Below are 72,089 nucleotides of genomic sequence, written 5' to 3'. Positions count from 1 at the left end.
AAATAATGCATAATAATGGTTATGACATACATCAAATGAGTATTTTTCAAAAAAAAAAACTATCATAGCTAAATGATGTATGTATGACATGATATATAATATTTTTCATAACAATATAAATACAAAGTATGATTTCATGACATGTAATAGGGCATACAAAACATGACAATTATAGATCATAAGAAAAACTATCTAGCTAGATTTTCTATCTAAGTATTATCAACTAATTGCTAAGTCAAAATAAGTCTAAGTTGCCCTCATCTCCTTAGAAAATGTTAAAGTCTCAACTTGGCATTCCGTTGAATTCTACCCTATTTATGCCAATTTAATCAAACTTAATACTTCAAAATTTTAATTAGCACACTTTTACTCTTCAAGAGTAATAATCAACGACTTCTCATTTTCAAGGTTTCACAATATCTTGAAAATTTGCTAAAGTGTGAATTTCACTATAGTTAGGTTAACTACCCTTCCAATTAAAATTGGCATACTCTAAATCCATTTAGTGTGTATAGAACACACTCTTAGGAACCTAAAATCTATTAGTGCTCCTTGGATGTACTAGGTATTCACTAGAAATAACTTTCCTTGATACATTCCTAATGACTTTCATAGGCTTCTTAGAAGTCTTAGTCACACTAATCTCTTCTAGGTCAACTCTAGAGATAGTCTCCCTTATAACTTTAACTTGACTCCTAGACCCAGGGTTAGTTCCATAGCTATACACATTGTCCTTGGACTTAGATTTATATCTCAAACCCTTCTTGTCCATCGATGACCCTTGTCTTCCTAAACCTAGGTTTTTTTTCTTGGACCATTTTTCTTCATTTGTTATTTTTATAAGAGTCTTCTCCAATTTATTAAGTCTTGATCTCAAAACTTGATTTTCAATCATTAAATCCTCAAACTTAAATTTTTCATAATTTCCTTTAGCATTTTTCCTCCTAGGCATATATCAATTTCCTTAGAGTTTTTGCCTAAGTTGATTTCTACCTTCCTATATTTAGGTAAGGTAGTTCTAGTATGATATGACTTATACTTTTTTTTAGAAGTATTATGCTTCCTATTCTCATGATAAATAGCACCAAAATCATAATAATTATTTCTAGCATATTTTTTTATCATGATATGAATAAGTACCATTAACTAATGATACCTTAGTTTTACCCTTGGAAGCTCCCATTGATTTGAGCTTCCTCCTTTGTTCATGGACGGATTCCTCCCCCTTGGACATTGGTTCTAATAATGCCCCTTTTAATTGCAAGAGAAGCACATAATATGCTCCTTCTCCTTTCATATCATGGAGCCAACCTCCTTTGACATGGATACCACTTAAACCTTCTTCTTAGCCAATTTTGAATATGTACTCTTATAGTGTCCTTCTTCCCTATACTTAAAGAAGATGATATGATTTTTATTTTTATAACTTAAAATTTTTATACCTTCTTTACTTGTAAGGGGTGTCAAATGATCCTTTATTTGATCTAGATATTGAGGCTTCTTCTTATTCTGGTGTCAATGAACTATGCTCCCTCTCATTCCTTGAGGTTGATAGCAATTAACTTCATTCTCAGATGTTGAACATCTCTCAACTTTCGAAAACTCTTGTTATTGACCTAATGAGTCTCCCTCCTTGGATTTGGCTTCACTTTACATTAAGGTTGGATGTTCATGAAGCTTTACCAATTTTCTACATAGCTCCTTGGAATCTTAATATTCTCTAATTTTGCACAAGATAGTGCTTGGTAATAAATTAACCAACAATTTGGTTATCTTGTCATTAGCCTTGTATCTCTTGATTTCCTCCTTGATCCATTGCTTCTTCTTGAGGAGTTTCCCTTTGCTATCCATTGGAACTTGAAATTCCTCCATTAGAGCAAATCATTGCTCTATATTGTTGACCTTTAATCTTCAATGATTGAAACTTCCCAATCTAAAAGGTGGAGGTGCTTGGGTGTTGTACCCGAATCCATCTCGAAAGTCCATTTTGAAGTTGAGCTCTCTTGATGATGAGTCCTTTGAATTTTTGAAATTTATGGCTGTAACTTTTAACTTCTTCTTCCTCTACCTCGTTGCTTCTTCTAGCGATTAATCCGATGAAGAGCGGCATCTCTCTGATACTATTTGTTAGGACATGTAGAGAGCTAGGAGGGGGAGGGTGAATAGATCGCTTTTTTGAACTTGATTTATAATAGAAAACTTGAAGTAATGCTAACACCTTTGTTTTACTTGGTATCCATCCCCTTGAGGTGACTAATTCAAGTGCCCCCTCCTCACTCTCACAATGCACTATGAAAACCTCCTTCCCAAAGGTTGAGAAGGCTCACACAAGCTCAAGCACAAGAAAACAACCAAGAAACACAAACTAGGTTATAATGAAAATTGAAAATGACTTTACTATAAGTATCCCAAGTCAGTTTTGATGTGGCCAACCGAGTTAAGTTAGATTTTATGTATTTAATGCCTTGTGTCTAAGTGTGTAGAGACTTAGGAATACAAGAAGTTGAGTAGAAGACGCGACAAGTGAGAAGGATGGCATAGGAAGGGAGTCGATCGATTCAGTGCATCCGGGGATAAGGAGCTATGGAAGAGTACAATGGTAGATGAAAAAGTGGGGAGGAAGTCTGTTCAAGTAAAAGATCAGAGTTAGGTTCGGGTGAGCTCAACTTCGGACAACCAGAGCATCATCCAAGCAAGTAGAGTTCAGAAATGATCAACTTGAAAGTTGACCATGGAAACTTGAAAATCCAAGGCACCTTGGATGTTCAACTAATGAAGCTACAAAAAAATGGAACTAGAGGCACATCCAATGGACTGGAGGTGTCTCGGATGAATACTAACCGAGGCACCTCTAGCTGATTAGAGGTGTCTCCATTAAATAATAGTCGTTAGATAGCTGTTGTGACAAGGATAAAGTTTTTATCAACATGGAGTCACCCTGGGTGTCAGCATGAAAACTTTTTCCCAGAAGGTTATAAATAGTACCCTAGAGCTAGGAATTTAAGAACACACTCTGTACTCAGTTTCTATAATCTTTTCTTGAAGTTCCAATTGTTGTAAGGGGCTTCTCCAACTCTGACTTAGTCGAAAGAGTTTTTATTTAGTGTTTATTGTTGGACCGCTAGGGCTGGCTAGAAGAGGGGTTGAATAGCCTGCAAAATATTAAAACGAGACCTTTCTCGAACTTCTTAAACTAACACTTGCATAATAATTAAATAGACAGAAAGTAAAAGAAGAGGCACCCAGGGATTTACTTGGTTACAAGCGGGGAGGTTGTTAATCCAAGGAAGATGTCGCACTAGTATCTCCTTCAGGCGGAGAAGCCTCTTACAACGATGAAAGTGCAAGAAGAAAGAAGTTAAACTCTAAAAGAAGCACACAAGTATTAGAATTACAATTCTTGAGTTGATTAAAAGCTTCTGAACCAAAACTGTATTTATAGCCTTGGTCGGGGCACCCCGAAGGGTTCCAGGCGCCTTGGGGGGGATAAAATTTTATCCCCTGCGCACGGATCATGATTTGACCGCGATCTAGATAAGTTCCAACTCTGGGCATCCCGGACTGTTCCGAGCGCCCCGGACTGTTTTGGGCACCCCGGATGGAAAAGTCAACCCCATTGACTTTTTTAGCCCGTGTCTTCTGCTCCAGCTCCGTTCATCTCGGTCTGAGTCTTCTATTCCGGTTCTGCTCGCTTGGGTGATCCTGCCATCCGTAATAGGGCTCACCTGAACCCAACTTCTGGTCTTCTCGAGCAGGCTTCTGCTCCGGCTTCTCGTCTCTCGGAATCGTTGTGTGCTTCCTTCTCGTTCGTCAGCGTACTCATCCGCAGTCTTCGTCCCTCAGTCGCACCCCATGCCGACCTTCTCGCTAGCTGCATCTCTCGCTCCCCGAGCAGTCTTCCGCTCCAGCTTCTCGTCCATCGGAACCACCGCACGCTTCCTTCTCGTCCGTCGGTGTACTCTTTCGCAGCACCTCGTCCCTCAGACGCACCGCGTGTCATCCTTCTCGTTTGCTGCGTCTTCCGCTCGACTACCTGTGCTCCTAAACTCCTGCACACTTAGACACAAGGTTAAAAATACACAGGACCTAACTTAACTTGTTGATCATACCAAAACAACCTTGGGGTTCCAACATTTTTAACTGTTTTAGATTAACAACCACCTAGGTTATAACCAAATAATTTATGGCCTCCTTACTTTAATATATGTTATTATTTTTGTTTAATTAAGTGTGTCCTTGCTAAATTAAAAGCAAGGGAAGTGGTAATTCTTACTTGCAGGCTAATCAACCCCTCTAGCCGGTCCACCCAATCGTACAAGTGGTATTAGAGCTCGGATGCCTTAGAAGGACTAATCGTCGACTAAAGCAACAAGACGATAGTTGGATCAAGCATTCACCCATCGAAATTCGAGGGGGAGTTCACGCTTTGGAAGCACCGGATGGAGGTATTCTTCAAAACTAACCTTGAAATTTTTCTAACTATTAAGTATGATTTAGAAGCACCTAGGGATGAAAATGGAGAAAAGAAAATAAGTCAAATCAAAACCTAGCACTGTAAGTCAAGAAGTACGGACCAAATTCAGAATCTTCCCATGATGAAGATGAAAAATCCTACATGGTAAGGAAGTTTAATAAATTTTTAAAACTAATAAATTTAATGAGATATAGGCCAAGAAGTTTCTATGAGCTAAAAGGAAAGTGAGGAGTTATAACTACCAAGAAAAAGGGCATATCAAGGACAACTGTTCTAAACTAAATAGCAAAGAAAAAGAAAAAAAGACAAAGGGCCAAGACGGATAAAGCACAAGAACCTCAAAGCGATGTGAAGCTAATCATCTTCATCCGAGTCTGAGATGGAATAATACGCCGGTCTAGCACTAATGGCTAACTACCAAAAGGAAGATGATGAAGCTATTTCGGAAGAGAGCGTCTATGAAGGGGGAGTATCAAAATACGAATCCGATACGGTAAGTGAGATATGTAACCTTCCCTCCAATCAACTTTACGATACTATAAAAATCTTAAGTAGAACTTTATACAAAATGAGGAATAAATATATTGATTCAAATAATCAAAGTGCATGCTTACTAAAAGATCTTGGTAGAACTAAGGATGAAAATAAAAAATCAAAAGAATAAATAGAATTATTAGAAAATGGACCTACATGCTCAAATTTAAAGTTTTTACAAGCTTTAGACATTAGATATAATGAAGGACTTAATTGGTATATCAAAAATCATAGGGATCAAATTATAAAAATATCAAGAAATAATATTCATAGAAAATATTTAATTAATCCAATAGGTAATAATTTATTTTGGATCTCAAAATCTGTTATAGTCTATTGAATTAATTTTATATGTATGATTAAATTTATTTTAGTTGATTTTTTTCAAAGCATTGTCTAAATTAATTGTTTACAAATTTTTTGATCAAATTTTTGTTTAAATTATTTTCCTGTGAAAAATGAAGATGTTATCCCTTAAGAGAAATTTTAATTATTTTTTTTGACTATTATATAACTTTTTATGAATTTATTAACAAAAATTGAAATTTTAAAATTTAAAATATTTCAAAAATTAATTTTTCTATAGATAATTATTTTTTATGCTTAGAAAAATTAGTAAAATTTTTAGAAGTCAAAATCAATTTTTAAGAATTTAAATTCAAAAAGAACTATTTATGTGAAAATATTTATTTTTTTATGAAAATTTTAATTATGATCTGAGCTATTCTGTGTGACATTGAAAAAACATTTTAGTATTTTTTAAAAAATTAAAAATTATTTTTAAATTATTTATGGATATTTTGATGTTCTACTTTTAAAATTTATTTAATTTTGAAAATTAATTTATGTAAAAATACAAAATATTAGATCATCTATGAATAACTCCTAGGAAATTTTCTAAACTTTTCTACTTCTATTTTTTTTTGTTTACTTTCCATATTTTTTATGTGATCAAAGGAAAAGTGAATAGTTATTAAATTTAGGGAAGGATTTAATTGTAATATTTGATTGTTTATACAATATTTTATTATTTTTACTTATACAACAATGCAATATTTGCTGTTATAATTGCTTTAATTATTTGTTTGTTGGTTTTTGCCCGAACCTTAACTTGGGTTTACACATTAAAAAAGAGGATATTATAAGTACCTCAGGTCAATTTTGATATGGTCAACTAAGTTAAGTTAAGCTTTGTGCATTTAATATTTTGTGTCTAAGTGTACTGGGACATAGAAACACAAGAAGTCAAGTGGAAGAAGCCACGAGCGAAAAGGATGACACGAGAAAGAAGTCGGTATGCTCGATGCATGTAAGGGGTGAGAAGTTACGGAAGAGTACACTAGTAGATTAGAAGGACGCGCGCGGCACATGTAAGGGACGAGAAGCCGGGGAAGAAACCTGCTCGAGGAGAACGTCAAAGTTGGTTCGGATGAACTCAGCTCCAAATGTCTGGAATGTAAAATACCGAAAAGGTCGAATAACCTTAAGGGAATTTTTAAAAATTTTTAAGAATTTTCTGAAAATGTTTTGGAACTCGTATGACGAGTTTAAGGGAGATGAATTTATACAAAGTGGAAGTCTATTTGGGTATCCGCATTTAAAGTGGGAGTTGATAAATTTAATTGACCTATATATATATATATCAAAACCTAAGTTATTTTTTTATTTATTCCCTTCTCCTAGGATCTGCCGCCTCTTCTCCTCTCGCGACGCCGAGCCACCGCCGCCTTCTTCCTCCCAATCTCCTCTCCCTCATTGCGTCGAACACTGATTCTTCCCCTTCTCGCACTGCCGCCAAACCCTTCTCCTCCTCTTTGTCTTTCCCAACCGGCGCTGCCTTCCGCCACCTCATGACGCTTCTTCTCCTTACGTACAAAAGCCCATCGGCCAAGGGAAGCCTCGCCCTCTCCCTTGCGTTGTTGCCTTCCATCTCTCACCACCTCCCAAGTCTCAGCCGACGCCGATCTCCCCTCTCCCCGACTCATTAAAGTCATGCCCTAGCCTTGATCCACCATCGCAGCTGCGAGGGTTGCGCTGACCATCGCTGGAGCGACCGAGTTTCCCATCTCCTCTCCCGATCCTTCGCCAATCTCCTTCATTCCTTGCCCTAGCTCCATCCATAGTTTTTGACAATAGCTACCTTGCTGTCACCTTGGAGGTAAACATCTAAACCTAGTAGATGAATTGAGTGATTGATCTATGATCCTCACATGATGTTGATTCAAGGTTATTGTCTTGGAGGACCAGCGATTTCATATAGTTCCAGCCACAACACCGTCGACAACCAATTGCTGGCTCTACTAGTGGCTGGTTCGAGTTGTGCCACCATCGATCGCTGAAAAAGAAGAGGTAATGGTTTGGTAATTAGATTTGATTTCATATTTAAGGTGTGTATCATAGAATTAGATCTAATGGTCAATTGTGTTAGGGATGGAGTTATTACCCAATTGATAGTGTGGATGAATTAAGTGTGTATTGATCATAGAGGATTGACATGATTAAATTGATTAACTCATAAGTAGGGTTGATGTGAAAGAATCATGGATTGAGTTAAACCTAATTAGATTAATGAATTATGTTAATTATTTCGATTGGAGTTTTTCCTAATTAATCCGGGTTCTGAATTTAGCTAGTTGTTGTTTATATGATTAACTAAAATGTATATCATATATTACAGGACTTTGATTCGAGACAAGCGTCTCGACGTTGGATTACTGAATACAATACTATATTTTGAGGCGGGTACCTTTGACTTATCTTTTTGATATTGTCATTCTGATATACTTAGTGAGTTATAACTAGTAGTAATAGTTATGCTTATATCTGCTTGGTATGTCACTACTTGATATCGTAGTTTTACCATCTTGTTATCTGTTATGCATTTATGCTTGTGTCCTCTTGATTCTTGCATTGTGTACTTATCTAGTGACATACAATGCATTACCGGGTATAGGCCTAACTTCTAGATTTATTACCTGACATGTGTACTTAGATTTATTATCTGGTATGATACCTAGCTCATTGTGATGGACTCGATTTTCCATTTGGTACATATTATATGGAGATACATGTTTTAGTGTTGATCCTGTCTGAGAAGCTGGACACGACGGAGATCCGGAAGAAAGAAACCCACCGTGCTGATGAAGAATAATGTCCGCAGAATACCGATCCGAGAAACCCAAAGCGGATCCAAGAAGATGAAGCCACAAGAGTGCCCCCTCGATGCAAGATACCAATGGTGATGAAGAGATCCGATCGAATAACACCTAAATTTGGAGCTCCCAAAGCTTCCTGCGCACAAGAGACCAACCAACACTACCATCAGTGACCTAAGACCGGGGTGAGAATCCTTGGCTAGGCCCTCCGACGCTCAAGTCAGTGATCTCTCTCGGTGTGGAAGAAGGAGGAAGAAGATGAACAGTAGTTGAAAATTAGGGTTATGAGTGTGCGTAGTGATGTGAAATTACCCTGCCAACGGAGAGGATTCCCCCTTTTATACCACTTCATATAACCTCCATAGTCATAAAGTGGACCCCGGTTTGTTAGAGTTTGTTATGAGATGACGTAAGCTACGTATTTGTGGTAAATGACTTTTAAGGAATCTTTCTTGTACCCCAGATGTACCTTCTTTGTCGTTTAGCACCTGCAAAACAATCTAAAAACACATTTCCCGTCAAAATATATAATATCTGTCATATAGTCACATATTGCAGATATCTTCATTAATTATCTTATTTGAAATATTTATCTCTATTCTTCCTCATGAGGCTTCTGTCTGCGCCCCTCTATGTTATTTATCCTACCTAACAATAAGCCCTATTTTATCAGGAATTTTTCCAAGGTGTTGGTTGACCTGGCTGATATTAACCTTCTTTCTTTCGGGCATGTCATGATCGATACTATTCTACATGCTTTCCAAAGTATCTCCCGGCCGATATCAGCCTTACTTCTTATGTCTCGGCCGATATTAGCCTTCCTCCTTTGAGGTATATAGGTCTTCCTCTTGGGAAGTATATTTCGGTCAATATATAGACTTACCTCTTACTGAGGTATGTCCCGGCCGATATTGGCCTACCTCCTTTAAGGTATATAGATCTTCCTCCTGGGAAGTATATTTCGTTCGATATATAGACTTACCTCTTATTGAGGTATGTCCCGGCCGATATTGGCCTACCTTCTTTGAGGATATAGATCTTCCTCCTGGGAAGTATATTTCGGTCAATATATAGACTTACCTCTTATTGAGGTATGTCCCAGCCGATATTGGCCTACCTCCTTTGAGGTATATAGATCTTCCTCCTGGGAAGTATATTTCGGTCGATATATAGACTTACCTCTTATTGAGATATGTCCCGACCGATATTGGCCTACCTCCTTTGAGGATATCTCGGCCAATATTAACCTATCTTCTTCGTTTGATCATCTCCTTTCCCTTCCTTATCGGGGACCCATGAAACCTAACCCATATCACTAGCCTTCCCTTCAAGTCTAGTCGAAGGAGGTGTAGACGACTGACTAGACATAAGCCTGGTTTTATCTTTTCCTACCCGTGACTCTGCTCCAGATATTGAAATGACCTCACAGATTTTGTGTACAACTGTCTCCCTAGACCAAGTATAGTGATCCTGTGAGCCTTTTAATCCTTTAAATAGGGTTACAACCTTCTCTTCATTCATCACCCATCTCAGTTCTTTTCCTTCCTTGCGACCTTTTATTGCTAAGGTTATGGTCTCGGATCCTCCTCTTTGGGGGCGACTTTTGTCGGACAAGATAAGATCTATATATGAGTTTATTGGGATTTCTGCTCCGACTACCTCTAGGGTTCAAGGGATTGTCTTAAGAGATGAAGCTTCACAATTCGGATTCTTCGTCCAAAGATGCCGATGCTCTGAAGGATTCAAGAAACTTCAGAGAGATTTTTGCTACTCATAGAGGGGCAGCCAAATGACCCATGGGTGCTGTGTGAAGGGCACAGCACATTCTACCCTTGGGCTATGCTTGGTTGCTCCACTTGCAGAGCTCTAGGGCTTGAGAGGGGAAGTGGTTTTTACATTTACTTTTCCATCATGGTCTGTATGGACCTTTCTCCTTCCCCCTGCCCTTAAGTTTTTCTACTTTGTTGCTTTCTTCGTCCCAGGCAGAATATTGCCACTTATGAGCCTTGACAAGCCTGGGTGAGGTAAAATGTTTCTATCTCTGCTCCATGGTAAGTTTGAATCCAGTGGGATTAAAATTTTCTAAGTGTTTCAAGAGCTTGTGTTTGTAAACTTTGTTATCTATCTGAGGCTTACTGTTCTGAGGGAAAATGTAATGTTATGTACTTGATCAGATTCTAAGTGTAACAACAACTCTTGTATTGAATTAAATGATTCTATTGAGTCATTCTGTAATTTACAAGAATAAATGTGACGTTGTACTCATTATCTCTCTGCATATCCTACGTGTCATTCATCATGGTTGAGGCTATCTTAACTGTTGGAATACTTCTATATCATGGCTAATATTATGCCAACCAACATTGTTTCATTGATTGACATCAATATTATACCTACCTAGCATAACCAAAGTTATATCGGCTAATATAAAATTATTTTGATTAATATTAGTTTGTATTTCATAAGGATGTTAATTCAAAATCTGTCATTCGCCTAAATCTCCATCCTTAAAGGTTTTTGTCCTTAGCTTGTGTTGGATCGAGACGTGCTAGAGGGGGGGGGGGGGGGAATAGCACTCGTGGTTAAATCGTTCGATTAAATTGAAGAACTATCAGAGTTTAAAAACACGCAGCGGAATAAAGAACAAATACACACAGAGAGACATGAGAGATTTTACTTCGTTCGGAGCCTAAGGCGACTCCTACTCGAAGGCCCGCGATCCTTGATCGCTTTCCGTGGGCAACAACTATAAGCTCGTTAAAAGATTACAATTATGAGTACAATTAAAAGCTATAAATATTATACCGACAACAAAAAATGCTAAATCTGAAGCTTTGGGTCGTCGGGCACTTGTAGCAGCACTTCGGAATGTTTTCTGGAGCAGCACGTTGACGAGAGATTACTTGGTATTTTTTGTTCTGGTGCTGCTGCTCGAGACCCCTTATAAAGGGTGTTCAAGGCGCCTTGAAGCCCTTCAAGGCGCCTTAAATAGGCCGAGTCACCCGCGGAGATCAGCACAGACTTGGTCGAACTTCATCCAGTTCAAGGTGCCTTCAGCCTACCCAAGGCGCCTTCAACCTTCGACCCAAGGCGCCTTGAACTTCATCTAAGGCGCCTCCAACCTTCTGCGCTGGTCGAGGCGCCTCAAGCTCCATGGAGGTGCCTCGGACCCTCATCCAAGTTGTAACTTGCTCCTTTGTTCTGCAAAATGTGTTAGTCCCAAACACATACCCGCAAAACAAAGTTAGCACGAAACATAATGAATGATAATAATGAAAGTTTTGACAACATTCGAACTGTTTGACTTTTTTCCCGAAACCCTAGGTCGACCTGACGCCTTCTGTTCCCTCTACGGGAACACGTCCTCACCTACTCCACTCGGAAGATTACATTGCCGGTGCGATCCTCCGGATCGATTGGACTTTGCTCGGCACTCGACGCTTCCGGACTTTCTGCTGGACATCCGCTTCCCGGCTAGTCCAGTCTTTCACCTGGTTCGCGACACCAGGACTTTCCACCTAGGGTTACCACCCCCTAGGACTTTTGCCTGAAGCCATCGACCTGCCACGACTTTCCGTATAGGGTTACCACCCCCTATGACCTAGGGTTACCACCCCCTAGGGTTTTTCCCTTTGCCTAACCGCAGCTAGGACTTTTCTCCACCTAGGGTTACCACCCCCTAGGACCTAGGGTTTTCACCTGCCTAACCGCAGTTAGGACTTTTCCTGAAATACTCATTCAACATGTTAGATCACAACACACCTTAACTTTGAGTCTTTTGCCATTATCAAAACTCAGGTTCGATCGTTAGATGCTTCCCGCACCAACAATCTCCCCTTTTTTGATTATGGCAACCCAAATTCAAAGTTAAGTAAAAACAAATGCATAAAAAGGTTTTAAGTGAGCAAGCTTAAGTATATAAAATCAAATCAACGCCTAACTTAAGCTAACACTTAAACTTTTATGAAGCTCCCCCTTAATACAGGGTTTTCTTTTTAAATTTTTACTTTTTACTTTTAAAGTTTACTTTTGAATTTTCTTATTCTCCCCCTTTGCCTTTATCAAAAAATAAGCCAGTTTCAATTTTTCTTTTTGAAAAATAAATTAGACTAAAAAACAGGATAAGTGCTAAGTTGAAAAATAACTTTTCACCTAAAATTTTGAAAGCATTGAGTTAAAATTTTACAAAACTATCTGAAAGGTAACCTAGAAAATATCTTAGCAATAATATATAACGTTAGGTTTCAAGGTTGGCTAAGTTTGAAAAAAAATTTGAAAGTTGCTCTATGAACCACTTAGCTAAGCCTTTTGCAAACATTGAACTTTGAAAATGTAGCTTAAGTGAAAAGTGACTTAAAAACTTGTTAATTTTTAAGTTGAAGAGAGAGAGTAGCTAAAATTTTAATTTAGATTATTTATTCAGTTGGTCTTTAAGTCCAAGCATGAGTCAAGTTAAATAGTAATCAAATTATCTAATTGGTGTTGATCAGGTATCAGAACCCTAAAGTACAGGTAATCTTAATCTTAATATTTCCATTTCCTTTAGTTTGAGAGATACTTTTAGCTAAGATAAGGTTATTTTTGTCTTTAACAAGTGACTCAGCAAATTTTTGTGATATCACAACACTTTAAATACTTTAAATTTTAAGAATGTTTTGGAAAATACTTAGCATATTCAGCGAAACTTAGCATTTGAAAATAATTGCTTTGAGAGACTCTTAGCTAAATTCCCTTTTTGTCTTTAAAAAACTTTAAAAAGCACTTAGCTACATTTGAAAATACTTAGCTATATATTCAGCTTAAAAATGATTGTCTTGAGAAAACTTCTTGCCAAATAGCTAAGTTTAGAGTATAATCTAACTAAGCTTAGTTAAAGAAGACTTGATTAAGTACTTAGCTTAAAGAGGTTTTACGTAAAGGCTTAGCTTTGAAAACATTCTAGAAGAGTTGTAATTTAACAGCCAGGTCATAAATAATTTTAATTTTAAAGTTAAGTTAAAAATAACTTGAATTTTTGAAGGTAAGTAAAAATAGTTTTTAATTTTGAGGTCAAGTTAAAAATTTTAAAGAAGAACTAATTTTAAAACCGACTCAAAATCACTCCCCCTTAATTAATGCCTTAATAAATTTTTGAGTTCAGGAGTCCAAGCATGAGAGGTAAAAGAAATATTTTCCTATCTTTCCATCTCACTCATTCTAGATTAACAAGCATGTTTAGCATATGAGTGAGCGTGAGATGGAGTTGTCTTTGCAATTGATATAAAACATAAGTTTTGAATTTCAAATAATTTTGAAATGAAGTTTTAACAGATTTTAAGATGATTTTTGAAATTTAGTTTTGAAAAGATTTTTAAAGTAATTTTTGAAATTTAGTTTTGAAAAGATTTTAAAATGATTTTTGAAATTAAGTTTTGAAAGGATTTAAAATAATTTTGAAATTAATTTTGAAAGATTTTTAAAATAATTTTGAAATGAATTTTCAAAAGATTTTTGAAAGATTTTTAAAATAATTTTGAAATGAATTCTTTTAAAGATTTTTAAAATAATTTTGAAATGAATTTAAAAGATTTTTGAAATAATTTTGACATAATTTTGAAATTGAGTTTAAAAGATTTTTTCAAATAATTTTGAAGTTAAGTTTAAAAGATTTTTGAAATAATTTTGAAATTAAGTTTAAAAGATTTTTGAAATAATTTTGAAATAATTTTGAAATTGAGTTTAAAAGAATTTTGAAATAATTTTGTTGAATTAACTAGTCATCTCACTCGATCTAAATTTTCAATCAGGGAACCCTATAATTGTTGTGAGATGAATTATGGTTGAATTTAAGGGTCTGGTTTAACTTTGTGTTAGATTCAGGTTTAGCTTTGGGTTCAACAAGTAAGCATTCTTTGGATAAACTTCTGGGCTATGGTGAGTCACAAGGTACTCATTAAAGTAACCATGCCTTCGAGGTTTCCCAAATAGTCCTACCCATTGAACTTAATACTAATCCTTGGTCTAACTAGTTAGGATCCATTTAAGGGTAGCTTCGGTTAGTTCCACTTGGCCAAATGCACCAGGTCGAAGCCATATCTTCCTAGACATGCGATGCCCAAGCTTCCCCAACGTACTATCATCCAAAAACTTCACCAGTACTGTGGGTCAAGTTAAACCTAGTCCGTTTTAATCTAACCTTAATTACTCTGCCGAGTAATCTACTCTTGTTTTACCCATTTCGGGTAGATTAGGTTCAGTTACCCTATCGGGTAGTTCAGTTGGAGGTGCCAACTAGTTTGGATCCTCCATCTAATTTTCAATTTTTTTAATTTAATTTCGAATTTAAATTTAATTTTGAATTTCAAATTTCAAATTTTGAATTTTGAATTTGTAATTTAATTTCGAATTTTAAATTTCAAATTTTGAATTTTGAATTTTGAATTTTGAATTTATAATTTAATTTTGAATTTTAAATTTAATTTTAATTTTGTTTCATTAAGATCGTTTTTCTTTTAACTCCCCCTGGATCATAGCCTTGATATGGTCTATCGAGGTAGTAGACTTGATCCTTGGGGACCCAATATTGACCAAGTCCAACTTGATTGACCAAGTTGGACTTAGGTACCCATGCTTGGACTACCTTTCTATTATTTCTATTTAATAAAGACAGATATGATTTATATTTTGTTTTGGTCTTAAATCCAAGTCCGGATTTGTTGTAACTGGCTCGCTGTTTTCCAAGAATTAGATCCAAATTCTTGGAACCCAAGGTGAATCATTCCAACGTGTCGTTGAGTTCTTTAATTTGAGTTTTCAAATTGGAATTTTCTTCCTCAAGTTGTTGGACTTGAGTCGAACTTCCAATTTGAACTGGCTCAGTTAAAGCACTTAAGTCAGTCGCTTCCTTAAGGGCTGTTACCTCCTTTTGGAGCGACTTAACCCGGACGTTGGATTTAGCCAACTTCTTTAATAAGTAAGGAATTAAATTTTCTGAATCATCTAAGCTAATACTTGAAATTAGAGCACTTACAGTGAGTTTGGGTCCTTCGGAAACGGATACGGATCCATGGCTTCGCTCGGACTCGGTATCTGACTCGTTCTTGGTTTCGGATTCGAACTCTGACTCAATTTCGGCCACGGATGCTAGTACTGGTAGAGCAAGGAAACTCGTCTGCTCTTCTGCGTCGGATTCAGATTCGTCTGATGACTCAGACCATGTTGCCTTCATCTTTCTAGCTTCCTGTGTTATGCTTGTACCTGCAACCAACGTAATACCTTCCTCGGCCAGAGTAGTATCAGTCTGCTCATGTAATTCAAATAATTTATCATGCTTACTTGTGTCTGACATACCTTCGTGTAACTGAATCAGATTCTCCCATAGCTCCTTGGCGCTTGAGAACGTGCCGGCGCGATTCAGCTCCTTATTCGTTAAGCCGCACTGAATTATATACGTTGCTTTTGCGTTTGCCTCTACCTTTTTGATAAGGTTCGCGTCCCAGTTCTCGTACGGTAGTGGTATGCCGACGTCGTCAGTTGGTATTTCAAGCCCGGTCTTAGTGATCATCCAGACATCGAACTCGGTTTGTAGGTACGACTCCATTCGGCCTTTCCAGTAGCCGAAGTCTTCACCAGAGAAAAGCGGTGGTCGAGTGGTGCTATAGCCTTCTTGGAGAGCCATTGAATCTTGCACAAAAAGTGAGCAAAAACTTATCCCAGGACTTAATCCTGGATTAGTAGTGTGGTAGAATGCTAGAAATAAAACTTTACGAGTTTCTAGAAAAAATGATAAAATAATAATAAAATAAAAATATTGTTAAAAAATATTTAAAAAATATTATTTCAAATTTGGCCAAATTCAATATTTCGTTAATCCCAATCAATTGTGAAAATATGAAAATGAATTTTTTGAAAAAAAATTTGGAGGGAAAAAAAATGAAAGGCGTAAGGTTTTATTTTTAGCCTAAATAGACGAAAAAGTCACAAAAGAAATGCTTGAATGGTGGTTTCACCTATTCGAAGCGACCCCGCTCTGATACCAATTGTTGGATCGAGACGTGCTAGAGGGGGGTGAATAGCACTCGAGGCTAAATCGTTCGGTTAAATCGAAGAACTATCAGAGTTTAAAAACACGCAGCGGAATAAAGAACAAATACACACAGAGAGACACGAGAGATTTTACTTCGTTCGGAGCCTAAGGCGACTCCTACTCGAAGGCCCGCGATCCTTGATCGCTTTCCGTGGGCAACAACTATAAGCTCGTTAAAAGATTACAATTATGAGTACAATTAAAAGCTATAAGTATTATACCGACAACAAAAAATGCTAAATCTGAAGCTTCGGGTCGTCGGGCACTTGTAGCAGCACTTCGGAATGTTTTCTGGAGCAGCACGTTGACGAGAGATTACTTGGTATTTTTTGTTCTGGTGCTGCTGCTCGAGACCCCTTATAAAGGGTGTTCAAGGCGCCTTAAACAGGCCGAGTCACCCGCGGAGATCAGCACAGACTTGGTCGAACTTCATCCAGTTCAAGGCGCCTTCAGCCTACCCAAGGCGCCTTCAACCTTCGACCCAAGGCGCCTTGAACTTCATCTAAGGCGCCTCCAACCTTCTGTGCCTTTGCATCCGAGGCGCCTCCAAGCTCTATGGAGGCACCTCGGACACTGTTCATCCGAGTTGTAACTTGCTCCTTTGTTCCTGCAAAATGTGTTAGTCCCAAACACATACCCTGCAAAACAAAGTTAGCACAGAAACATAATGAATGATAATAATGAAAGTTTTGACAGCATTCGAACTGTCCGGGTCTGACTTCAGGTTTCCCCCCGGAAACCCTAGATCGACCCCCCTCTACGGGGAACACGTCCTCACCTACTCCACTCAGGAGATTTACCTGTTGCCAGTGCGATCCTCCAGATCGACTGGACTTTTGCTCAGCACTCGACGCTTCCGGACTTTCTGCTGGACATCCGCTTCCCGGCTAGTCCAGTCTTTCACTTGGTTCGCGACACCAGGACTTTCCACCTAGGGTTACCACCCCCTAGGACTTTTGCCTGAAGCCATCGACCTGCCACGACTTTCCGCATAGGGTTACCACCCCCTATGACCTAGGGTTACCACCCCCTAGGGTTTTTCCCTTTGCCTAACCGCAGCTAGGACTTTTCTCCACCTAGGGTTACCACCCCCTAGGACCTAGGGTTACCACCCCCTAGGGTTTTTCACCTGTCTAACCGCAGTTAGGACTTTTCCTGAAATACTCATTCAACATGTTAGATCACAACACACCTTAACTTTGAGTCTTTTTCCATTATCAAAACTCAGGTTCGATCGTTAGATGCTTCCCGCACCAACAGCTTGGACTCTAGTCAAGAAAATCAGTCCTTTCTACTTTATTATATCCATCTAATTACGTCTTCTTTCGAAGCTTCCTAGCTAGTGATTGGCTCTTCTTCGAGTGAGAGAATGTTAGAAGCGTACCTCGAAACGCTACCAACCCCAGCGTGATCTGACCTATCACATCCGATATAAATGTTTTTATGATGGTATGACACATACTTTTTCTGACCGCCACGTCACGTAGGTCTTTTGCCTTTCTATTGTGATCCTCAGCGTCTGCTGAGATAAAAGTGTTTTGATCTGACGACAGTTGTGTGCTTTTCAAACCCTAAACCCTTCGTCTCCTTTTAAACTTTATCCCTTCTTTTTTCTTCTCTAGAGTTCCTTTCTTGTTGCTGCCTTTAACCAAACCCCGGGCTCACCGTTTCTTGACGATCTCCTTTCTTGTCTTCAGTAAGTAATCTATTGCTTCACTAGCCTACACTTTTGTCCATGGCTGAGGAAGCAATTGCTCCTTGGTATGTCCATATGTCTTCTTCCTTTGATAAGAATGTGAGGCTAGCTATCCGTCGTCAGTATGAAATTCCCCGAGAATACGATATCATAATTCCAAAATCAACTGATCGTCCTCATCGTCCTCCTGATAATTGCGTAACCTTTTTCAGGGACCAGTTGATAGGGGGCTTAAGGTTCCCCATTCCTCCTTTCTTGATTGAAATAAGACAGTATTTTGATATTCCTCTGCAACAGTTTACCCCCAATGCATTTCGTTACTTATGCGGTACTTACATGCTGTTTCGTTTACGGGATATTCCTCCTACTCCTCAAAATTTCTTCATGTTTTCTTATCCCAAATGTTCAGAACCGGGTGTTTTCTTGTTTCATTCACGGACTAAAATGATTCATTTGAGGATATTCCCTCGTCTCTCAATGCCTGGAAATCTCGCTTTTTCTTCTTAAAGTTTCTAGGACCCATTCCTTGGTCTCATGCTTGGAAATATTTCTTGCCCCCCTTGCCCGACGTCAAGGAGTTTCATCTTCATCCTTCTTTCCCTATCTATTGTGAGAAATTGTTACATCATCGACTTTCTATTCTTAAGTGGCTACGGGTTGATCTCCTATACTTGTTTGGATTAAGCCCTGTCAGGCCTGATACTCGAGTTCCTTTAGGTAACACCTTATTTCTTTTTTCTTATTTTTAACTAACTAAACTATTTTTCTTCTCTATGTAGTGGATAGTTTCTATGATGCTTTGATTGATGAAGAACTACGTCTGGAAGAGGATGTTATTCGTGCCAAAGAAGCCGAACTTCTAGCTGCTATTGTTCTTCCCCCTCCAATTGAAGAACCAGCTCCTTTAGCTGAAGTGCCCAGTTCTTTGGGCACTCTTGAAGCTCTTGCAGCCCCTGGAGACCCTTCTGTAGAGATCCTTCCCAATCCTGTACCCGCTGTTACTTCACCAGCAGCTGCTGCTGTCTCCTCATCTGTCCCTCTTCCCCTCATTGAGCTCACATCTCCTGATAGCTCTGGTAAATCGATAACTGAACTTTCTAAGGGTAAACGCCCAGGGCGCAAACTTACCAGAGCTCCTCCATCAAAAAGGAGGCTCATCCTCCCTACTTACGAGCTATTTTCAGAAGGTTTTGCTTCAGCTGACCTTCCTTCTGATGAGCCGACATTGGCGGAACTCTATCCATCCCTGAGTTTTCCTGCCTCATCTTTCGCTAATGCCAGTGCTTCTGGCGATGTATCTTTCACTTTTCCCCTATCCATCCCGACTTCTGGGTCTCTACCTTCCTCACCTTCTTCTTATTTAGTCTTTGCCCCCCCCCCCCCCCCCCCGCGCGTCCATTCCTACTTCCTCCTTCTCTGCTGGTCCTTCCACCATTCCTGTCCTTCCCATATTACTAGGGGGCTCTTTTGCTAGCGACTGGGATAAAGTCCGTCCCCTTTTTGAGGAGCTCTCCATTCCTGAGGCTGTTGATCGCTTCTTTCATAAGGAAAATCAGGTGTGCTTACTAACACCTGCTTCCTATTTCTCAGCTATTATCTTATGGCTTTTTATTATGCTTCCAGCGATGGATAGAAAATATGGGTTTTTCTCGACTGATGCACAACTTATATACTGAGAACAAGAGGTTGAAGTCTGAAAATGACAAGCTAAGGCAAGAGGTTGCTGAGCTATCTTCTGCTGCATTTTCTGCTGCTGCCAAGAAACAACTCGAAGCACAAATTGAAAGTCTTCAGGCACAATTTAAATCGGTTACAGACCTTAACCAAGAATTGACCTCCAAACTTGGCGAACTAAAGGATAATTATGAAGCAAAATTAACTGAAAAACCCAAAGCCCTGCAGCTGAAAGAAGATGAAATAACTTCTCTGAACACCTCCCTTAACTCAGTCAAGACCGAGGTTTCGGCAAAGGAAGCTGAATTGAAGACTTCTCAAATGGCTTTGGTGGTCTACAAGGGTAACGAAGATACCCGTTACAGGGAGCGGGCCACTGCCATGATCGAATTGTAGGACCGTTAGGCCGGCTAGAAGGGGGGGTTGAATAGCCCTGCAATAATCAAAACACAAACCAACCCTTCTCGAACTCTTAACCTGACACTTGTAAAATAATCAAAGCAATAAACTAAGATCAGAACAGAAAACGAGGCACCAGGTTTTGACTTGGTTACAACCGGGGAGGTTGTTAATCCAAGAAAGATGATCGCACTAGAATTTCTCCTTCAGGCGGAGAAGCCTCTTACAAAGTTGAAGCGCACAACTGTGAAGCGTACAAGTGTTTGAAAGAAATGCGTGAGTTCGAATTGATGAAAGCTTACGGACCAAGGCTATATTTATAGCCTTGGTGCACTGAAAGGTGTTGGGCACTACAGGGGATAAATTTTATCCCCAGCGTTCAGATCGAGTTTTGACTCGATCGGGTGAAAATACTGGGTCCGGGCGGAAGGTTCGGCGCCCGAGCAAAGTCAGCGATCGTTGACTTTTTCGTCCGGGACCTCTTCTCTGGTTCAGTCCCGCCTCGGTCCGGTTCTTCTCCTCCGGATCCTCTCACTTGGGTGATCTCTGCCATCCGGAAAAGGGCTCACCCGAACCCAACTTCTGGTCTTCTCGAGCGGGCTTCCCTCCGGCTTCTCGTCCCTCGGAATCGCCGCGTGTTTCCTTCTCGTCTGCCGGCGTACTCATCCGCAGTCTTCGTCCCTCAGACGCACCGCGTGTCGTCCTTCTCGCTAGCTGCGTCTCTTGCTCCCCGAGCAATCTTCTGCTCTGGCTTTCGTCCCTCGGAACCACCGCACGCTTCCTTCTCGTCCACTGGGATACTCTTCCGCAGCACCTCGCCCCTCGGACTATCGTCCTTCTCGCTAGCTGCGTCTTCCGCTCGACTACCTGTGTTCCTAAGCTCCTGCACACTTAGACACAAGGTTAGAAACACTCAGGACTTAACTTAACTTGTTGATCACACCAAAACAACCTTGGGGTTCCAACAATCTCCCCCTTTTTGGTGTGATCAACCCAAGTTAAGGTAGGGTAAAATAGACTTTAAATAAAATTAAGTAACTTAACTTAATTTGCAATTTAAGTATAAAAAGATAGAAAAAAAATAACTCTATCTACCTCAGTAAAAAAGATAGACAAAAAATTAAATCTATCTACCTCCCCCTAGACTTATACTTTCCCTTCTCCCCCTTTGATCACAAAAAAATGGGTTCCAAGAGAAACAATCTAAGTCAATATTTTTTTAAAAAATATTTCTAACTTAAAAAAAATTTCTAAGTAATTTGAGCATAAATTTCTAATTTCAGAAAATCTTTTAACTTAAGAAAGAATGATTTTTGAGAATTTTTAAGCACATAAATGACTTAGTCAATTAAAAATTTCTAAGTAAATTTCTAAATTGAAATAAAATGTTTTGAATAACCCTTTTTAAAGCACTAATTAATTCTTGTATTAATGCTTCATTAGTAAGTTAATTAAACATTTATTTCAATATTTTGGCTTCCAGGTTGTGGCGAGGCACGAGGCCTTCCTGGTTATTGGAGCAACAACCACTTCCTTGACAAAGCCTCATAAAGAAATTCTTTGTTTAATTTTCTCACTTAAAGCGCTAATTTTAATTTTAAAATTCAGTTTAAGCATGATTTAGGAACCCAATATAGGTTCCAACCTACTGGATTAACTAAAACGTTTTTAGGAATATATTTTCTTGAAATGTTCCTAATTTGTCCAGGGTGATATTTAAAGTACCAATTTAAATTATTAAATCTTATACCATTGGTTTTAAATGAACATGCATGGTTTTTCAAATTATCTACTTGAATTTTCAAGTCATTATTTTCAAGTTTCAATTTTTCATTTTCCAATTTTGATTTATCTAGTTCTTCTAGAGGGCAAGACTTAGCTAAAATTATTTTTAAATTTTTTATTTCTTTTTCTAATTTACAGTAGTCTTTAGTTAATAACTTAACAAATTTATAAAGTTTATCGGGAGGAAGAGAACGTACCTGACTTACCTTATCGAGTTCGTTTCCGTGTCTCCCCCTGAACTGCTGCTTTCTTCTGACGACGCTCCCCCTTCATCGATGCTCATTTCGGAAGAGCTTGACTCGCAGTCGTCGTTTTGATGACTTGCCATTAGAGCAAGTCCGGAGAATGCCTCGACTTCTGACTCCGACGACGTATCATCCCATGTCGCCTTTAGGGCTTTTCGCTTTTGGATAGGCTTCTTACCCTTTTCCTTGTTCTTGCTCTTCAGCTTGGGGCAATTGTCCTTGACGTGCCCTTCTTCATCGCAATGGTAGCAGCGGATCGTCCTTTTCTTCTTCCCCTGCGGATGGTTAGTAGATCTGGATTTACAAAGTTTCTTGAATCTTCTTACCATCATTACCATTTCCTCGTCGTCGAGAGAAGATTCCGACTCAGGTTCGTCTCTCAAAGCTTTGAGGGCGACATTGTTCTTGGGCTCCTTCATTCCTGCACATCTTGTCTCATGCACTTCAAATGTTGAAAAAAATTCTTCTAATGAAATTTTTTCTAAGTCCTTCGAAATGTAAAAAGCATCTACTAGTGATGCCCATTTTGAATTTATTGGAAATGAATTTAAGGCGTACCTGAGCGAATCTCGGTTACTTACCTTTTCTCCGAGATTCGTGAGTCCGGTGATGATTTCTTTTAATCTGGAGTGCAGATGTGCGACTGTCTCGTCTTCCCCAAGTCGCAGGCTAGTGAGCTGATTGCGAAGCAGATCTCGTCTAGCGAGTTTGGCTTCGGACGTACCTTCGTGCAGCTCGAGGAACTTCTCCCAAAGTTCCTTTGCGGAGTTGTATTTACCGATCCTGTTGACTTCTTGAGGCGGAAGAACGCTTAAAAGATGGTACTCTGCTTTGCCGTTCACCACGAAGTCAGCCTGCTCCTTTTTTGTCCATTTATCTATTTCCTTGTCCTCTGGAGCTTCAAAGCCAAATTTCATTGTTAAAAATAATTCAGTATCTGTTGTAAGAAATACCTGCATCAGTTTTTTCCACGTAGAGAAGTTCCCTTCGTATTTCGACGGATGGATGCTTGGTCCGGCCATGACGTTGCTTCATTCGGCGGTTAGTCCTCCTGAAGCGCCTCGGCTCTGATACCACTTGTAGGACCGTTAGGCCGGCTAGAAGGGGGGGTTGAATAGCCCTGCAAGAATCAAAACACAAACCAACCCTTCTCGAACTCTTAACCTGACACTTGTAAAATAATCAAAGCAATAAACTAAGATCAGAACAGAAAACGAGGCACCAGGTTTTGACTTGGTTACAACCGGGGTGGTTGTTAATCCAAGAAAGATGATCACACTAGAATTTCTCCTTCAGGCGGAGAAGCCTCTTACAAAGTTGAAGCGCACAACAGAAGCTAACTACAGAAAGCGTACAAGTGTTTGAAAGAAATGTGTGAGTTCTGAATTGATGAAAAGCTTCTGGACCAAGGCTATATTTATAGCCTTGGTCGGGGCGCTTGGAAGGGTTCGGGCGCTGGGGATAAATTTTATCCCCAGCGTTCGAATCGAGTTTTGACTTGATGCGATGAAGGTCCGGGCGCCCGGAAGGGTTCCGGCGCCCCGGAGGGCTCCGGGCGCCCCGGAGCCCAAAATCAACAGCTGTTGACTTTTTCGTCCGGGACCTCTTCTCTGGTTCAGTCCCGTCTCGGTCCGGTTCTTCTCCTCCGGATCCGCTCACTTGGGTGATCTCTGCCATCCGGAAAAGGGCTCACCCGAACCCAACTTCCGGTCTTCTCGAGCAGGCTTCCCTCCGGCTTCTCGTCCCTCGGAATTGCCGTGTGTTTCCTTCTCATCCGTCGGCGTACTCATCCGCAGTCTTCGTCCCTCAGACGCACCGCGTGCCGTCCTTCGCGCTAGCTGCGTCTCTTGCTCCCCTAGCAATCTTTCGCTCCGGCTTTCGTCCCTCGGAACCACCGCACGCTTCCTTCTCGTCCACTGGGGTACTCTTCCGCAGCACCTCGTCCCTCGGACTGTCGTCCTTCTCGCTAGCTGCGTCTTCCGCTCGACTACCTGTGTTCCTAAGCTCCTGCACACTTAGACACAAGGATAGAAACACACAGGACCTAACTTAACTTGTTGATCACACCAAAACAACCTTGGGGTTCCAACACGAATCTCCTAAATTCAATAGGCCGATCGTGAAGTCCATCTTGTCAGCTTTTACTGCGGGAGCTCAAGGGGCGATTCAGCAATTAAGAGAGGAGAGTTACTTATCTCGTGACCCTCCTCCCAATTTCTTAAATCGACGCAAACTCATTGAGAACAAACCCCCTGATCTGTACCCTAAGCTGATTTTGACTTAAATTCAAATTCTTGTAAAGAGGAGGGCAGAAACTATGTAATGACGATCTCACGTAACGCTAATTATTCTCTTTTTGTTGTTAATTTTACTCTTTCTCATGATAGTTATCTCTTTTATATAAATGTGTCCAATGTTGCTCGGTTTGCCACCATGCAACTTTTCCCAACAGGTTATCACGTCTTGGATCATTTCCTTATGATCGGACGATATATATCAAGATTGATAAATATCGCCCGATATTTCATAGCGTAGTTATGTCTCGCCTAATTTGACACAGTTTTATCATGATGTCCCTAATATCGGTCGATTTATTTCATTTGATCGGTTTACCCCTATGTCTTCATATGTCCTTTTTACGTATTAATCGAGTCTCATATGGTTTTATCATAGTGTATATTATTTGACTCATTATGATAAGCCTTTGGTCGATACATTTGGGTGATCTTTGTCTCGGCCGATCTATCAGAACCGTCTGATTCATATCTACAGACCTCATCTGGTATCCTTGAACCAAGTCCCGTCTGTTAACTAATATCTGGGGCTCAACTTTTATTTTATTACACCCATACCCTAGACTTATAATTACTGGACTAATTTTTCTTTGTACTTGTCAGGCTCTCTTAAGAATTACTTATAGGGAAACTTCACACATTTTCCGAGGTAGATTACCTAACTTTACTTCTTCCCCTTGATTTTATTTTTTAATATTATTACTCATTTATGACGATTGGCATTCTAAGTACCTTTTATTCTCCTTTTTCCTTCTGCTATTTCTGTTTGGGGGATTTTAGCACAGGGCCAGAAGAGAAACAAGGGTTTACGAAGTTTTCTTCCGCTTTCCTCCATCTCTCGTCCTCTTCCTTGATTCCTCTTTCTTTTATCGTTTCTCCATATGGTGGCTTCTCCTCCTGCGTGGTTTCTTTCATGCTCTTCCAACCTCATAGATACAGAAGAAGTGGACTTACAGGCAACCTATGGTTTTCCTTCTTATATAATCCGTCCCGCTCCTCATGAAGGTCCACATCTTCCTCCTTTAGGGTATACATCTATCTTCCGAGACCAAGTCCTACAGGGTTTTCGCTTTCCTCTTCACCCTTTTTTCTATAATGTCAGCCGTTATTTTAATATCCCACTCAACCAGTTTGTCCCTCAATCCTTTTCCATTCTTATGGGTTTTATTGGGGTATCTAAACTGTTAGATTTCCCCTTGTCTCCACGTCTTTTTCATCACTTCTTTATTCCTCGTCGGGTGGATGTTGGTGTTTTTAAATTCCAATCTCGTCCCAAGGCTATTTTGTTCAACCGCATTCCTCCTCAAGGGGAATGATATCATAAATTTTTCTATATGCGTCTCCCTTCTCCCCCTCCATTTCCTATTCAATGGATACATGACTTACCTCCACTTCCTAGCACCCATGATCTCCTTGATGATCCCTCTGTTGCTTCTGCTCTACCTAAACTGAGGGGAGCAAAATTCAGCTTGTCGCATCTAATTGTGGAGGGTTTAATGTTTCCTTTCGGAATAGGTAAGATTGACACCCCTTTGGATGGATCCTTTGGTATGTAAAAACATCCCAATCCATATTTACTGATTAATACATCTCTTTTATAACGGTGTTTAATTCTTGTGTTTCAGCTGATGTTCTTCTTCTAGCCTTTATGTACAAGAATCCTACCATGACTAAGTCTTTTGTGAATAATCTTGGAGAAGAATGGTTACGCGACCGCCGATCGGGTCCTAATTTTTCCACCTTGGGTTTACTATCTGAAGAAGAACGACGAGCAGAGGCTGTCGCGACCATGGAAGAGGAAGAAGAAGAACCCTTTGTTACCTTAGTTAAAAAGCCAAATCTTACTGAAGCTTCTCCCTTTAGTGATTTCTTTGGTACTTTTGTGCAAGCTCCTCTTGTCCCGGCGCTCATTTCTTTCGAGAGAGGTAAGGCACCGATAACTCCAACCCATATTATCTCTAATCCTGCTCTTAGGATGATAAGACCCGGTCTACTTATCCCTTCTTCTTCTATTATTTCAGCTCCCTCTGCTTCTGCTTCTGAGACGACCGTTATCCCTTCTGTGTCCTTTGCATCTTTGGCATTGGCCTTGCCTCCCTTGGCTTCTAGGCCTAGAGCAAAATGGACACCTTGCCGGAGATCTTCTCCCGGTGCCATTCCCTCGACTGTTAGTGTTCCCACAACTGCATCAGCTCCCCCTACACTATCACCTTCTATTCCATCTAGCTCTTCCTCTGCTTCTCTTGTTTCTACTATTCCTTTCCCTTCTATTGCATCTTCTTCTTCTTCACCTCCTTCCTCCTCCCTTCCTCGTCCTTTATTTAAACAGGCTACGGGTTTATCTTCTCAATTGGGACAACCCTCTAGTCCACCTAGCTATGGCTCTCTGCAACTACAAGGTCTATTAGCCGAATCCTGGATGCAGGGTTACGAACAACTAAGAGGCCTTAGTCTTCCACATCGAGCTGATCGCCATAGTCGTCAGGCAGTGGCTGTAAGTATTTCTAGTTATATGTTATCAACTTTGTACCTTCATTTTTAACTTACATCATCCTTTTGTTTAGTTTCTTGCCTCGAGTCTACATATCGACTAACTACTTACGGCTAAGGACCATGAGAACAATAAATTAAAAGCTCAACTGGAGACGTTGAAGGCTACTTCACCTTCTTCCAACAGCGATATAGCTCAGCTGCAAGAGAAAGTGGCCTTACAAAATCAACAGTTGGGGACCTTGAAACAAGAATTGGAGGAGTGTCAGCAATTATTGAAAGATAAAGAGCTTGCCAGAAGAACTTTAGAATTACAGGTGGATCGGCTACATTCTGGTCTTCGACTAGAGATGGCTTTAAAAGAGAAAGCTCTCTCGGATGCTTCTCATAAAAGTCTCCTTTTAGAGAAAGTAGAGAAGCTTCATAATGCATGTCTTTATGACTAAGCTCAAGACCTAGCCTCTCATGATTTCACTATCCTACAGGAACAAGAACAAAGGAAAGCACAAGATGTCGAATTGTCACAGCTACAGAAGGAATTGGAGCAGCTTAAATCAGAGAAGGATGCTTTTAAAGATCAAAACACAAAGCTGCAAGCTGATTTCCAAAGCTATAAGGAGCAAGAGAAGAGTCGATGGGAGGAGTGGCGACTGGCTTATTTAAAGTCTTCAGCCTTTGCCCAAGAATTTGTCCGTAGGATAGTGGGTGCTTTGAATCATTCCGTATCGGGAGTTCTTCAACAATTAAGAGAGGGTGACTATCTACCCAAGGAACCTCCCCTTTCTTTTATAAATCGCCACAGGCTTAACGAAGAACTGCCCGCCGATTTAAAAGGTCCTTTTCCAAATGTCTAAAGAGATTTGTTTATAAAAGACTTGTAATAGAAAAACTAGTAATGAAGAGAAGTGTAATTAAAGCTTGGTAATTAAGTATTTGCGATGTATAAGAAATTTTTAATACTTACTTGCTTCTTTACTATGTTGGTTTAAGAACACTCCTTCTGAAATGCTTTCGAATCATTAAGTATAAACTTTATTCGAGAATTCCTCGTTCATCTCGTGAAGTTAAGTCTCGTCTTGATGAATCCTTCTACAGATAACATCTGGTGTGCTTCATATTTCCCAAAAGAATACATAATTTCAATTGATTTATAGATAAAGAACTGTATAATATTCCTGAGTTTCAAGCTGAATACACTGCTCTAGGCGATTTTTAAGTGAAGACTTCTAGATAGATGAGCTTCCATACGAATAATGTATCATATGCATAGAATCCCCTTTTGAATCCTGGCTTCATGTCTGTATAACCCCGGTCGATTAGTCTTTGAAATTATGAGATTTCTTGATCAATTGTGTCTTGTGATGGTTTAGAGTCTCCGGTTCCTCCCATGAAGACCCGTTCGAGTTATTTCATGGGATTTCCCGATCGACTGATGTTCTGTGATGGTTTAGAGTCTCCGGTTCCTCCCATGAAGACCCGTCCGAGTTACTTCATGGGATTTCCCGATCGACTGATGTTCTGTGATGGTTTAGAGTCTCCAGTTCCTCCCATGAAGACCCGTCCGAGTTACTTCATGAGATTTCCCGATCGACTGATGTTCTGTGATGGTTTAAAGTCTCCGGTTCTTCCCATGAACACCCGTCCGAGTTACTTCATGAGATTTCCCGATCGACTAATGTTCTGTGATAGTTTAGAGTCTCCGGTTCCTCCCATGAAGACCCATCTGAGTTACTTCATGAGATTTCCCGATCGACTGATGTTCTGTGATGGTTTAGAGTCTCCGGTTCTTCCCATGAAGACCCGTCCGAGTTATTTCATGGGATTTCCTGATCGACTGTGTTTTGTGATGGTTTAGAGTCTCCGGTTCCTCCCATGAAGACCCGTCCGAGTTACTTCATGAGATTTCTCGATCGACTATGTTTTATGATGGTTTAGAGTCTCTGATTCCTCCCATGAAGACCCGTCTGAGTTATTTCATGGGATTTCCCGATCGACTGTGTTCTGTGATGGTTTAGAATCTCCGGTTCCTCCCATGAAGACCCTTCCGAGTTACTTCATGAGATTTCCCGATCGACTGATGTTCTGTGATGGTTTGGAGTCTCCGGTTCCTCCCATGAAGACCCGTCCGAGTTACTTCATGAGATTTCCCGATCGACTGATGTTCTGTGATGGTTTAGAGTCTCCGATTCTTCCCATGAAGACCCGTCCGAGTTATTTCATGGGATTTCCCGATCGACTGTGTTCTGTGATGGTTTAGAGTCTCCGGTTCCTCCCATGAAGACCCGTCCGAGTTACTTTATGAGATTTCCCGATCGACTGATGTTCTGTGATGGTTTAGAGTCTCCGGTTCCTCCCATGAAGACCCGTCTGAGTTATTTCATGGGATTTCCTGATCGACTGTATTCTATGAAAAAATATGAGGTTTGTACTAACCTTGTGACAGTTTTTTAAAGTCTCTAGGTTCTTGAGGGGAGCTGCGTAGGCCTTTAGGGTTCCCCCCTGTATATTGCTTGAAATAGATAATGAAAGTCCTCTTGATATTTATAAATCTGTATGAATCATACGTATTTCCGTGGCGGTATTTGTCTCGTTTGACTTTTATTAAAAGAAATAGAGTACATAAGCTGTAGGTATACTTGTCCTCAGTCACTGAGGACCTCAAATAATTGTGATTTGTTTCTCCAGACACATTCTTGAGTAGTATGGTGCAATTAGGTTCGATAAGGCTGTAAGTGATTTGCACTCCAGGGACGCTCTAGAATTCTTCCTTCAGTATCTTGGAGAAAATATGAGCCTGATGTGAGTTTTTCTATTACTTTGTAAGGTCCTCCCCATTGTGGTGCTAACTTACTGACATCTCCAACAGGTTTAATTCGCTTCCATACCAAATATCCTACTTGTAAAAATCTGGGGATGACTCTTTTGTTATAGTTTTGTCTCATCCGTCGTCGATATGATGCCAGATGAGTAGTAGATTTATCTCTAATCTCCTCTATTAAATCTAGCTCCATGAGTCGCCGACCTTCATTGTCCTCATCATATAATTGTCTTATGTCAAATTCTACTCCCACCTCGATGGGAATTATTGCTTCTCCTCCATAAACTAATTGAAAGGGAGTGATTCCTATGGCCTCTCGAGGCGTAGTACGATATGCCCAAAGAACGCTGGGTAATTCATCTACCCAGCTACCTTTGACATGATCTAGTTTGGTCTTTAAACCTCTTATGATTTCCCTATTGGTTACTTCTGCTTGACCATTACTTTGCGGATAAGCCACAGAGGTGAAGGCCTGAGTAATGTCATAACTGTTGCACCAGTCTAAGATTTTATCCCCTTGGAATTGCCTTCCATTATCAGAGACTAATTTATGAGGAATGTCAAATCTACAGATTATATTTTTCCATAAAAATTTAATAACTGCATCTTCAGTAATTCGAGCAAGTGGTTCTGCCTCCACCCATTTAGAAAAATAATCCACCGCTACCAATAAAAACCTTCTCTGTGCAGCTGCCATAGGAAATGGACCTACTATGTCCATGCCCCATTGATCGAAGGGACATGCAACTATAGAGGTTCTCAATAACTGTGTAGGATGATGTAAGATATTTTGATATTTCTGACAAGAAATACAAGTTCTCACCAACTTGTTAGCATCTTCATGTAAAGTAGGCCAAAAATATCCTGCTAGCAGAATTTTGCGAGCCAAAGATCTCCCTCCTATATGACTACCACATGAACCTTGATGAACTTCTCGTAAAATAAACTGTATATCTTCTGTGCCAATACACTTGAGCAAAGGTCTAGAAAAAGCTCTTTTATATAACTGTTCTCCTACCATAGTGTATTGAGCAGCTCTCTTCTTAAATACCCTTGCCTGTTCTATATCACTGGGAAGAATACCTTGCTGCAAATATAATATGATTTGAGCCCTCCAATCACTTTGAATTTCTGTTTCAGCCTGTCTTTCAATACAAGATATTAACAGAGTTTGTTCTACGGGCCGATCTAGAATCCATGGCACTATAGTAGAGACCAATTTAGCCAATTCATCTGCTACTTGATTCTCAGATCTAGGAACTTTTTGTATATTTACTTCTTGAAACTGAGACTTCAACTTATCAAATGCTTCAGCATATAACTTAAGCCTGTCATTATTAATTTCAAAATTACCTGATAGTTGTTGAGCTGCTAACTGAGAATCAGAATAGATAAGGACTCGAGCCGCCCCTATATGCCGAGCGGCCTGCAATCCTGCTATCAGGGCTTCATATTCTGCTTCATTGTTGGTAGCTCTGTAATTCAATCTGATGGAGAGTTGAAGCCTGTCTTCCCTTGGAGATATAAGAAGAACACCAATTCCGCTGCCCTGTCTAGGTGAAGAACCATCTTCATAAACTTTCCAAATGTCTTCTTCCTCAGGACTTTGAACTTCTATGATGAAGTCTGCTAGGGCTTATGCTTTGATAGCTGAGCGAGGTTGATATTGAATGTCATATTCCCCAAGTTCAGTTGTCCATTTGATCAGCCGACCTGACGCCTCTGGATTGAGTAACACCCGTCCAAGAGTACTGTTGGTTAATACAATAATCTCATGTGCTAAGAAATATGGGCGCAACCTTCGAGCGGTCAACACTAGGGCATAAGCTAATTTTTCTAGTGTAGTGTATCTACACTCAGCTCCTTTTAATAAATGACTAGAAAAATATATAGGTTGTTGTTCCTTTCCTTCTTGTCTGACTAATACTGAGCCCACAACGTTTTCATTAGCCGACAAATATACCCAAAGAGTTTCTCCTACTATAGGTTTAGCCAATACAGGGAGAGTAGACAAATCATCTTTCAATTCTTGGAAAGCCTTATCACATTCCTCATTCCAATGAAATTTATTGGCCTTTCTAAGTATTTTAAAGAAATGGAAGCTACGATCGGCCGACCTAGAAATGAATCTAGACAAGGCTATAATTCGGCCTGTCAGTCTCTGAGCTTCTCTCATGTTGCGTGGTGGCTCCATGTTATGCAGTGCTTTGACTTTGCTCGGGTTGGCCTCTATCCCTCGTTCGGACACCATATATCCCAGGAACTTTCTCCCTTTCGCGCCGAATAAACATTTGCTCGGATTTAGTTTGAGCCCATATTGCCTCAATGTTTTGCAGGTCTCTTCTACATCCCTGCATAGATCAGCAGCTTGAAGAGACTTAATTAAGATGTCATCAACATATACTTCCATATTTCTACCAATCTGCTTCTGGAAGACCTTATTTATAAGCCTTTGATAGGTTGCTCCTGCATTTTTTAGTCCGAAAGGCATAACATTATAACAATAAGTACATTCAGATGTTATAAAACTAACCTTTTCTTGATCTTCTTTAGCTAAGGGAACCTGATGATAGCCTTGATAAGCATCCAACATAGAGATGTATTCGCATCCCGCAGTGGAGTCTACCAATTGATTGATCCTGGGTAATGGATAATAGTCTTTTGGGCAAGCTTTGTTGAGATCCCGGAAATCAATGCATACTCGCCATTTGTTTCCAGGCTTGGAGACTAACACCACATTAGCTGACCAGCTTGGAAATTTTACTTCCCTGATGTAACCGGCTTCCATGAGTTTAGTTATTTCTTCTTTGATGATCTGGTTTTGTTTCGCGCTAAAACTCCTTTTTCTTTACATAACCGGACGGGCATCTGGGAAGACATGCAAGGAATGCTCCATGACTGTAGGAGAAACGCCCGAGACTTCTTTGGGAGTCCAGGCAAATACATCATTATTCTTCTTCAGGCATTGCACTAATTCGATTTCAGAGCAGGATTAAGATCAGCCGTGATATATGTAGTAGCTTCAGGTCGACCGGCATGGATCTGAACTTCTTCCTTCTCTTCATAAACCAGGACGGGCTACTTTTCCCGAATGGCATTAACCTCCATTCTTTGAATCTTTCGGGCAGTGTTAGCTTCAGTTTGAATTATTTCTACATAACATTTTCGGGCTATCTTCTGACCACCCCGCACCTCCCCAACTTGGTCGTCCACCGGAAATTTAATCTTCTGACAAAAAGTAGAAACGACCGCCCTAAACTCGTTTAAGGCGGGTCGACCCAGTATCACATTATAAGAGGATGGAGCATCTACTACCATGAAATAAGATCTTCTTGTTCTCATCAAAGGCTCTTCTCCCAGAGATATGACCAACTTTATTTGGCCTAACGGTTGTACTTCGTTGCCTGTGAATCCATATAGAAGAGTAACAATCTGTTGAAGTTCACTCGGATCAATTTACAGTTGATCGAAAGCCTTCTTGAATATAATATTGACAGAACTGCCCGTGTCTATGAAGGTACGAGCAACGGCGTAGTTGGCTATCACAGCTTTAATGATCAGGGCATCATCATGGGGTATTTCTACCCCCTCGAGATCTCTAGGCCCAAAACTTATTTCAGGATCGGCCGCTCGTTCCCTACTACATCCCACGGCATGAATTTCTAGTCTTTGGGCATGTGCCTTTCTAGCTCTATTAGAATCCCCATCAGTGGGTCCGCCCGTAATCATATTGATATTGCCCCGAGCAGCATTGCTCCTATTTTCTTCCTGCCGAGTTGTCACAGCTTCAGAAGGTGCTTTCTTTGACACTTGGTTGGTACCGGCCGGGACTGGTATTGCCTCCTACCGAGGCTCAACCGGGCGATATTCAAGTTTGAGTGGACTTTGCTGCCTGGGGTACTACTGTCGATAATAGTTCTGCCTCTGATAACACTCCCGATTAGCTCGTTTATTTCTTAAAACAAAACAGTCTTCAGTATGATAACTGCTAGTTTTATGATAAGTGCACCATCTCCTTGGTGCCTCTGGTTGTATCTCCACATGTTGTACAACTTGTGGACGATACTCTAGTTGTCGATGGGGTGGATGAGTTATTCTAGGACCTCTTGGTGGAGGCACAGGGGCCGGAGCTTTCTCCTTAGCCTGGGTAGGAGAAGAGGTAACACCCTCCTTTCTATGAGCAGCTTGAGCTTCTTCCACATTAATGAACTCGATGGCACACTCAATCAAGGAATCAAAATTAACAGGAGGATTCCTTACTAAATCTTTAAAGAAATCATTATCATTTAAACCTTGAGAGAAAGCGCTAACTAATATTTCAGTGGTAGCATTAGGTACATCAATAGCTACCTGATTGAATCTTTTGATGTATGCTTGGATAGACTTTTTAGATGCTTGCTTAATTGAAAACAGGCTCCAAGGAGTCTTATGATACCTTTTGTTGCTGGAGAAATGGTGCAGAAAGACTTTCTTGAAGTCTTTAAATTTCCGAATAGACTTCTCTGGCAATCTCTTGAACCAAAGCTGTGCAACTCCTCCAAGGGTAGTGAGAAACATCCAACACTTCACCCCGTCAGAGAATTGTTGTAATAATGCTACGTTCTCAAATTTCAATAGATGATCTTCTGGATCTGTTGTTCCAGTGTATTCCCCGATCTGAAGATTTTGATACTGCTTAGGAAGCGGATCATCTAGTACACTTTGAGAGAATGGGGAGATGACCTTCTCTGGTGAGCTATCACTAGTTATCATTTTGATCTTACGCTTTTCTCTATCTGGTGCTTCACCAGAGGACTCTTGGAACACGGGCCTCTTGCCCCCTTGATCTATGGGAGTGTGAAGAAAGGCTCGTGGATGCCTTGTCGGAGAAGCAGCAGCGGGAGGGAAATATGCATGTTCTTCTTCTTCCAGCTCCTTTCCTTTCCGATGCTCAGTAGTCAATATTGCTGGATGATGAGCTGTTGGTAGAGTAGCTCCGGTATGAGCCTGAAGTTGTTGTTGTTGTTGTTGTAAGGCTTTCTGTACGTGAGAATTGATGAGGAAATCCAGATCCTCACGACTAATAGTGAGTAGGTTTGATTTTCTGACCTCTTCCATCTTGTAGTCTCAGATTCAGGTGAAGTTCCCACAGACGGCGCCAAATTTGATCCTGTCTGAGAATCTGGACACGACGGAGATCTGGAAGAAAGAAACCCACCGTGCTGATGAAGAATAATGTCCACAGAATACCGATCCGAGAAACCCAAAGCGGATCCAAGAAGATGAAGCCACAAGAGTGCCCCCTCGATGCAAGATACCAATGGCGATGAAGAGATCCGATCGAATAACACCTAAATTTGGAGCTCCCAAAGCTTCCTGCGCACAAGAGACCAACCAACACTACCGTCAGTGACCTAAGACCGGGGTGAGAATCCCTGGCTAGGCCCTCCGACGCTCAAGTCAGTGATCTCTCTCGGTGTGGAAGAAGGAGGAAAAAGATAAACAGTAGTTGAAAATTAGGGTTATGAGTGTGCGCAGTGATGTGAACTTACCCTGTCAACAGAGAGGATTCCCCCTTTTATACCACTTCATATAACCTCCGTAGTCATGAAGTGGACCCCGGTTTGTTAGAGTTTGTTATGAGATGATGTAAGCTGCGTACTTGTGGTGAATGACTTTTAAGGAATCTTTCTTGTACCCCAGATGTACCTTCTTTGTCGTTTAGCACCTGCAAAACAATCTAAAAACACATTTCCCGCCAAAATATATAATATCTGTCATATAGTCACATATTGTAGATATCTTCATTAATTATCTTATTTGAAATATTTATCTCTATTCTTCCTCATGAGGCTTCTGTCTGCGCCCCTCTATGTTATTTATCCTACCTAGCAATAAGCCCTATTTTATCAGGAATTTTTCCAAGGTGTTGGTGGACCTGGCTAATATTAACCTTCTTTCTTCCGGGCATGTCGCGATCGATACTATTCTACATGCTTTCCAAAGTATCTCCCGGCCGATATCAGCCTTACTTCTTATGTCTCGACCGATATTAGTCTTCCTCCTTTGAGGTATATAGGTCTTCCTCTTGGGAAGTATATTTCGGTCAATATATAGACTTACCTCTTATTGAGGTATGTCCCGGCCGATATTGGCCTACCTCCTTTGAGGTATATAGATCTTCCTCCTGGGAAGTATATTTCGGTCGATATATAGACTTACCTCTTATTGAGGTATGTCCCGGCCAATATTGGCCTACCTTCTTTGAGGATATAGATCTTCCTCCTGGGAAGTATATTTCGGTCAATATATAGACTTACCTCTTATTGAGGTATGTCCCGGCCGATATTGGCCTACCTCCTTTGAGGTATATAGATCTTCCTCCTGGGAAGTATATTTCGGTCAATATATAGACTTACCTCTTATTGAGGTATGTCCCGGCCGATATTGGCCTACCTCCTTTGAGGATATCTCCGCCAATATTAACCTATCTTCTTCGTTTGATCATCTCCTTTCCCTTCCTTATCGGGGACCCATGAAACCTAACCCATATCAAGTGTCATGCACCATTTTGCATGATTGCATGTTGAGCGATGGTGGGCTCCTTTATAGTTGAGCACATCACCAGTTACATGATCCGCACACACAATCACTCATGGGTTAGTGGTACATCATGCAAGGTGTGTGCAGTTTGCTCTGTCAGGCTCCGCTCGACCGCTCATGGGTAGTGGTGGCGTAGAGTGGCAGCGGGCAGGGATCCCTCCTCTTGACTTTAACACAGGGAGATGAGAGAATCGGCTCCCCTATTTAGTTGGGGTAGGAGGATAGGTATACTCCGACAGCATCCTGTCCACTCGGTCACTCAAGAGTAGTGATGGCAGAGTGCACAGTTGTCATAGCCCTATCCACTCGGTCTCACCATCACGTGTGAGATGGCTGACTGGCGTCAAGGGTAACCATGTCATTTGCATCATATGCATGGATTGCATTTATTGCTTGTGATTGCTACATTTTGGATGCTGCATTTTTATGGTTGCATATTATTGACATGCATACAGGATACATGAGGTATTTGGTCTGACGACCCTTAAATTCGGATAGGAGGTCCCGGTGAGTACAACTTTTTTGCTTGTTAAGTTTTTGCATTTCCTGTTTTTGATCATGAGACTGTAATGCATGATTATTACTGTTAGATATATCTTACTATGTACGTCAGCTTGATATCCGCTGAGTTGTTGAACTCACTCCGTTGACTTATTTCTATTTCAGGTTGAAGCCGTCAAGAGGTTTCAGTTGCTAGTCCTCACTCCGTGTCGTAATAGTTTTCTACTTTTAGTCTTTTGTTTCTTGTTATGTGAACTAAACTTGTGTGATGTGTGTCTTGCACTCATGGATTTTATATCATGATTCGGGTATGATGCCCATGTTTTCCGCTACAGTAGTTTTTACGTCATGGTTGTGTTTTCTTTGTTGTAGTGGAGTAGGTTTTTATTAAACTACGTGGTTGTGATTTGTTGTGTAGTCAGCCGGAGGCTGATTTATTATAAACTGCGTGGATTGTTTGTTTACATAATTTATTGTGTATATTCCATCCATGTGGGATGATGCATATATGGCTTGTGGATGTATATAGGTTTCAGATTGTCACCGGTACAGGGGAGATGCTGCCGAAATTTCACTGGCAGGGACTCCCTCGGGGTGTGACAATTTATTTGGTATCAGAGTGAGGTTTACGATGCCTATTTTCTTGTATTTTGGATTTCATGTTTTGGTTTTCTTGATGTGATTTTTTCAGGTTTTGGGACCAAGCAACAGCAAGACATCTCCAAGCTATAGGAGGTATGTTGTTTACTGTTACCATGCACTTCTTTTAGTACATATATAGTTGTCTATGATAGTTAGTTATGACATGTGTTAGTACTCTTTTAGTACCTATCTAGTTGGTTGTTGCTTAACATATATTTCATGTGATGGGCCAACCACTGATCACGGTCGACCCTACTGGAGATCAAGGATAACAGTCTAAGGGGATTCGTCATAGTATACTACTAGTAATAATCATGTTGACTTAGTCTGTAGAGGATTAATTTATATTCTCTTTGGTTCTGTCTGTAGAGGACTAATTTGCCCTTATTGACTTAGGTAGTTGTGGATTGATTTACCTTAGTTACTTTTGTCGAGGATTGATGTACTCTTATTGGATCAGCTAGTTGATAACCGGTCTATTTTTGTTGGTTTGATTAGTAGGGGACCGACTTACTCTATTTTTATAGATATTTTGATTTTTGCGTTGCTCGTGCTTGGTTAGATATCTTGAGGTACATTTGGGTACATGACTTGTACCAATGTGGAGAAGACTGAATTAGCCGTATACCATTGTCGGCTTGGTCAGTCTGTAGTGTTAGAGTGCATACTGGAAGTCTAGCTTTTGTATAAATATTTAAGAATCACATTAGTCAATATCTACATTTATATGCTAAGTGTAGTTGTTCAATTAATTTATATTATAGATAACATGGTGGGTGGTGTCACACATAAAAGATCATGTTATCGGTTCTTTATAAATTATAAACAGTAGCTCATGACTAAGATGGATAGGAACAAACCATTGGAATAGTCATAGTGTAATTTGGTATTAGTTTATCTTAACTATAAAATTACACTAGTACACTCTGAGTGTATTGAGTAGGACCATTTGAGGTAGTTTCTTTTTATACTGACTAGATAAAAGAACAATATCTCTGTTATTATGGAAGTGTGTGCTCTTAATCCTAATATAATAACAAGCACATATATTTAGTATTTATTTCTTTGACTTATCAAAGGGTGAGATTTAGCTCGATAAATCAATAGGCCCGATAAGTTGGGAAATGATATTATTTATAGTGTGTGTTGTTAATTATAGAAGGAAACTGTGTCCTAGTAATCTAGGTTGATAATGTCCCCAAGAGGAGCTCATAAGGATTGTCATGTTAAACCCTGCAGGTGGACTTAGTCCGACATGACGATAAGGTTGAGTGATACTACTCTTGGACTAAGATATTAATTAAAATGAGTTGTCAGTAACTCAATTAATTAGTGGGCATCCGACATCTTAAACACAGGGAGATTAACATACTCATGATAAGAAGGAGTCCAAAATGTAATTTGGAATTAGTGAGGTAGTGCAATAATAACTCTCTAGTGGAATGAGTTATTATTGATGAACTTGAGTTGTGTGTTCGGGGTGAACACGGGATACTCAAGCTCATCGGGAGGCCAAAACCAATTTCTCCTCTAGGTCCCTGTCGTAGCCTCATTAATACCTCATATCCACCCATGAAAAGCTCATCTTGGTGTCCAAGAGGGGACTGCCCCAAGGCTTGGTGACTAAGCCAAGGGCCAACCACTACCTTCTCAAAGGGGGCCGACCACAAGCAATGTGAAGGGGGTCGACCACATAATTCAAAGTATGAGGGGTGTTTTGAATTTTTTAAATCTTTTCTTTGTAGATATCTACAAGTTTTGAAAGAGAGATTTTAAAATTATAAAACTTTCCTTATTTGAATTAGGTCACATAGTTTAAAAGAAAGTTTAAAAGTTTTAAAACTTTCCTTTTTTAACCATCCTCATGGTTTTAAAAAAGGGAGTTTTAAATTTGAAACTTTCCTTTTTTGTAACCATGTTAAAAAAGGAAATTTTAAATGAGAAGTTTTAAATCTTAAAACTTGTTTTAAAATTTCCCTTTTTTAAAAACATCCACGTTAGGAAATTAAAAGAGAGCTTGTAAAATTTTATAAGAGCTTTCCTTCTTTGCTTATAAAATTTTTACAAGATTTTTTGTTTCTTCTTTTAAGGGTCGACCACCTTTTCTTGGTGTCCAAGCAAGGGGTCGGCCATTAAATCAATTAAGAGGAGAAAAAGAAATTAAAAAGGTGGAAAGGAAAACAAGAGGAAGATTCTAATTTTTTGTAAAAAAACTTTCCTTATTTGCCTTGGGCAAGTATTATAAAAGAAGGGGAGGAGAGACCTCATGATCAATTCTATTCTTTTCTCTTTTCTCTCTAGTCTTCTCCTAAGGGCCGACCCTTGCTTTTCTTTATGCTAGGGTCGGCCACCTCTTGTGGTTGCTTTGTGTGGCCAAATACAAAGAGAAGGAGAAGAAGAGGAGAAGTAGGAATTGCATCAACTCTTATTCTCTTGTGGTCGGCCCTCTCCCCTTCCCTTTCCCCTTGCTCTCTTTTGTTCCTTGGTGGTGGTGGTGGCCAAATCTTAGAGAAGGAGGAGCTTTTGGGTGGTGTTCATCTTGGAGGATCGTCGCCCACACGACGCCCAAGAGGAGGCAAGGAATACGGCAGAAGATCTCGAGGTTATTAGCATACAAAGAAAAGGTATAACTAGTAATTGTTTTCCGCATTATGCTAATTTTTCTTTGTATGAATTCCAAACACAAGAGGCATATGATTCTAGAGTTTTGAATTTGTGAATCGAGTTTGTGTTTTTTTTTTTTTGTTTTTTCAAATTTGTGATTCGATTGTTCTTTTTGGTTAAACCTAGAGTTATATAAGAAAATTAAATATTAACTTTCCTTAAAAGGCTTTGTCTAGGCGGTGGTGGATGATCTCATACCCAAGAAGGACTAGTGCCTCGCCATGCAGTCCTGGAAGCCAATTTTGGAAATTAATATTTAATTAAATTTATAACATAGGCGGATTTGGATCAATACTGTTAAGCATCATTTGCGATCCAAATCTAAACCATTAAGAACAGATAAGTTAAATTTGGAATCAATAATGTTAAATTCTGTTTGCGATTTCTAATTTAATTTCTAAAGAACACAATAGGTTGTTTAGGAAAGATTTGACACTTGTATAAAATTTTTATACAGTGGAGCAGTTACGATCTTCCTAGGACCAACCAACATGTAGAGGATTGACGTATCATATTCCATGGGTACTTTGACCCTGGACCGTCTGTACCTGGTAGGATGACTTAGATGGTGCATTCGGATAGGATACCCCTAGTGTTGTGGGAAAAGTGTAAAGCTACCTGCTTAACACTTATGAGATACAACCATTACTTGGTTGTATAACTTGGTGAATACATTTGGATATATAATTTGTACTGGCGTAAGAAAAGGAGAAGTTAGTTGCTTATCTTTTACGTGACAAGGCATCACATGAAGGAAGAAGCAGATGATGATTTTTGAGATCAAGGCATCATTTTGTGATTATGTTGAGGTGTTTTGAGAGCGAGTTCTTCACTACCTCTTTCAGTAGTATGATGGATTATAAGATGATGATCGGTTAACTCGCCTAACGCTATTCCATGGGGGATCCTGACTCATGGACAGATCACGGATATCCTTGATGGTATCTAGGGATTTATGACCCGCAGTGATACAAAGGTGGTGTTAGTTGATTAACACCTAGGAAGTTTCACCTTCACTGAGTGAAAATATCATATGATGATTTACGAGGAGCAGAGCATCGATTGATCGTTATGTCGGTTAGCTAATTATTGATAGTACTTCTCTATCCTTGTGGGCATTACTCGTCACTAGAGATTATTGAACCTAAGGTGGAGCAATCGTAGTATGATGTGTTATAAGACAATGGTTAGTTGACTCAACTAGCATTGTCTCCATCGAGTAGCTCGAGACCTTGACCATATGATCTACTACCAAGGTCTTGAAGTCTATAATTCAGATTGGGTGTTCGATCTTTCGTCAGCATTTGTCGGAAGACATTTACGGATATAATTATGAGATTTGTGGTGATATTCCTTGATGGGTAGACTCTTAGTCAGGAGGTTGAGTTATCCTTTGGATTTTTGAGTTGTCATTCCTTTATTGTGGATATTGAGTATCTGAAGGATGAGATTTGACATACTCTTTGGATATTTATGGATGAAATTAGTAGAGTTTTTTTTTATACTCATCTTTTGGATTGATCGTACCTCTACCACTTGGAGAGTTGTTGATTATCGATCAGGAAGTCAAGGGATATCTCTTGGATTTTAGTAGTCATACATTTAAGTGGAATTGTGATATGTTTATATATCTTGATAGTACATCAAGATGAGAATTTGTTACTGGAAAATTATCAGGTTTGATTGATGTTGAGGATAGTTGGGGATTGATTGATATTGTTAGATCAGATATTGTGATTTGTTATTTTTAGATGATTTATTGAGGGATATTGTGAGATCGGATATGGTGATATGTTGATTTCTAATGATTTATTGGATCAAACGTTGAGTTATGTGGTTGTCTGATGATCTATTAGTGGAAAATTGTTTTGATGATCTATTAGGGGATATTTGTTTTGATGATCTTTTAGTTGGGTTTGCCATTGATAGTGACATAGTGAGTGTCATGAGTGATATTTATGGATTTGGTGATAGGTAGTTGGTGATCGGATTACAGATTCGTTGCTAGTAATCTTATGGTTGAGTATGCCTTATATACGGACATTATGAGTTATTGGTAATGCCATTTGGGCTTACCAATGCTCCAGCGGTATTTATGGATTTGATGAACCACATCTTCTTGGAGTATCTAGATCAATTCATTATCATTTTTATCGACAACATTTTGATCTACTCGGGTTTCGAGGAGGAAGATGCACAGCATCTTCGCATGGTCTTGGAGATTATTTGATAACATCATCTATATGGGAAGTTCAACAAGTGTGCTTTTTGGCTATCCTCAGTCGGTTTTCTTAGACACGTGGTTTTTAGCCGAGGTATTTCCGTAGACCCTCAGAAGATCAAGACTGTCACCAGCTGAGAGCAACCGAAGTCAGTTTAGGAGATCCGCAGTTTGTTGGGATTGGCTGGATATTACAGATGATTTGTTGAGGGTTTCTCTCGCATTGCTATGTCGCCGACACACCTGACCAGGAAAGGCGTGAAGTTCACGTGGTAAGAAGCCTGCGAGACCAGCTTCCAGGAGCTGAAGCGGAGACTAGTGTCGGCACTAGTACTGATTTTGCCCTCCGGAGAGGACGGATTCGTGCTCTACACCTATGCTTCTCTATAGGGTTTGGGCGCTGTTTTGATGTAGCATGGCAGGGTTGTCTCTTATGCTTCTCGTCAGTTGAAGGAGCATAAGAAAAACTACCCAATACATGATTTGGAGTTAGCCGCTATTATCTTTGCTTTGAAGATTTTGTGACATCATCTTAATGGTATTACATTTGAGATTCTTATTGATCATAAGAGTCTCAAATATCTTTTCACTCAGAAGAAACTCAATCTCCGACAGAGGAGATGGATGGAGTTCCTGAAGGATTATGCCTGTACTATTAGCTACCACCCGGGGAAAGCTAATGTGGTTGCCGATGCACTTAGCCAGAAGTCTAGAGGGACTTTAACTTGCTATCGAGTTTTAGTCACGGACTTGATTCAGGGTTTCTCTAAGTTGGGCCTTGAGGAGTAGGGACTGACGGAGCAGGGTATTCTGGTTACCATGGTTGCTCAATCGTAGATCAGGATGAGAGTCCGAGAGGCTCAGACCGGTGATTTGCGCTTACAGTCCATTGGCAGTCAGATAGCTTCCGGACAACAGACGGAGTTCACTCGAGACGACGAGGCTGTTATTTATTTTTGAGGTAGGTTATGTGTATCTTAGTCTAACCCGGTCTTGGAGGAGCTACTTCAGGAGGCTCATCACTCCCGATTTGCGATCCACCCAGGCGGAACACGCATGTATCAAGATTTGAGGAGTTCCTATTGGTGGAACATCATGAAGAAAGACATCATGGAGTTTGTAGCTAGATGTTTAGTCTATCAGCAGGTGAAGGCTGAGCACTAGAGACCTGCTAGTTTACTTCAGAGGATTCCTATTCCGGAGTGGAAATGGGAGCACATCACCATGGATTTTATGGTGGGGTTACTTAGGACACGATGAGGCCATGACGCGATTTGGGTAATCGTTGACCGATTAACCAAATCCACACACTTCTTAGCGATTCGGAAAACTGATTCTCTAGATCGATTGGTAGAGCTATATTGTTGGGAGATTATCAGATTGCATAGTGTTCCTTTGAGCATTATATCGGATAGAGACCCACGGTTCACATCCCGATTCTGACAGAGTCTACAGCAGGCCTTGGGCACACAATTCTGTTTCAATACAGCATTCCATCTGCAGACAGATGGACAGTCAGAGCGGACCATCCAGACATTAGAGGACTTGCTGAGATCTTGCGTTATGGATTTCGGAGGCAGCTAGGAGGACCACTTGCCATTGGTAGAGTTCGCCTACAACAACAACTATCATTCGGTTATCCAGATGGCACCGTTTGAAGCGTTGTATGGTAGGCCTTGTCGGACACCCACCCTCTGGGAGGAGGTTGGGGAGGCCCAGCTGCTAGGACCTCAGAGAGCTTAGCAGAAGGCAGAGTTGGTCCGCACTATTAGACGGAGGATGTCGGCGCAGGACCACCAGAAGAGTTATGCTGATCGGAGACGTAGAGCCCTGGAGTTCTCTATTGGCGACCATGTATTTTTTAGAGTCTCACCCACGAAAGAGGTGAAAAGATTTAGTCTCCGAGGTAAACTAGCTCCACGATACATTGGGCCTTTCTAGATCTTGGAGAGGATTGGAGCGGTAGCTTACCGTCTGGTGCTACCTTCGACTTTGGCAGGCATTCACGATGTATTTCATGTGTCCATGCTGAGGAGATACGTATTCGACCCGACATATGTTCTGTTAGATATATCAGTTCTCATTCAACCTGACATCACCTACGAGGAGGTTCCGATACGGATTCTGGACCACAAAGAGCATCAGCTCCGGAATAAAACTATTCGGCTGGTTAAAGTCGGATGGCAGTATCATTCTGACGAGGAGGATACCTGGGAGCTCGAGGATACGATCCGAGCTCAATACACCCATCTTTTTACTTGAGGTATGTGAGTTAGTTTTTTGTTCAACATTTATACTATTTATCTATTATTAGTATTTACTGGTGATAATTAACGAAATTTGAGGACCAAATTTTTATTAGTGGGGGAGAATGTAAAATATCGAAAAGGTCGAATAACCTTAAGAGAATTTTTAAAAAATTTTAGGATTTTTCTGGGAATTTTTCGGATCTCATATGACGAGTATAAGGGGGATGAATTTATACACTAAGTGGAAGCCTATTTGGGTATCCGCATTTAAAGTGGGAGTTGATAAACTTAATTGACCTATGGTATATATATATATATATAAACCTAAGTTATTTTTTTATTTATTCCCTTATCCTCTTTATTCTTCCTCTCGATCCCTTCCGCCGCCTCTTCTCCTATCGCGACGCCGAGCCACCGCCGCCTTCTTCCTCCCGATCTCCTCTCCCTCATTGCCCCGAACATTGATTCTTCCCCTTCTCACGCTGCCACCAAACCCTTCTTCTCCTCTTCATCTTCCCCAACCGGCGCCACCTTCCACCACCTCGCGATGCTTCTTCTCATTGCGTACAAAAGCCCATTGGCCAAGGGAAGCCTCGCCCTCTCCCTTGCGTCGTCGCCTTCCATCTCTCTCCACCTCCCGAGTCTCAGCCAACGCCGATCTCCCCTCTCCCCGACTCATTGAAGTCGTGCCCTAGCCTTGATCCACCGCCACATCTGCGAGGGTTGCGCCAACCATCGCTGGAGCGACCGAGTTTCCCATCTCCATTCCCGATCCTTCGCCAATCTCCTTCATTCCCTGCCCTAGCTCCATCCATAGTTTTTGACAGCAACTACCTTGCTATCACTTGGAGGTAAACATCTAAACCTATTAGATGAATTGAGTGATTGATCTATGATGCTCACATGATGCTAATTCAGGGTTATTGTCTTGGAGGACCAGCAATTTCATTTAGTTCTGGCCACAGCACCGTCGACAACCAATTGCTGGCTCTACTAGTGGCTAGTTCGAGTTGTGCCACCATCGATCACTGAAAAAGAAGAGGTAATGGTTTAGTAATTAGATTTGATTTCAGATTTAAGGTGTGTATCATAGAATTAGATCTAATGGTCAATTGTGTTAGGGATGGAGTTATTACCCAATTGATAGCTAGTGTGGATGAATTAAGTGTGTATTGATCATAGAGGATTGCCATGATTAAATTGATTAACTCATAAGTAGGGTTGATGTGAAAGAATCATGGATTGAGTTAAACCTAATTAGATTAATGAATTAGGTTAATTATTTCGATTGGGGGTTTTCCTAATTAATCTGGGTTTTGAATTTAGCTAGTTGTTGTTTATATGATTAGCTAAAATGTATATCATGTATTACAAGACTTTGATTCGAGATGAGAGTCTCGACGTTGGATTACTAGATACGATCCTATATTTTGAGGCGGGTACCTTTGACTTAACTTTTTGATATTGTCATTCTGATATGCTTAGTGAGTTATAACTAGTAGTAATAGTTATGCTTATATATGCTTGGTATGTGTAACGCCCGAAAATTCTCAAACTTACATCAGAATTATTTTTGTGATTTTCTAGAATTTTTAGATATTTTTTCGGAATTTTCCGAGTAGCGGAAGTAGCAAAACTAATTAGAGGAATAAAAAGGCTTTAGCGGGAATCGAACCCGGGACCTCTCGGACCCGATAAATTTTAGTTAGCCTTAGTAACCGGTGAACCCAGCAGGGCCGTGCTGAAAGAAAGGGGAACCAATTATATTTATATTAGAGTTGGGTTTAATTATCCACTTAATATAAATAAAAGATTTAAGTTGGGTTTGGTTTATTTTTATTTTCTTTGGTTCGGCAAATCCCTTCTCGTCTAAAACCCTCACGCCGACGCCCCTCTCTTCCTCCTCTTTCTCTCGGCGCACCAAGGCTAGGCCCCCCCCCCCCAAGACATCTTCCGGCAGCGGCTCCGACACCAGGACGCTTCCCTTCGCGAGAGGAACGTGTTGGCGCAAGAAAACTATCGAAAGGATCGTCTTCTCCGGAAACCTAGCGACTAGAACCGTAAGGAAACTAGCGTACGAGGTAAGAAACCCCTCACCTGCAGTATAAGTAGCTCTCGTTTGATTGCATGCTTATAACTTAGTTATACGTAGATTTTTTTATCGATATCTAGAGTGTATTTAATTCTCTTCGCAGACTTAGGGGTTAGTGAATATCTCTGGATGGGCCGGACGCGTTTTTCCTCTTCAGATAGAGGTTCTAGACGCCGTCGGGTGCCTAGAGGTGGTTCCCCTATTAGAGAGGAGAGAGTTGGAGCACACTAGGTGTTCGATAAAATGTTTAGCGCAACATTAGACAGTTTTAACAGCATAGTTAAATGCATAGAAGCATTTAAACCAGCATATCAGTTTTATTTCAGCTTTATGGGACTAGATGTCCAATGGGTGGGCTCCCACAGTCGCCTCTAGGTTCAGACAACCTAGTTCTAGGTTCAGATAACCTAGATTCAGCTAATTAGCATTTCAGTATTTTACTTTCAGCAGCGGCACTGTACTGGATTAGATATCCACTGGGTTGGACTCCCATAGTCATCCCTAGGTTTAGCTAACCTAGTAAACCCTACTAGATTCGGAACTTGCAATCCCGGGTCTAGTTAGGGATGCGCGCACAGCAAGTACAGTTGTCAGGGCCCTACAGCAGCATGTTTAGTATTTTCATCTATTATATATAATAGTTTTCCAAATCAGTTTTAAAACATAATGGAATTCAGTATTAGCTCAGCTTCAGCTTAGCTCACTTTTGTATCAACTCAGCTTATTTCAGTTGTTAAATATGATAGCTTCATATACAGTTCTAGACATGTTATGATCAGTTTTATTTTATGTTCAGCTTATGTTATGTCATGCTTTGTATGATACCATGTCATGCCATGCTTGCATATTCAGTATGTTTTTCAAATAGCATGATTTTCAAATCATGAGTTGCATCCTATGCATTGTTTTTGTGAGTAGATGGTTTCTTACTAAGCGAAAGCTTATAGATACTTTTTCCTTATACTGCAGATAAAGGTAAAGGGAAAATGAATTAGCAGAGGAAGCTGAAGGTCAATGCAGTGATGGTGTGTGTGGCAGGAACCTGGAATGAAGATCCTTAGGGAGTTTAGCAAATTAAGAACTTGGTTTCTTTCTTAAGACACTTTTCGGCATTCCTAGTGGGTTAAATGCTATGAATTAATAAACCTTGCACTACGTCATGTTAGAATGCTAGTTATTAGATATTAGAATGTTTTCCATGCATTGTATAATTGTTGTGTGAGATTTTGGCACGAACTAGTGCAGAAATCAGAGTTTCAGTGCGAAATCAGAAACTCTGATCGATCCATGGATCGATCTGGGGTCCCCGATCGATCCATGGATCGATTGAGGGCTGATTCCGCGAACAGAGGGCTTCTGGATCGATCATCCGATCGATCCAGTCACATTCTGTCGCGAACAGAAGGTCTCTGGATCGATCGGTCGATAGATCCAAGCTATTCCCCGTGAACAGAAAAGTTTTTGATCGATCATTGGATCGATTGACCTATGTTGGATCGATCAGCCGATCGATCCAAATAAAGTCTCGTGCACAGAAGCACGCTAGATCGATCACTGGATCGATCAGTGAGCCTGGATCGATCAGCCGATCGATCCAGATTATCACTCGAGCACAGTAGCAGTCTGGATTGATCCATGGATCGATCCAACAGAGAGCAATCGACCCAGTTCAGTCTGGATCGATTGGGAAGTTCAGTTTCGACCAAGAAACTTAGCAGATCAGCTTCTAGTTCATAGGGGATGTAGGATACACCTTGTATTCCTTAGATTACATCCTTCAGTACATGTAGAACCAAGAATAATTATCAGTTAGCAACAAAAATTTAAATTAGACCAGTTTTTCGCACAGTTAGCACAGCATAACTGTAGCGATCGGCCTTACAGCTTAGTTAGTAGAAAGCTGGGTCGTTACAGAGTGGTATCAGAGCAGTGTTCCATACTTCCTACACACACATCAGCATTGTACCTACAGCTTCCAAGTAAGAATACCTCTACTTTATTTATGCTTTCTGTTTCCTTGTTATAGATCATGTTTATAGATAAACTGCTGCATGATAGTATGTAATAGTTATTCATGTTCTGTCCTCTATGTCTTTAGAAATGGCACGAGGACGCCCAGCTAGAAGGGCACTAGCTACTGAGCCCCAGCAAGAGGCAGGCAGTTCAGTGCCTCCTCCCGACCTTACAGCATTAGTGGCTCAGTTACAGCAGCAGCTAGCTGAACAGCAACAAGAAATAGCCACCTTAAAGGCTAATCAGTAGAGTACCCCCACAGTCACCCCGGAACCAAATCTGACGACTCCAGAAGTCTTAGAGGTTCCACCAGCCCAGCCTACAGCGCCAGCGTCAGCACCAATACCAGCACTAGCGCTCCCAGCAACTGAGCCAAGAAAGGAAGCCTATCTGATCCAGTGGCAGCGAGTCAAGCCAGAGAACTTCTCAGGCACTAGTGAACCATGGGATGCACAAGCCTGGTTCAAAACACTGGAGAGCACGATGGAGCTTCTGGACTGGCCAGAACACGAGAAAGTGAAGTGTGCCTCCTTCTGCCTGACAGGAGACGCATGCATGTGGTGGGAAAGAATCAGAACGAACCGCCCAGTGAACCAGATGTCATGGGCTGACTTCGAGAAGGAATTCTTCGAGGAGTTCTTTCACATACGGGTTACAAACCGCCACTACGACGAGTTCACTGAGTTTCGTCAAGGCAACCTTACAGTTGAGGAAGCCGTGAAGAAATTCAACAGGTTGGCTCGTCTATGCCCAAAGCTAGTCAGCACAGAGAAGGAACGAATCCGGTTGATGCTCAAGATGCTGATGCCAGAGATAGCAGTTAACGTGGCTAGTGGCATACATAGGCCACAAACCACAGAGGAGTTAGTGAGCAGCGCCTTGACCACAGAGCATTACCAGAACAGTATAAAGCAGCAGAAGCAAGTCTCCTCAGAGTCCAAAGGCCAAGGAAACTCTCACACTCAAAAACAGCAAGGCCACAGCTCTAACTGGAAAGGGAACTCCAACGGCAAGCGCAAATCAGGGAGTGACCCAAAAGGAGGGCCACCTAGCAAGCGACCCAGTTATCCAAAGTGTGCTACTTGTGGGAAATCCCACCCAGGGGTTTGTCGCAAGGGCACACGAGGATGCTTTGAATGTGGACAAGAAGGGCACATGGCCAAGCAGTGCCCGAACAAGACCGGTCTTCCTCAGCTACAGCAGATTCAGTATGCAGGCCAGCCAGCTCAGTTATATCAAATGCAGGCCGCTCTAGAAGGTCCACTTATCAGCCAGGGCAGATTAGAAGCCCCTCCAGCTATGGCAAATGCGAGGATCTACTCACTCACCAGAGAGGACGTAGCCAATGCCTCGACGGTTGTCACAGGTCAGATTAGCATTTTTCAGTATAGTGCTACTGTTCTATTTGATACTGGGGCAACCCATTCATATATAGCCAGGGTGTTTTCCGAAAAATTAGAAAGACCCTCAGAGGTACTCAGTGGTCAGTTTTTGACGACACTACCTTCAGGAGAGATCATGGCATCCACGCACTGGCTCAGAGCAGTGCCGGTCATTATAGCAGACAGAGAGCTCTTTTGTGATCTGATAGTGCTAGAGATGACCGACTATGACGTTATCTTTGGAATGGACTTTCTGACCAGATACGGTGCTACCATAGAGTGTCGTAAACAGAAGTCATCTTCCAACCTGAAGCGACAGCGCAATTTGAATACAGCGGGGAACCAAAGAGAAAGGCCAAGAAGTTTCTCTCAGCTATGAAAGCACAGAAGCTACTGGATTCAGGATGTACAGGATTCCTAGCACACGTAGTCAACGCCAGCCAGGACAAGAACCAACAGCTAGCAGAGGTTCGAGTCGTGTGTCACAGTCTTCCCTGAAGAGTTACCAGGCTTAGCACCAGACAGGGAGATTGACTTTGAGATAGAGCTCATTCCCGGTACAAATCCTATCTCCAAAGCGCCTTATCGCATGGCTCCAGCAGAACTGAAGGAACTTCAGGAGCAACTACAGGAGCTGCTCGACAAGGGTTTCATACGCCCGAGTCACTCACCATGGGGAGCGCCTGTATTGTTCGTGAAGAAGAAGGATGGAAGCATGCGACTGTGCATAGACTACAGATCACTGAACCAAGTCACGATCAAGAACAGGTATCCCCTTCCCAGAATCGATGACCTGTTCGACCAGCTGAAGGGAGCAGCAGTGTTCTCTAAGATAGATCTCAGATCAGGTTATCATCAGGTGAAGGTTAAAGAAGGGGATATACCCAAGACAGCATTCAGAACCAGATACGTAGTCATGCCCTTTGGCGTGACCAATGCTCCAGCTACATTCATGGATCTCATGAACAGAGTATTCAGGGAGTATTTGGATAAGTTTGTTATTGTGTTTATCGATGATATCCTTATCTACTCAGGAACACAGGAAGAACACTCAGAGCACTTGAAACTAGTATTGCAGACCCTTCAGCAGAACCAGCTATACGCCAAGTTCACGAAATGTGAATTTTGGCTAGATCAGGTGTCCTTCCTGGGTCACATCATCTTAAAGGATGGTATTATGGTAGATCCCAGCAAGATAGAAGCAGTAAGTAACTGGAAGAGACCTAAGAACGCCAGCGAAATCAGGAGCTTTCTGGGATTAGCAGGATATTATAGAAAGTTTGTAGAGGACTTCTCTAGGATAGCCTCCCCACTGATAGCTCTTACCAGAAAGAACAGGAAATTTTAGTGGACAGAGGACTGTGAGAACAGCTTCAGCAAGCTAAAAAGGAGATTAACCAGTGCTCCCATTTTGGCTCTACCCGACAACACCAACGGCTTTGACATCTATAGTGATGCCTCTAAGTTGGGATTAGGAGCAGTATTGATGCAAAATGGCAAGGTGATCGCCTATGCCTCCAGACAACTCAAGGACTATGAGAAGAATTACCCTACTCATGACCTTGAGCTTGCAGCAGTAGTGTTCGCTCTCAAAATTTGGAGGCATTACTTATATGGAGCTCAGTGCGGAGTGTATACAGATCATCAGAGTCTGAAGTATTTATTCACTCAGAAGGATCTGAATATGCGACAGCGCAGATGGTTAGAGCTGGTCAAGGATTACGATATAGACATCCTCTACCATCCAGGGAAAGCGAATAAGGTGGCAGATGCACTTAGCAGAAAATCCAGTGCTACCTTATTATCTCTTACAGCCATATCACCGCCCCTACAGAAGGAGATCGTAGATTTCGGTCTCGAACTCATCGTTGGACAGCTCTCTACTATGACCTTAGAGTCTACCTTGCTTGGAGATATTCAGTCAGCTCAGGAGCAGGACCCTGAAATTCAGAAAATCAAGCAAGGGCTAGCAGAATCAGAAAGTGAAGAATTCAGAGTGTCTGACAGCGGGGTGTTGTATTTTGGTGACAGACTCTGTGTTCCAGATCAGGAGGAGCTACGGAGACAGATTTTAGATGAGGCTCACAAGACTCCCTATGCGATGCATCCAGGTTCCACCAAAATGTATCAAGACCTGAAGAACCATTTTTGGTGGCCCGGGATGAAACGAGACATCGCCTCACCTGTTAGAGGGTCAAGGCAGAACATCAGCGACCAGGAGGAGTTCTGCAGCCTATACAGATTCCAGAATGGAAGTGGGAGGATATCTCTATGGATTTCATAGTGGGACTGCCCAGAACCACGAATGGTTTTGACGCCATCTGGGTAATAGTCGACAGGTTGACTAAATCAGCCCACTTCTTAGCTATCAAGATATCCTACTCCATGGAGAAGTTAGCTCAGTTGTATCTCCAGGAGATCGTCAGACTACATGGAGTCCCACGAACCATCATTTCAGACAGAGACAGCAGATTCACATCACACTTCCGGGAAGTCAACATTGGGCACTAAGTTAAAGTTCAGCACAGCATTCCATCCTCAGACAGATGGTCAGACGGAGCGAGTAAATCAGGTACTCGAAGATATGCTCCGAGCGTGTGCCCTAGACTTCAAGGGAAGTTGGTGCAAATATCTGAGCTTAGCAGAATTTGCATACAACAACAGCTATCATGCCACTATCGGCATGGCACCTTACGAGGCTCTCTATGGGCGGAGGTGTAGATCTCCAATCTGCTGGTATGAGAGTGGTGAGCAGAAAGAACTAGAACTTCAGACAGATCTAGTAGCAGATACCACAGCAGCTATACAGCAGATCCGCCAGAGGATAGAGACAGCTCAGAGCCGTCAGAAGAGCTACACTAATACACGGCGCAGACCCTTAGAGTTTTCAGTTGGGGATTCAGTGTTCCTCAGAGTAGCTCCCATGAAGGGAGTAATGCGTTTTGGGAAGAAGGGCAAGCTAAGTCCCAGATATGTGGGACCATACCTTATCAGCAGAAGAGTGGGCAAGGTAGCATATGAGCTAGAGCTACCCCAGGAAATGTCAGCTGTCCAATTTCATGTCTCTATGCTCAAGAAGCATACCCCAGATGCCACCCAGGTGATTGAGCCCCAGTCGGATCAGCCTGAGCTATGATAGTCGGCCTATTCGGATAATAGACCGAGCGGTTAAGAAATTGAACAAGGAAGTACCATTAGTCAAAGTCATTTGGCACAATCACACAGAAGAGGCAACTTGGGAGGCAGAAGACAGAAGTACCCAGAGTTATTCTAAGTTCGAGGATGAACTTTTTATAAGGTATGGGGGATTGTAACGCCCGAAAATTCTCAAACTTACATCAGAATTATTTTTGTGATTTTCTAGAATTTTTAGATATTTTTTCAGAATTTTTCGAGTAGCGGAAGTAGCAAAACTAATTAGAGGAATAAAAAGGCTTTAGCGGGAATCGAACCCGGGACCTCTCGGACCCGATAACTTTTAGTTAGCCTTAGTAACCGGTGAACCCAGCAGGGCCGTGCTGAAAGAAAGGGGAACCAATTATATTTATATTAGAGTTGGGTTTAATTATCCACTTAATATAAATAGAAGATTTAAGTTGGGTTTGGTTTATTTTTATTTTCTTTGGTTCGGCAAATCCCTTCTCCTCTAAAACCCTCACGTCGGCGCCCCTCTCTTCCTCCTCTTTCTCTCGGCGCACCAAGGCTAGCCCCCCCCCCCCCCAAGACATCTTCCGGCAGCGGCTCCGACACCAGGACGCTTCCCTTCGCGAGAGGAACGTGTTGGCGCAAGAAAACTATCGAAAGGATCGTCTTCTCCGGAAACCTAGTGACTAGAACCGTAAGGAAACTAGCGTACGAGGTAAGAAACCCCTCACCTGCAGTATAAGTAGCTCTCGTTTGATTGCATGCTTATAACTTAGTTATACGTAGATTTTTTTATCGATATCTAGAGTGTATTTAATTCTCTTCGCAGACTTAGGGGTTAGTTGAGTATCTCTGGATGGGCCGGACGCGTTTTTCCTCTTCAGATAGAGGTTCTAGACGCCGTCGGGTGCCTAGAGGTGGTTCCCCTATTAGAGAGGAGAGAGTTGGAGCACACTAGGTGTTCGATAAAATGTTTAGCGCAACATTAGACAGTTTTAACAGCATAGTTAAATGCATAGAAGCATTTAAACCAGCATATCAGTTTTATTTCAGCTTTATGGGACTAGATGTCCAATGGGTGGGCTCCCACAATCGCCTCTAGGTTCAGACAACCTAGTTCTAGGTTCAGATAACCTAGATTCAGCTAATTAGCATTTCAGTATTTTACTTTCAGCAGCGGCACTGTACTGGATTAGATATCCACTGGGTTGGACTCCCATAGTCATCCCTAGGTTTAGCTAACCTAGTAAACCCTACTAGATTCGGAACTTGCAATCCCGGGTCTAGCAACAAGTACAGTTGTCAGGGCCCTATAGCAGCATGTTTAGTATTTTCATCTATTATATATAATAGTTTTCCAAATCAGTTTTAAAACATAATGGAATTCAGTATTAGCTCAGCTTCAGCTTAGCTCACTTTTGTATCAACTCAGCTTATTTCAGTTGTTAAATATGATAGCTTCATATACAGTTCTAGACATGTTATGATCAGTTTTATTTTATGTTCAGCTTATGTTATGTCATGCTTTGTATGATACCATGTCATGCCATGCTTGCATATTCAGTATGCTTTTCAAATAGCATAATTTTCAAATCATGAGTTGCATCCTATGCATTGTTTTTGTGAGTAGATGGTTTCTTACTAAGCGAAAGCTTATAGATACTTTTTCCTTATACTGCAGATATAGGTAAAGGGAAAATGGATTAGCAGAGGAAGCTGAAGGTCAATGCAGTGATGGTGTGTGTGGCAGGAACCTGGAATGAAGATCCTTAGGGAGTTTAGCAAATTAAGAACTTGGTTTCTTTCTTAAGACACTTTTCGGCATTCCTAGTGGGTTAAATGCTATGAATTAATAAACCTTGCACTACGTCATGTTAGAATGCTAGTTATTAGATATTAGAATGTTTTCCATGCATTGTATAATTGTTGTGTGAGATTTTGACACGAACTAGTGCAGAAATCAGAGTTTCAGTGCGAAATCAGAAACTCCGATCGATCCATGGATCGATCTGGGGTCCCCGATCGATCCATGGATCGATTGAGGGCTGATTCCGCGAACAGAGGGCTTCTGGATCGATCATCCGATCGATCCAGTCACATTCTGTCGCGAACAGAAGGTCTCTGGATCGATCGGTCGATCGATCCAAGCTATTCCCCGCGAACAGAAAAGTTTTTGATCGATCATTGGATCGATTGACCTATGTTGGATCGATCAGCCGATCGATCCAAATAAAGTCCCGTGCACAGAAGCACGCTGGATCGATTAGTGAGCCTGGATCGATCAGCCGATCGATCCAGATTATCACCCGAGCACAGTAGCAGTCTGGATCGATCCATGGATCGATCCAACAGAGAGCAATCGACCCAGTTCAGTCTGGATCGATTGGGAAGTTTAGTTTCGACCAAGAAACTTAGCAGATCAGCTTCTAGTTCATAGGGGATGTAGGATACACCTTGTATTCCTTAGATTACATCCTTCAGCACATGTAGAACCAAGAATAGTTATCAGTTAGCAACAAAAATTTAAATTAGACCAGTTTTCCGCACAGTTAGCACAGCATAACTGTAGCAATCGACCTTACAGCTTAGTTAGTAGAAGGCTGGGTCGTTACAGTATGTCACTACTTGATATCGTAGTTTTACCATCTTGTTATCTGTTATGCATTTATACTTGGTCCTCTTGATTCTTGCATTTTATACTTATCTAGTGACATACAATGCATTACCGAGTATAGGCCTAGCTTCTAGATTTATTACCTGACACATGCACTTAGATTTATTATTTGGTATGATACCTAGCTCATTGTGATGGACTCAGTTTTCCTTTTGGTACATATTATATGGAGATGTTTTAGTGTCATGCACCATTTTGCATGATTGCATGTTGAGCGATGGTTAGCTCCTTTATAGTTGAGCACATCGCCAGTTACATGATCTGCACACACAACCACTCATGGGTTAATGGTACATCAGGTAGGGTGTGTGCAGTTTGCTCTGTCAGGCTCCGTTCGGCCGCTCATGGGTAGTGGTGACGCAGTGTGATAGCGGGCAGGGATCCCTCCTCTTGACTATGACACGGGGAGATGAGAGATTCGGCTCCCCCATTTAGTTGGGGTAGGAGGATAGGTGTACTCCAACATCATCCTGTCCACTCAGTCACTCAAGAGTAGTAATGGCAGAGTGCACAGTTGTCATAGCCCTACCCACTCGGTCTCATCATCGCGTGTGAGATGACTGACTGGCAACAAGGGTAACCATGTCATTTGCATCATATGCATGGATTGCATTTATTGCTTGTGATTGTTGCATTTTGGATGCTGCATTTTTGTGGTTGCATATGATTGACATGCATACATGATACATGAGGTATTTGGTCTGACGACCCTTATATCCGAATAGGAGGTCCTGGTGAGTACAACTTCTTTGCTTGTCCAGTTTTCGCATTTCCTGTTTTTGATCATGAGACTGTATTCTATGATTATTACTGTTAGATATATCTTACTATGCATGTCAGCTTGATACCCGCTGAGTTGTTGAGCTCACTCCGTTAACTTATTTCTATTTCAGGTTGAAGCCGTCAGGAGGTTCCAGTTGCTAGTTCCCACTCCGTGTCGTAACAATTTTCTACTTTTGGTCTTTTGTTTCTTATTATGTGAACTAAACTTGTGATGTGTGTCTTGCACTCGTGGATTTTATATCATGATTCGGGTATGACGCCCATGTTTTCCGCTGCAGTAGTTTTTACGTCAAGGCTGTGTTTTCCTCGTTGTAGTGGAATAGATTTTTTATTAAACTGCGTGGTTGTGATTTGTTGTGTAGTCAGTCGGAGGCTGATTTATTATAAACTGCATGGATTGTTTGTTTACATAATTTATTGTGTATATTCCATCCGTGTGGGTTGATGCATATATGTCTTGTGGATGTATATAGGTTTCAGATTGTCACCAGTACAGGGGAGATGCAGTCAAAATTTCACCGGCAGGGACTCTCCCGAAGCATGGCATGGAACATCACCTAAGTAAGCGAAGCCCAAAAATGGTCAACTCAGAAGTTGACCATGGAAACTTGAAGACCCAAGGTGCCTCGGATGTTTTGAGGCTCCTCGGATGTTTTGAGGCTCCTCAAATGTTCAGCTAATGAAATTGTCCAAAATGGGACTAGAGGGGCCTCCAATGGACTAGAGGCGCTCGGATGAACAGTAGCTGAGACACCTTCAGCTGATCGAAGGTGCCTTCATTGAATACTAGTCGTTAGGTAGCCGTTGTGATGAAGATAATGTTTTATCCACATGGAGGCTCCTTGGATGTCTTTGGAGACACCTCAATGCTACGTCAACAACTGTAACTTTTACCCAGATGGCTATATAACCTTAGAACTAAGAGTTTAAGAACACACTCTGTACTCAGTTTCTATATTCTTTTCTTGAACTTTCAATTGATGTAAGGAGTTTCTTCGCCTCCAATTTAGTTGAAAAAAGAGTTTGTCTTTAGTGTTTTCATCTGCCTTGGATTAACAATCATCTATATTATAACCAAGGAATTTCAGACTTCCTTACTTTAATATATGCTATTATTTTTGTTTAATTGAGTGTATCCTTGCTAAATAAAAAGTAAGAGAATTAGTAATTCTTATTTATAGGCTATTAACCCCTCTCTAGTCGGTTGACCCGATCCTACATTTATAACATAAATCTTATTTTACTTACTCTTTTTTTATTTTAGATTGCCTCTTGATGTCTTAATGGTAGAAAATATAGTAACATTTTTTCTCCAAACACTTAAGAACTGGCCAAAACAGATCTTGCTTCAAATTTTCACACAACTTCTTTTCTAGAGTTATTTTCACGCCTCATAATCAATTAGATTTATTCTTGATCAATTATCACATAGTCAACCGTTCAAAAACCTAATGAATGATTTTTTTTTTAATCATCTAATCGATTGATGAGATGGCTTATCCTTCATCAATTGTCACATCCGACAACGGTTCCAAAATTGAATTCTTGTCTCCTTATAATAAAGTTGTCCTCTTTAAATTAATTTGGCGCCCCATAAACATTTAATCGGACATTCCTTAGGTGGTTGTATTTGCTTTCATCTTATCTTTCGGAAAATTTGCAACCGCATACGAATCGAAACAAAAGAGACCCACGCATACACATGGTACGGCCTGCGGTTGCCAAAGATTTTCTATTTTTAATAAAGATCCAAAACTATTTTCCAAATTTATTTTTTCAAAATATCTCTAAATATTCTAATATCGACAAATTACTCTTCGTAATTTTAATTAATAAATATCTCATCAACTGCGGTGATCCATTGTTGATAAACGTAACGCAAACTCTTACCATCACTTCTCTAGATATCCTTATCCGATCGCTATATATCCATTATTATAAATCATGTCTGATCCCGTCCGAAAACTGAGTCAGATGAACCGTCAAATGAGATAAATAGAATGTTGACGAAGTCGCGATGTCCTGGAGGGGGGTGTGCTAAGATGGCTCCCGTGTTGACCAAGTCTTCGAAAGTCCTCTGGTCAACGTTATCTGCAGTCAGCGACTGGATTGACCCGGCCCCCGGTATCCCGATGCTCGAGGCAGATCCAACGAATACATGAATACAAGACTAAGCCATAAAAATAATGAAATGCATATGGAATATGAACGGAAAACGTACCCTGGCCCAGGGGGGCGCCCTCGGATGGGATGCGGCTAGAATTGTCACGACCCGGAAGAGTAGATGATTCCGATCAGGCTGGAGAGCTGGGTCTGACGACGAGGAGCTGCCTGCGGTACGGGCTCGAAAGACGAGCTGTAGGTCGAGATAAAATACCGGCACGCAGGCCGGGGGTACTAGCGGCACGCAGGCCTGGACACGAAGTCAGCATACAGACCGGGAAACGAGATCGGCACGTAGGCCGAGACAAAACATCGATACGCAGATCAGGACAAAACACCGGTACGGAGACTGGAACAAATACCGGTACGTAGACCGAGACAAAAACCTGCATGCAGACCGGGACAAAACACCGGTACGCAGACCGGGACATAAAAAATATCATATAAGTAATAACAGAATATAACGACAACGCGGACTCGGAGGCCCAACCCGCATCAACGATACCCGACGATGCGGACGATCAAGAAGTGGCCTGAGATGAAGCAATACGAGAAGCAACGCTGCGGCGTCCTGGAGGAGACCGCTGGTGAGACCATGCTTGGCTGTACTGCAGTCCAAAGGGCGACAGCCGGAGGCTATGGGCGCCGACTGCTGGCGTCGCCGGCAGTATGCACGAACAGGAGAGGAAGCAGCGACATCCGAGGAGGATGGCAACATAGCGAGGAGAAGGAAGGAGGAGGCGGTGCTGTGACCAGCGTTGTGAGGAGAAGGAGGAAGAAGATGGAGGGGATGTCGCCTTCGCTGTGGAGAGGAAGAGGAAGAGGGAGGATCTGTCGCCGGCGTTGTGAAGGTGGCGGTGAAGGTTGCTACCAGCGAGAGAGGAAAGAGAGAGGAGCAGTGGCCGGTCAGGCGGCTGCGTCGCGAGGAGGAGAAGTGGCCGCACGGTGAGGAGAGGGAGAGGGGAAGAGGTCGTGGCCGGTCTCGGCTCCGGCGACGGCGTCGTACATGTGAGGAAGAAAGTCCGATTCTGTGGGTTCCTCCTGGCGACGGCGAGAACGAACCAAAAACAGTCCCTTTCCTTTTGGTTCACGGCGACTACGGGAGGAGGAGCGGGAGAGGAACGGTGGTCGGTCGTCACCAGCGTCGCGAGGCGGATGGGGAGAGAGGAGCACCGGCCTTTCCGGCGGTGGCGACGTGAGGAGCAGAGGGAGAGAGAAGAAGGTGACGGCGCGTGTAAGCAGGGAGAGGAGGAGAGGAGGAGAGGAGTCCCCAGGGCGTAGCACAGATGGGAAGTGCATGGTTCTGTGGCTGAAAGGTCCAGGGATCGATCCCCGGGGTGTCACTGTCTGGGGTTAACGTCTCCGCTATGCACTTTCTACCTGTGTACCTGCATTTACCTCCCTCCATATCCGTGGGACCGGTTCTAGGGGGCCGCTGATGTGGCGGTTCCACAGGGAGAGGAGGAGAGGAGGTGTGGCAGCCGGCGATGGCTTCGTCTCCGGCGAGAAGCATGAGGAGGCAGGAGGAGTTGGAGGCTTGGTGGCCGCGCACGAACGAAGTCGAGACCCCCTTTTGCATGCTACAATATTCTCCACTTAAAATCCTAGTTAGCGAAAAGACCTAAATACCCTCCTTCTTTCCCCTTATTTCTTCTCTACCCCCTATCATATTCGTATCAATGTCATCATATTTATGACTGTTTATTTCTTCCATCATCATTCATCATCCCAAGTTGGCCTAAGAAATACTAATTAATCAATACGCTTTTGATTAGTAGATGCTTGCTTAATAGCAAAATGAAACTAATAAATTTTAAAAAAAATGATAATCTCAATTAGTCTCATTTATTATTTCTAGGATGATCGGTCTGGTCCCACGGAAGTTTTTCACCGACCATCAAGATAAATCGGGAAGCGCATGCGGCGGCCAGCCCAGAAGTCCAGCATCCTTTGATTACACCCCCCATTTGGAGGAAAAATTCTTATAAATACACCGTAGCTGGGGTTCGAATCATGGATACTTGAGAGACAATCTGAATATCTTACTGCGATACCATAACCCCAAGGACGAAACTAATAAATTTAAAGGTCATAGAAAGCATCAAATCAAGTTGAATTATCCAATATTAGCATAGATTCTAAAATAAAAAAATAAATTATTTCTAATCAACTACAGATCAGATAATCATGTTCATGGCTATATATATCAATCACTAATTAAATGTGTTTTTTTTTTTGGGAAACATGCATTGTGAATGTCTATGCATATAATGAATAATATATAATCATGATGATGATCAATTTATTTGTAGTTGTTGTTGGTAAGTGTATTGGATTTTAGTTGTCAAATTAAGCTCATTTTCCATGAATCACACTCATATATTGTAATTGTTAGCGTATTGGATTTCATGTGTCTCCAAAAAGCTTTATCTATTCCTACATAAAAAAATAATTGCACATGCATTATACATGGAACATAATACATAAATACATATAAATTAATATAATTTAATTTTTTATATCAAATATTAAATTACGAAAAATATTATTAAGTTAACAATTAAATAAGAGGAGTGTACAAACAACATATAATAATTTTGATAATTTTTATCAGAAAATTAGAGGTTTGCACGCATGCATGGCCGCCCAAGCCGCATGAGTGAGATTGTTGGGCCAGGGCTATGCGACCGACGGGCCATGGATGCATGGTTGGCTAGTTAAGGTTGCACGCATACCTAACCGCCCGACCAGGGATGCACGCACGTCTGATCGCTCGACTAGGGCTGCATGCACGCCTGACCGCCCGATGAGGAATGGACGCATACTTGGGGGTTCGACTAAGACTGCACGATCAACCGACTAGCGTTGCACGGCCGACTGCCCATGGCTGTATTGTTAGCCGCCCACTGCTACACTGTCAGCCGCCCACGACTGCACGGCCAAGGCGCGACCTACCTTGCGAGCATAGCACGAGACCGTGGCAGGCCACGCGAACACAATGCGAGGTCATGATGCCTTGCAAGCACAACGCGAGCCAGCGGTCAGCCTCGCAAGCACAGCGCGCCATAATCAATTAATTATATTTAGTGCTTAATTGTTTAGCTGCAAAATAAAACAAAAGTATACGTTCACGAGAACCCATGCGGCCTCTTGTGTGACGTGACCACTCACCATCTTATATTCTCCAGGTAGGATCCTCTGGATCCTTGTGCAAGGATGTGCTCTATATTCCCCTCCAAGTGGCATGGACATGGTCCTGGCAACTTATTTTTTATAAAACATGTAAAATATTTTTCAAAGTTCATCTTTTAAATTTTTTTATAAAAAATATCTCGAAATATTCTAATATTGATAAATTATTCTTCATACTTTTAATTAATAAAGAAGATGCTAAAAAATTCATGAGATCTCATAGTTGTTCTCTAAGTCAAATAATATATCATATCCTTAATTAATCTAGGTTCTGAAACTAAATCAAAAAGCCGGCTGTTTGAGAGTTGAGACCATTTAACTAGGTTTTCCTTAGTGTAAAAAAATTTATGCTGATATGAGGGAGATAAATTAAATTAGAGTGACTAAGAGATAATATGGATAGGATGATGAATTGTACCGAGACGTCAGGATTGTCAATCCTTAGATTTTGTATTATATAGTTGCTATCCCTATCTATACTCGTAAAATTTACACCACATAATATGTCATGTCTGCAAGAAGTTGTATGAGTTTTTTTTTTTTGATTTGTATGAGATATAAATCTCACGTAGAGTATGATGGGGAGGCGTGCAACTATATAACCACTCGAGGAAAGCCTGATTAGTTAGGCATCGGTGTAGTAGTTAAGCTTTCTAAATAATTAATCAGAGATTTAAGGTTAGATTCCACAAATACTTCTCCGAATAGCTACGATCCTAGAAGTAGGAAAGCACCTCGCCAAAAATAATTTCTTCATCTCGATCCAGCTAGTGATAGAGTTGGATGAGAGACAATACAACCAATCTTTTGCTGAATCTGCTACTGAAAAAGGAAATGCTCTAAGTCTGACATCTTCTTCTGATACACCATGTGGATTCCATGAAGAGCACACCATATCCAATTCTTGCAGATATTTGTTGGGATCTTCACCAGAAAATCCATGAAACTTCGGTATTAGATGAATAATTTTTCATAACTCGAACTCGACATCCAAATCAGAATATCTGATGTAAAAGGAATCATCTGACAAATCTGATATCCATAACTCTTTGAGAGTCTTTTCAGTATTGTTCTCCATGTTACTTGACAAATTTGAAGTCCTAAACACACTAAAACTCTAAAACTGCTGATAACACAAAGATTTCCTGATCTTACCTAAAACACTCATGCAAATAATATCAAAAGACATAGGAAAATATACAAGATAACACACATACATACAAGAGATAAAATAATTAAGCACTATCAACATTTTTGAACTTTTGCAACCACCAAAGAAATAGAAATAAGAGAGAATAAAATCGAAAAAAATGAAATGAAAAATATAGAAAAACTGAAACAGAGGTCTAAATGATGAAATTGACCAAAATAGATCTTTATTTACGGTGTAACTGCTAGTATTACTCTTCTCACTCCTTCCCTTCAACCTGCAAAGTTCCAGAGCAAAAGGAGATACTAACAGTTAAGTCTAAAGAAAAATAAAATAACAAAGTAGAAAAATAAGAACAAGATAAAGATAAAATGATATATAGTCTAAAAACAAATGAACATCACTAGGTTCCCCGGCAATGGCGCCAAAATTTGGTGTTAGTGGCGACTGTCACTCGCTCACATCAAATTTATTGATTTCACTTCAACCGAACCCCTTAACCTACACTAAGGTAGTATAGTAGAGGATCGGGTCGTCTCTCACATGGAAACAGTGATATGACGTTTGTTTTCAAACAAGATCGAACCAGGGGTTTTGTTTTGGAATTTCTACACCTAATGCAAATAAGGAAATTTTAACTAAACAATAAATATGAATTCACAATACAGTGTCACTCTACACTATGAGGATCCAAGAAACATTCATAAAGAAAGCAATACTCAAATACAATTAACTAAACAAACTTAACAACAATTAAACAAAACTTAATTATGCATAAAAGCTAAACTTGTACCACATTGTCACCTTATGATACAAGATCAACAATCATACATAAATGGAACTAAACAGAATATAAAACTAAACAAAATGCAATCTATCAATCTAAGGAGCAATAACAAACATAACAACTTAATTAAGCAAGAAAGTAAACTACATTAACCTTAAACAATTAACACGAAGTTAAACTAACAACTAAGCAGCATGAATCAAAACATTAACTACAATATCCAAAATGCATAAGAATAAAGATAAAGCAAATCAAACATGAAAACAAACTAAACTAATCAACCACATCCACTCCTCTGCGATCATACACCAATTGACTACCTCCGTCGTCACACGGAGGCCAGGATTTGGAACACCAGCACCGGTGGACAGCACATAACGACTGCCTACTGCTCGCGGAACAACTTGCTTAAGTAATCTGCCAGAATTGGAGAGCTTCTGTTATATGGAGTATGCACTGAGATGGAACCTTCTGCTTCTGGAACGCCGTCACCAGAAGATCCAGCAACATCAGTGATGAAGCTGAGGAGAAGCTCACTGGAGAGGAATGATCGGCCGATTCCCTCTATTGGAACCCGCTGCTTTCGGAACGCCGTCCACAGGAAGATCCGCTGAGATAGGGATGAAGATGAACTACCTTGCCGGAGGAGAATGCTCCGCCGTCAAGAGAACCCTAGATCGTCGTCGCTATCCACTCAAAGGGGTCATCGGAGCTACTGTCGTCGTCGAGTTGAGCATATCTGAGAAGAGGAGAATGGATGTGGAGGACCGAAGATCCGACCGGTGGCAGTAAAGGTAAGAAGCAAGGCCGCTGGTCGGAGAGAATAGGAAGAAAGGAGGAAGAAAACGCGCTGTGCCCTAGCCCACCGCTGGAAAAATCGCAGAAGTGGAGGTTGGGGGAGTAGGGCATCGGAGAGAAGAAACAAGAAGAAAAGAAAGTAGATAGGGTTAGCCGGCCGGTGGCAAGGGAAGAGAAGGCGCCGCCGGCCGGTGGTGAGGAAGAGGAAGGAGAAGGAAGGTGGTTGGCGGTGTGCCCTAGCCCGCGCTGGAAAAATCGCGAACAGCGAGGGATTCGGGCTACTGTGCGTCGCGTGAGAACTGAGAAGTAGAAAAGGGAGTTTTTCTGAATGGGTTTCGGGTTTTGGATTTTGGGTTGAAATGTTTGAGTGAGATCCAGATCCGAATCCAATAAGAGGATGAAATTGGGCTTTTATAATCGGGCTTTGGATAAGGCTTAGAAGTGTAGGCTTTAGGATCAAATTTGAATTGGAGCTCCACTTCTTAGATGAACCTTTGGATGTCTTCATCTCAATCAACGATCTAGATCGCTTTTAATCAAGATGAAGGGCTGGATCACTTAGATCTAGCTGAAGGGGCAGATCTCTCTTGATCTGGATCAACGGTCCATATTGATTCAGCTTGATCTCCTCCATTTGACCCCCAAATCAAACCAAATTCAATCCGGTTCAATCCTAATCCATGGCTCTTTGAATTTCCTACAAAACCACATAATAAGAACATGAGATTAAATTCCACAATTTATAGAAAATTTATAATTAAGTCCAAAATGAGTCCCTATTTGAAAATCATGATATAAACACAACAATAACTATGCGAGAAGGTATAAAATGCTAAGTATAAGAGTGAAAATAACACACAAAAATACCCATTATCAACAATCTACTAAGACAAAAACCACTCTTCTTCTCTTCTTTGTTTCCAAACAGCCGACCACTAAAAGGAGGCTCTAGGTTGGACACCCTCTCCTCTTCTTCCTCTCCTCCAAGCCACCGGCCCTAAGGTGGAGTTGGAAGAGATTTGTGCCCTAAGGTGGAGAAGGAGAACCTTGTGCTGCTAGCCTTAAGGTGGAGAAGGAGAACCTTGTGCCGCCGACCCTAAGCAAGAGAGAAGGAGAACCTTGTGTCACCGGTCCTAAGCAAGAGAGAAGGAGAACCTTGTGTCGCCGGCCCTAAGCAAGAGAGTTGTGGAAAACTTATGTTTAGGGGGTGCCACCTCCCCTTTTTATAACCCTTGCCGTCGGTTGCAAAGAAAGAAAAATAACAGAATTCTGTTTAGAAAAAATCTCCCTTTTTATAACCGAATTCTGTTGGGGTGGATGCGAGGCTTTATATAGAGGCTACAACAGGGACCTATAGGAGGAATTGGTTTAGGCCTCCTGATGGGTTTGGACTTTTTGTGTTCGGAACGAACATCCAACTCAATGTTAGGATGTCTACTAAAAGCCTAGATTTTTGTATGAATATTTATTTTAAATAAGAATCATATTGGTCAAATGTCTACATTTATGTTAAATGTAGTTGCCCATTTAATTTATATTATAGATAACATGGTATGTGATGTCACACAGAAGATCATGTTATCAGTTCCTTATAAATTATAAATAGTAGCTCACAACCAAGATGGATTGGGACAAACCATTGGAATGGTTGTAGTGTAATTTGATATTAGTTTATCTTGACTATAAAATTACACTAGTACATTATGAGTGTATTGAGCAGGACCATTTGAAGTTGTTCTTTTATACTGACTGCATAAAAGAACAGGACCTCTGTTACTATGGAAGTGTATGATCTTAATCCCGATATAATAACAAGCACATATTCTTAGTATTTATTTCTTTAATTTATCAATGGGTGAGATTTATTCAGTTGGATCAATATGCCCGATAAATTAGGAAATAACATTATTTATATGGTGTGTTGTTGATTTTAGAAGGAAACTGTGTCACAGTAATCTAGGTTGATGATGTCCCCTTGAGGAGCTCATAAGAATTGTCATGTAAACCCTGCAGGTGGACCTAGTCTGACATGACAATAAAGTTGAGTAGTACTACTCTTGGAGCTAGATGTTAATTAAGTGAGTGTCAGTAACTCATTTGATTAATGGACATTCGATATCTTAAACACAGGAAGATTAACACAGTCATAATAAGAAGGAGCCCATAATGTAATATGAGATTGGTGCGATAGTTCAATAATAACTCTTTAATGGTATGAGTTATTATTGATGAACTTGAGTTGGATGTTTAAGGCGAACACAGGAAGCTCAAGCTCATCGGAGACCAAAATCAATTCCTCCTCTCGGTCCCTGTTGTAGCCTCTATAAATCCTTGTATCCACCAAATCTATTTCTTACCCAAGTAATGGGTCGAACACGTCCTTGCTTGGAGCAAGGGGACTGGCCAAGCATCAACTTGGAGCCCAAAAGGTGGCCGGCAAAACCATGCTTGGTGTCCAAGCATGGGGTCGGCCACACCACTAAGAATAAAGGGAGTTTTTATTTTGTTAAAATCTTTCCTTTTGTAGTCATTCAATGAAGGGATTTAAAAGAGAAATTTTAATTTTAAAATTTCCTTTTATATCCATCCTCATGGTTTTAAAAGAGAGTTTTAAAATTTTAAAATCTTTACTTTTATAGCTATCTACAAAAGATTAAAGAGAGATTTTAATTTTGTTAAAATATTTCCTTATTTATAATTATCTATAATGTTTAAAAAAGAGATTTTAATTTTTGATAAAACTTTCCTTTTTTATAACCATTATTTAAAAAGAGAAGTTTTAATTAATCTTTCCTTTTTGTAGTTGTATACATGTTTTAAAGAGAGAGATTAATTTTAAAACTTTCCTTTATTGCCATATATAATAGGAAATTTAGAAAAGAGAGATTTTAATTGTTGTTAAAATTTCTTTTTTTAAAGGGAGGCCACAAATAAGGAACTTTTAATTATGTTTAAAACTTTCCTTTTTTGCTATGAGCAAGGATTATAAAAGAAGAGGAGGTGATGTCTTATGGGGTGACACATAATTCTATTCATCTCTTCTATTATCCTTGTGTGGTCGGCTTCCCCTCACCTTTCTCTCTTCCTAAGGCCAGCGGCACACAACCTTGCTTCCTCTTTCCCTTTCTTTCCTCTAGGGTCGGCACTCCATATCATCTTTATGGTCGGAGGTTGGAGAAGAAGAAGAAGAGAAGAAAGAGCATAGAGGTGGCCGATTGCTTGGAGAGGAAGAAGAAGAGAAGGATGTTTCCTATTTTGGCATCCCTTGGTGGCTCAAGTTTCTTGGAGGAAAAGGAGTGGTTCGGGTGGAGCTAGCTTGGTAGATCGTCGCCCACATGACATCCAAGAGAAGGAGAGGAATACAACAGAAGATCAAGAGGTCTTTAGCTACAAAGAAAGGTATAACTAATTAATGGTTTCCGCTTCGAATTAGTTAGTTAGTTTTCTTTGCATGGATTCTGAAATACCAACACAAGAGGCTAGTGATTTTATATTTCGATTTCGTACTATCGATTTTGTATTTCGATTTTGTGTTTCGATCTTGTGTTTCTATTGTGGTATCTGTAGTTAAACCTAGGGTTACTGTAAGAAGTTAAATATCCAATTTTTTTGAAAGGCTTTGTCTAGGAAGTGATGGATGATCTCATAATCAAGAAGGCTTAGTGTCTTGGCATGTTTAACCTGGAAGTCAATCTTTGATATAGATATTTAATCAACTTCTGTAATATTTCCTTGGACTAGTCACCTCTTCTTGAGGTGGATACCAAGTAAATCCCTAGAGTTAATATTGTTGTTTGTGTTTCTTGTATTTCCATTGCACATCATCCCAAGAAGCGAGCAACGACGAGCACGATGATCGCGATAAATTATTCACCCCCCCTCTAGCTACATTTCAGTCCCAACAATCTTCTCTACTCTTAATCTCATTTTCGTATTCTCTAATCTCTAGACTCTACACACTTTCATTTCCAATTTTCAATTACAATGGAAGGAGGTCGCGGAGGTGCATCATCTCGAGCTCGGAAGGAAAAGCAAATAATGAATCCGCGGGAGGAGGACCCCAACATTCAATCCACCGATCATGAGATCGAGCATCTTCCGAAACCGACACCCGAAACACAAGGAAGTACTGATGCAATTACTTCTAAGGTTCGGGAACTCTCTCCTCTAAAGTCTTCTGTTTTCACTAAACATTTTGAGAAGGTCACTCTTCCGTCGGTAGAAATGCGTGCAAAATGTAAGCACTGCAATGCTTCCTACAAATTCCAAGCCGACGACGGCTATGGGTCCTTGAAACGACATGTAGAAATGAAGAACCCGACGGAATATGGACTCGACCGTTCTTAAACACAATTATCAAGATTTTCTTCAACTAGCGGTAGTACCGATTCCAGTTTATTTTTATATTCAGATAATAAATTAAGAGAATCATTAGCTAAATTTGTTTCCGTAGAACATCTTTCTTTTAGTTTTGGATCTAAATCCACATTTGAAGATTTTTGTAAAGAATCTCTTAATCCATGTGCTAAACGTGTTCTTAGGACTACACTTACTCGTACAATTAAAAAATTAGTAAAACAAGGAAAAAAGAATTAAATTGATGAATTTAGTAAATTAGATAATAAAGTTTCTTTATGTTCCGATATTTGGAGTGATCATTGGTAAACACATTCGTATATGGGTGTGACTTGCCATTGGATCGATAACTCTTGGAACCTCCAAAAAAGATTATTAGCTTATAGAGTTTTTGATGAATCACATAATGCTCATAATATTGCACAATTATTATGTTTAATTTTAGAAGAATATGGTTTAACTCATAAAATATTTTCAATATCATTAGATAATGCTAGTTCCAATACCGTTTGTATAGATGATCTAAAATTTGTTTGTCAACCTATTATTGGAGGTTTATTTTTTCATATTCGTTGTGTATGTCATGTTTTAAATTTATGTGTTCAAGATGGTTTAAAAATTTTAGAAAGTTATATTAAACCAATTAGAATTACAATTTCTTATTTATGGTCTCATCCATCTATAATGAAACAATGGGGTAGGTTTTATAAAATTAATGAGATGAGACCTAAAAAATTTCCACGTGATGTACCAACACGTTGGAATTCAACATACCAATTATTACAAGATTTATTTCAATATAAAGAATTATTATGTTCATTTTTTTCACAAAACACTAATACTAATATATATTTATTTTCACAACAATGGAATATTTGTAGTAGTATTTGTGAAATTTTAAAAGTATTTAATGATGCAACTGAACAACTTTTCGGTATTTATTATCTCACTGCTCAATTAGTTTTAGAAAATTTTTCTAATATAGTATCAGTTTTAAATGAACATATTAATAATGAATCTTTATCTCCTTGCATCTTAGCTATGAAAACTAAATGGGAAAATATTTTTATTTAATTCCTGAAATTTATTTAATTACATTTGCTTTAGATCCTAGATTTAAATTAGAAGTTATACAAGAAATGTTAACTTTATATTATGACGCTTGAATTCCAATTAAAGATTTTTCTTCCCCTGATCCAGTTAATATTATATATAATGTTAGAATTTATTTATATGATATTTATAATCAATATTATGCAAAATATGGAACACAAATTAATATTTTTGAAATACAACAAACTACTAGTAGTAATTTAAAACTTACAAAAGCACAACTCTTATTAAAAGAATGGACAAAACATCCACGAGGATCCTCAAGTTCCACACAGAAACTTGAGAATTATTTTACAACTTCTTTTGATTTTAATGAAGCAGATAGCGAAAACTTCGATATCTTAAAGTGGTGGTCATAGAAGGCTCAAAGGTTTTCCGTTCTCTTCGTGATCGCAAAAGAAATTTTAGCTTGTCCAGTTTCAACTGTTGCTATGGAGCAGACATTCAGTGTCGGTGGCAATATATTAGATGAACGACGATCAACTTTGTCTCCCGACTCATTAGAAGCCTAAGCATTACTGGACGATTGGACCAGAGCGGAGAAAAGAATCCAAGAAATGTAACTTTCAGATGACGAAATTGAAGATTTTGATACTGAAAGAACAAATACGATCGGAACAAGAAATGATAGTGAGTGAAAATGTAAAAGGATAAAAATGTAAAAGAAAATATAAAAGGATAAAAATGTAAAAGAACTACGTGAGAGCTTTGATTCCCCTAAAGGGATACGTAGGTAACTTAAATAAGTGCAAGCCCTTTTTCCAATAAATTTTAATTTTTAATTTTTAATGTTTAATTTTTAATTTTTAATTTTTTTAACATAATAATCTTGAACCGTGGCAAACTGTGACGAACTTTGAACCGAACCATGAACCGGCGGTTCTGAACCGTGAACCTTAACCGTCTTGGACGGTTAAGGTTAAGGGTCGACATGCCTGGAACCATCGAACCGGCGGTTCCGAACCGTCGAACCGTCGGTTCCGAACTGTCGAACCGTCGGTTTCAAACCATGGTAAGGTCTAACGGTACCCATAATGCAAATTACTATAACCAAGGAAAACACATTGTAAAGAGCGAGGGTTTAACTTGTGCTTAGAGTAAGGTCGTAGCCAAGGATAACATGCGCAACCAAAGATATGAAAGGAGTAATCTGGAAGATAATTATAAAGTCTTTCCAAGGGACGCTTATTTTGAACTAGTGGAGTGCGTAAACGATTGATAAGGTAGACTGCGGTTTGGACGGCATCATCCCAAAATTTAAGTGGAACCGAGACATGATTAAGAAGAGCTAAGGCAGTTTCAACCACATGATGATGTTTTCTCTTGGCGGATCCATTTTGTTCAGGAGTGTGGGAACAAGAGACTCGATGGATGATACCAAAGGAAGTAAGATGACGATGAAACGCTTGATACTCTCCACCCCAATCAGAATGAGGCGAGAGGATTTTACGATCAAAATAGCGCCCAACTTGTTTTTGAAAGCGAAAAAAAATATCAAAGAGATCAGACTTTCTTTTCATAGGAAAAATCCAAGGAAACTTGATGAAATTGTCAATAAAAATAAGATAATAAAGAAAACCTTGATTAGATAGAATAAGAGCAGGATCCCACACATCAGAATGAATAATTTTTAAAGGAAAACTAAAAGTGCGAAAAGAAGACACAAAAGGTAATTTATGAGATTTTGCTTTCATGCAAGCTTCGCATAAATGAGAAGTGGAGGCTAAAAAAATTGGTAAACCATACTGATTAATGATATTCTGAATAACACATAGAGACGAATGACCAAGATGTGCATGCCAAGAGAATTTATCAGTGCGTTCTCCAACAAACGCATTAATATAGGTGGGCTAAAGATGATAAAGACCGTTTTTAATATTTCCTCGAAGTAGAATATTTCCTGTTGTGAGATCCTTTACAAGACAATGATGAGGATGAAATTCAAATAACACAT

Source organism: Zingiber officinale, chromosome 5A, assembly GCF_018446385.1.
Source record: "Zingiber officinale cultivar Zhangliang chromosome 5A, Zo_v1.1, whole genome shotgun sequence".
NCBI lineage: Eukaryota > Viridiplantae > Streptophyta > Magnoliopsida > Zingiberales > Zingiberaceae > Zingiber > Zingiber officinale.
Note: the sequence above shows the minus strand (reverse complement) of the source record.